Consider the following 72089-nt stretch of genomic DNA (forward strand, 5'->3'; position numbering starts at 1 on the left):
CCATCTGTCAAAGTATCCATTTTTACGGGGTGCAACCGTAAAAAAATTCACAGCGGAGGCTGTAGTGCGGTTCTTGGAGGAGAACATATTTCATTGTTTCGGTGTTCCAGAAGTTGTTTTATCCGATAATGGAGTCCAATTCAAGTCGGAAAAATTCAATGAATTGCTTCAAAAGTACGAGATACAGTATCGTTATACGGTTTACGCGCCACAAGCGAATGCTTCAGAGCGTGCCAATCGATCAGTGCTTGCTGCTATTAAGGCGTATATTAAGCCTGATCAAACAGATTGGGATGAGTCGCTTAGCTTTACTGCTTGTGCGCTTCGATACGCGACACATTCGGCAGTGCGAACAAGTCCTTATAGAGTGACCTTCGGGCAGCATAGGTTACCAATGGGAAAACTTATGCGCTTTTACGGAACTTGGGTCAACTTGAAGACAGAACTACTCAATTTATTAGAGACGATTCAATCGAACTTATTCGTGCAGCTGCAAGGAGTGGTATATGCCAAGAGCAGATACGCAACGAAAATGTTTATAATACACGTAGTCGAGAAGTTAACTACATTGTTTGATAGGAACTGTATAGACGAAACTTCCAGCAAAACAATTTTGTGAAAGGTTTCAGTGGTAAATTAGCTCGAACTTTTGTAAAATCCCGAGTCAGACGCAAGTTAGGTTCCGCGTATTATGGAAGATTTACAGGGCAAGTTTATAGACAAATTCAATGCGAAGGACATTAAGCAATATTCGCTTATCTTCGGATATTTCATTCAAGCTACCTCCAAGCGGGTATCCCACTTTGTCGCTACAACGACTAAGTGTGATTTTCTCAGGGGGGATGTGTAATAGGCCGCTTGTCGCAGCAAAAATTTAGCACTGCCTAAAAGTATACAATATTTTTTTCTTTTTCCTCATATATATTTATACCTATATTTATTATATTGTAGTATGTGCATATATCTAGGGTACACTGTACCAATAGCTAAGCAGCAACACTGAGTTGTATTGCATAAATAAACAAACTCAAGTGGACGCGAAATACGATCACCCACTTCTGCTGCACTTTAAGACAGCATTCAAGCTATGTCAGCATTCCCATGCTGACCACTTACAATATATAATTAGATGTTCGCGGTGTACGAACAGTAAAAAAAAAATAAAACACAAGGATTTATTTTTGTTTACTTAATAGACTACTTTATTTTTATTTATAAGCTCGCAGGCTACGCGTCTTAAGTGAGGAAAGTGTCTTTAAAAACTGAACTCACAATATGCTGAGCTCTAACATGAAAGTTCTTATTACGACTTAGGGCTAACATACGTGTGATGTTTTGTGTTTGTGTTAGTGCAGTAATGCTGAGTCCTCAAGTTGCAAATGGAAAATTTTAATGGACTTTGGATTTTTTGGAAGTGGCACGATCGCCAATGTAATAGGATCTTTTTGTTTGTGACAGTTGGTGCCGTCGCGACAAATGTTTATGTTTATGATATGATTTGTGGGAAAGAATTTGGAAGATAGGGGAATAATTATGAGTGTTTGTCATGTACGAGAAATTATTCTGGTGGTGGATATATTACTATATATATGTATATGCCCATAAGACTCTCTCTCCGGAACATAGTATATAAGATATATATATGCAGCTGCTCTTCTACGCAGTGTCATTCCACTATTATGTACTTAGGCTAAGCCAACCAAATTATTTGAATAAAAGAACATTCACAGTTTGACAACAGATCAGCACTAACGTGCTGCAACTATTTTCCTTGACTACGAACTTAAAACATTTTTATCACATGGCGACCGTGACAAAAGAGCTAAGGCTCTTCGGATAGTTTTTTTTTAACAAAAACAACCCAAAAAAAAATATATAATCAAAAACCAATAATGATATAAACGGTTATCAATTCAACAATTGTCTTGCTGCAGTGAAATGATGAAAACACACAATACGCAAATCATAAGTTAAAACATGAAACAAACAAAAATCGGGCTGTCCATAAAAACAAAATAACGTAATCGAGTCAAGTAAAAAAAAAAGTTAACAAAACTATGGTGTGCACGTCCGCACACTATAGCAACGAAGGAGTAGCAGATGAGCTACAATAGCGAATGACCACCAGGCCGACGTTTCAACACCCTGCTCCTGTCGAGCAAAGGGACCTGCCAAGCCTTAAAGAGGCAATAGAGGCAGATCCAGCCGCGGGACCAAAGCCCTTGATCATAGAAGAGTACAAGGCAAGGATAGCAGCGAGGGAGCAGCCACCTAAGAAGAAGCGAGGTGGTCGCCAGGTAAAATTGCTCAGCTTAAGAAGACTGAACATCGAGATGCTGAAGACGGCAACCAACGGGGAAGACCGACAGCGCTACAAGGAGCGCCTTGCAGCCATCAACATTAAACTTTGCGGTGCGAAGTAAAACGGCGAGCTGCTTTTAAAAGCCATAGCCCCAACCGCCCAATATTATTAATGTTGCCAATGCGGTTTCCGCTGCAACAACAAAAACAACAATTGAGAGTTTTAATATAAACAAAACAAAAGAAGATGATAATTGTCAATTATTCAAGATATATCTATGTTTTTATCTAATCTAGATCTATCTATATCGTTAACTAAAATTTTGTTCACAATGGGGGGCACCAAGTCAAAAGCGGACGGTAACACCGCAAATGTTGTAAATATAGTAGAAGTCGTGGATACAACTCTACACTTAGACGAACTGTACGTGCTACTTTTGATTTTAGTAATAATATCAGCCTTTAACCTAGTACTGAAGATATATCTTCTTCATAAGAGATCGTTGAGAAAGACTTACATGGGTCGAGCCAACGATTTAGACAAAATATAAAAAAAAAACTATCGTACTTGATGGTCATAGTACAGACCATACCACAGGGGTACAGGTGCGATTACGTCACTAAAATGTACATACATGGAATGGCTAAATCTAGCAAAAGCCATAAACAATATTAAAGATGCTTTTGATAAATCATATAAATGCATCAACAAGAGCGCTCTGATAAAAACTCAGATGCTTATTTATCACATAAAGGTATTGATAACGCAATACAACGCGCTACAAAACCTTATATTAAAGAACAGAGAAAAACTCACTGAAGAACATAAAGCTAAATGCTTAAAAGTTCTTAGTTCATTTGGTAAAAGACTACGTAATACTAGTGTTAGACACAGTATTATAATAGAAATACCAACCGAAATATCCAAAATAGCGGAATTCGACGAAAGCCAGCTAAAAGAACTGGACGAGTCACAGCCGCAAGAGAATTCGGACATCGAAAGCGATAGCGAATCAATAGAAGAGGAAAAGACAAATATAAACATGGCCAATACAGTGGAAGCTCAGAGAGCATACCTTAAACAGGTATCTGCCACAATACCTGAATTCGATGGTAAGAAGCTCCATCTAAATAGGTTTGTGACAGCATTAAAGTTGACGGATCTAACTAAAGGAGATCAGGAAGCTTTAGCCGTAGAGGTCATAAAGACCAAAATTATTGGACCATTGACGTATATAGTCGAACATGCGACATCAATACAAGCAATAATTAACATATTGCAGGCAAATGTAAAAGGAGAGTCACCTGACGTTATAAAAGCCAAGTTAATGAATGCCCAACAAAAAGGCAAAACCGCGTCCCAGTACGCTACCGAAATAGACAACATGCGTAAGCAGCTCGAAGCAGCTTACATAGACGGCGGATTAGACGCCGATAATGCCGACAAATTTGCGACAAAAGAGTCGATATCGGCATTGATCAGAAACTGTGCCAATGAGTCACTCAAAATGATCTTAACAGCGGGTACATTTAGTACATTCAATGATGCAATGGAAAAATATATACATTGCAGTACAGAAATGACCGGTAATTCTAACACAGTCTTATTCTACAATGGGAATAATAAACGAGGTAATTAATTATCGCGGTAGAGGCAGAAATAATTACAACCAGAATGATAACAATAACAACAGAGGTCGCGGAAGCTATCGCGGCCGTGGTAATAACGAAGGCGGAGGTAACCAAAGCCAAAATAACAATCAACATCAAAATGAGAATAACAACCGTAATGTGCGTAACGTACAATCGGAAAACAGCCAAACCCCTTAAGCAATCAGCAGTAAAGGTGTTTAAATTGAACCTAAATCTGAGTATTTTCATTAAAGCAAAAAACTACAAAACAAACACAGTTCTTACATTATTAATATACACAGGTGCAGACATTTCATTGCTAAAAGACAAAGCAAATGAATATAACAACTTAAATTTCAGTAATATATCAAATATTACAGGTATTGGACAAGGAACCATACAGTCTATAGGAGCAATCGATCTTGACCTACGCATTCAGGATGTTCTAATACCACATGAATTTGATGTAGTACCTGAGAATTTTCCGGTACCATGCGATGGCATAATCGGTTTAGATTTTATTAAAAAATACAATTGCATATTAGAATTTCAACGCATTCAAGACTGGTTCATAATAAGACCCAATAACTTCAATAGACATATAATCATTCCAATTTTACACAACTTAGATTCCAACACATTATTATTGCCAGCTAGATGCGAAGTAATTAAACAAATCTAATTACTCACTAGCGAAAAAACGGTTGTAATACCAAATCAGGAGCTACAACCAGGCATAATAATAGCAAGCACAATTGTCGATATCAAAAACGCATTGATTCGTATTATAAATACAAATACTAAAGACGCCATAATAGAAGGCGCAAAGATCAAATGCGAATCATTGGAAGACTATGACATTTGTACAACACCATTAGAAAATGATAATAGAACCAAAGAAATCTTTAAACAGTTGAGATTTTTTAAATATTTATTTATGCACCGAATTTAGCGATATATTTGGTTTAGAAACAGAACCAATATCAGCTAACAATTTTTACAAACAAAAACTCAGATTAGGAGATGAAACACCGGTCTATATAAAAAACTATCGTATGGCAGATAGTCAAAAACCAGAAATCGCTAGCCAAGTTAAAAAATTAATAAATGATGGAATTGTTGAACCATCAATGTCCGAATATAATAGTCCATTACTTTTGGTTCCAAAGAAACCACTTCCAAATTCAACGGAAAAAAGACGGCGATTAGCAGTAGACTATCGTCAAATAAATAAGAAACTATTGTCAGACAAATTTCCACTTCCAAGAATAGAAGATATTCTTGATCAATTAGGAAGAGCAAAATATTTTTCATGTCTCGACCTAATGTCTGGATTCCACCAGATAGAACTAGAAAAAAAGTATAGAGATATAACATCATTTTCAACAGCCAACGGCTCATATCGCTTCACGCGACTACCATACGGACTGAAAGTAGCACCAAACTCTTTCCAACGTATGATGACACTTGCATTCTCTGGTCTTGAACCATCGCAAGCATTTCTATATATGGATGATTTAGTAGTAATAGGTTGTTCAGAAAAACATATGCTCAAAAATTTAACAAATGTATTCGAGCTATGTAGGCAACATAATCTGAAACTACATCCTGGGAAATGTTCTTTCTTTATGAAAGAAGTCACATATTTGGGTCACAAATGTACCGATAAAGGTATACTCCCAGATGACACCAAATATGAAGTTATAGATAAATATCTGTAATAGGCCGCTTGTCGTATCTGAAATTGACTAAGCCTAAAAGTATGCAACATTTTTTTTCTTCTTTTTCTGCACACCTACATATTTCTATCTATTATGTATTATATTATTTATTTATATGTTTATTGTCCTAGTTAATTTGTATTATTTAATTTGTTTAGTTGTATAACATGGTACTAAATGACTTGTCATGTTTTGTACTGAGAAACGGAGCTTTATTTACAAATGAGACTGAAAGCTCCAAAAATAGCGCCATCTATTGGTGGCCCACGATACGTGCAAGCATGAATTGCTAGATCAGCTGATCGTGTTAAGTCCAGACCACAATAGACAAGCGATTACCTTTTTGAGTAGGATTAATTGTCAAATTTCCGAAAAAAAGGTTTTTGTTGTTGGTTTTGGTTGGAAGAAATGGTTAGCAGGTTATGTGCAGAACCTGATAAAGAAAAAAAAAATAGTGGAAAAGTGCATGTGCTTTAATAGAAAAAAAAAAGTACATCAGTGAAGTGGTTGGTGTAGTAAGATGCTTAAAACGTACTTGTGAGTATACAAAGATACTTCATTGTATGATTGTTATACTGAGTCGTTAATCTGGTCATCTTCTTTTTTTTTTTTACAAAAGTGCACCTTGCCGTCCACTTGTAGCTGTTTGTCCACTAGAGGAATTTGCCAACTGGCGTAAATAAACCAAGTGCCGTTTTCCAGATTAGGGTAAATATTTGTTATACGTGTATTTAGTTTTTTTTTGTTGTTCTAAGTTTAGTTTTGTCTATTTATTTTTAGATTCGGCACTCCGTCATAAATTATAATAACTCAGTCATCAATTATAAAACCCAGTTATGATTGATATAAAACTCCGCCATAAATTATAATAACACAATTAATATAAACGCCGTGATAATTCATATGAACGCCATATCCAGTTATATAAAACGGCGTAATAATTTATAATAAACCAATATCCAAATTTGAATGTGGTCGAATTTTAAATTCGTTATACTGAAAATTCACCACACACACAGGAGGGATTAACGGCCATCCACCCAAAGCTCGCTGTCACAGCTTTGCTGGCCACATCAGCTGTTGGTACGTCACGAGCAGATGATCTGCTGTTGGTTGCAGACTCTCATTGAGCAGAACCAAGCAGACTGAGTTTCGGATGAAGGAAAACATCTGCGGCCGACGGCTTTGCAATCTCCATCTACAGATTGCTATGTTCTGTGGTGTCCTCCAGGCGAATATCAGTGTCACCCAGTAGGAAGGCGAACAGCTGAATAGCAGCTAATGTTTTTTTTTTGGTTGTATTATTGTTAGCTTATTTTTTCTTGTTATCTTATTGTTCGTTGTAATATTGTTAGTTTAGATTGTTTAGTGTGCATTTTTAAGTGAATGTTTGTAAGTGCTGTAAGTGTATTATGATGTGGCGAGAAAATTGAAAACAATCACTTTTCTTCGGCCCGCCTAGTACAAATACCACTGTTTAATTGTACAAGACCACAATGGCAAACACTTAAGAGTGCAAATCAGGCAACAGAAATAGGCAAGATTTCATTGTATAATTGTATTTACTTATAAAATTTAATGATTTTGTATTGCCGCCAAGCAGATACAACCATACCTACATACGTGTGTATGTATGTATGTTTGTTTGATCGTCTTACATAGCAAGTAGCTTGCATGCATGCGCAAAAGCTCGGAAATTATTATCTCTCCACAGCTACACCACAGACAGGCACCAACACAAGGAAAGATCTTTCTGCGTGGGAGTCGCGACTGTATGTAAGTCTGATTCATTCTAACTTATTGATTTCTTATGAGCTAGAGCTAAAGCTTTCGTTTGCTTGTGGTCCCTCTGACCATAGCGCTGCTACAGCTGTTTGCAGTCCCAGCGGTCAATGACCTTGCGAGACTGGCAATAGCAAGTCATTTATTTGAGTGACAGCCATCAGCTGATCCACATTTAATTTCAATATAATGTTTGCCTATATTCTAAATGCTAGCAATACATTCTACATGAACCAAAATTAGTTAATTTTAACTATCATTTTAGTTTCACTTCATTTTATTTCCATTTAATACTTCCAAAATAATTATTTATATTATAATTATGCAAGAACATATTTTATATTTATAGGTTAATTATTTTTAGTATTTATTTATTTATTTTTTTTCCGTTTTGGCCTTATTTAAATAATTTCTGCCTCATACACACTTACTATGTTTGTCCGTTAATTAATTTATTTATTTATTTTTCTTGTCATTTCGTTTGTAATGTTAAAATTCAAATCACTTTTCTTATATGTTAATAAATTAAGTATGTCCGCTTAATTGTTTACTTTTATTTGGAACCATGCCTAACCAAGCAGGAGTAGGTTAGCCGAACCACTGTCTTTAGGGATCCTGCCAACTTTAAGTTTTTGGCATTTGAATGCAGGATCACGGTAGGGTGGGCGTCTGCACACAATAACAGCTGTGTTGCGTTAGAGAGTGGCTCCGTCTTCTTTGTTAACCTACCTTCCTCTCCTTCCCTGTCTCTTCCCTTTCACTATTGTTTAATGTAACCTTCCCATTACTCTCCTTCTTCTCTGTCTTCCCCTATGTACGCGAATTTTAAATGTATTATTGTTATAAGTGGTGCGTCCTATTAGTTGGCCTTTTTGTTTAACCCCATGCTACCTGAGCAAAGCCCGGAGAAGCCAGCGCGTACGCCACGCTAATAAACCCAACACCAGCACCAGACGAATACTACACTAGTGATTCGTTACATATCCTATACCAACAGATGCTGACAGTGCTAGACGTTTCGTAGCCTTCTGTAACTATTACAGACGTTTCATTAAAAAATTTTTCTAATCATTCACGCCACTTAACGAGGCTTTGTAAAAAGAATGTCAAATTCGAATGGACAGCAGAATGCAATAGTGCATTCGAATTTTTAAAAAAGGAATTAATGAAACCAACAATATTGCAGTACCCAGATTTCAGCAAAGAATTTTGCAAAACAACCGATGCTAGTAAACACGCATGCGGAGCGGTACTTACACAAGACCACAATGGTCAACAACTTCCAGTGGCATACGCTTCAAGAATGTTCACTCAAGGTGAAAGTAATAAGTCCACTACAGAACAAGAATTAGCGGCCATTCATTGGGCCATAAATCATTTTCGACCATACATATATGGCAAGCATTTCATGGTAAAAAGCGATCATAGACCATTGTCATACCTATTCTCTATGAAAAATCCGAGTTCCGAACTCACTCGGATGAGGCTGGACTTAGAAGAGTATGACTTTACAGTAGAATATCTTAAGGGGGAAAGATAACCATATTGCGGACGCCTTGTCACGCATAACAATAAAAGAATTGAAAACCATTAATAGAGAAATACTAAAAGTAACGACTAGATCAAAAGCTGTACAGGAAAATTCCTGCAAAGAAGAAACAAAGGTCAAAACACAAAATAAAAATGAGCAAATAATAAAAAAGCCCAAAGTCTTTGAAGTTGTCAACAATAATGACACAAAGAAACATGTTCTAATCAAAATAGTGTAACGAACACGTCTTGGGCGTCGTCTTATAATAAGACGACCCGTTCAGTGGGCAGCCAACTGGAAGCATACTCTGCCTACATTGTCGACTAAAGCTCAGGGAAAGTGGGGTGGGTCTTTTGCCACCTAGTAAGCTACCGTGCCACACAGATAAAAAAAAAGGTAGACAGAGTTAAGACGGGAACAGACAGGATAGGCTATCAACCGATAGACCGGTTAAGAAGTATATGCATTCAATATATATATATGAAGAACGAAGATGGTTATGTTCTTCTTCTTTACCCTCCCAACCTGTAAAAGCTTCTGGCTCTATGCCTTTACCCAATTTAAGCAACAACAAGTAATATCAGGTGCCCATTACTTTACAATTTTATTTCGACTTCATGATTATTCCAAGAGATCAATACTAAAAGAATTCAAAAATACTATAATGCATGTACATAACTTCATTTTATGCATTATTTGCCTACTATATTAATTTGCCTAGTATTTCCTAATAGGAAGGGTATGAATATAATACTACTAAGAATAATAATAAAATAATAGCTGTCATATACAAGTTACAAACGATTTTTGTGCGGCTATGCCGTACTTACACATACTCATTATACGCTGATTTTTATACTGCATCGATATCGACAGGCCTGTGATGATTGATGAGTTGATGAGCTGGGTGAACTTCAAAAAGGATTAGAATATATAACAGCTTTGATATAATATTATATACATACCATACCCATATGAGGACTTACTATTGGATTATATCTAACTTAAAATATAATACTAAATATAAAATTTACATTTAAATTCAAATACGAATTATATTTCAATACTATTTTTAATTGAATTTACGTTACTTTGTTGAACATTTTATATGGCAAAGAAAAATCGTATACGAGAAAAGAAATAACAGCAACAAAGGCGACAGAGAGTGCAACAGCACTGTCGGCGGCGTCAGAAGCAGCAACGAAAATTAGCAGTGGCCTCCAGTGACAATCGCACTGTCAACACAACATCCAATCAGGATGCGACGACGAGTGGTGCGGACTCGGCAACACTTAGCAGCGAGTCGTAGCAACGAGTCTGCGAAACGCGCAGCCGCAGCAGCGCATGGCGCAACTTCCACACTGGTAACGAGAAGTGGCCACGATCAGCTCAATGCTAATCCGTTCTATCTCAAAAGAGTTTATCCGAAGCTTGGGTTCCTTCTGGAACCGTTTTAGCAACGCATGGCGTCGCTTCTACAGCCTCTTGCTGTCTTTAAGTCACTAAACTGGTGACTCAAATGCAAATATCTAGGCATATGGTGGCAACTCCCTTTGCAAAGTTGTTGCCACGCCTTTTTGGCGCGGGGCCTCTGCAGTTGCAGATCAGTGGATGTGTGCTGTACTGTGGTCGTTGCCACGTGATTGCACACACAATAACCTACACCAGGAAAAACGTACCAATTAAAATTATGAAGTTTGGTTATCTCGCTACGTACCTTGTAAAACCAACAAGAGGGCCAAAGAAAATAAAAACAATGCACTTTGAAAAGTGCGCACTCCCGAACAACACCAATAAAATATATATATTATATTATGACGGATGCCGTCAGATTTATTTTTAATATTTTGGCTGCGGCACACTATCTTTGTAGCTTTCGAATTGAAAAGTGATGGTCTAGCCTAGATTAAGCGAGAATATCGATATTGCTTGATTATCTAAGTTAGATATCGATATTATTTAATACGATACTTATGTGAATGGCAAAAGTGATCCTGCCAACTCACTGCAAATATTCAATAGATAATTAATAATATACTAACATCTGTTGGCGAGTGCATCAATCATCGAATGCAGATGTTATCGCGAGCAGCTGTTAGCTTGCACAACAGTCGCGTCGCAAATATCGATACCGCCATACAATTTAAATTCAAATTTCAACTTAACGGACATTGCTCACCCCTACACCACAAGTTCAATGGGAGTCTTTACGACGAAGATTGAATTTGAAAAAGGGTGAACAAGGAACTACCAAAGGTCTTTAGCATGGAATGTGCCTATTTCTTTCCCTGTTAGATCTTCCAATAAGTATAAAGAATTGCCAATTTTCTTTTTAATGCGAGCGTTGATTCCAACAGGAGCTAACTTGGCATTAAAATTTGTTGCTGCATTGCTTAATGCAAAATTCCGTTTGACCACTTGTTGTCCAACTTCAAAAGAACGTGGTCTACTACGCAAATTATACATCTGCTGATTTTTCTCATAAGCCATTGTGAGATGTTTTTCAATGTCTGCACGAATCTTCTGAAATTGATCAATTCTATTTAAACCTTCCGTTCCATCGCTAAGCAACTCAAGATTTCTAAGCAATTTAAAATCTTGACCGTGTGTAGTCATATGTTGTCCGAATACTACTAGATATGGAGATATGCCAATCGACTGGTGTATGGAATTTCTTAAAGCCGCATTGATACTTGGCAAATAAATGTCCCACACCCGCTGATCACTCCGTATATAAGCTCTTAAGGCTGCGTTAATAGAGCGATTAACTCTTTCGGCTGCATTTGATTGCGGAGCATACGCACCTGTTCTTATATGCTGAACTCCGAATTTGGAAATAAAGTTAGTGAACTCATGGCTTTTAAATTGAGTGCCATTGTCGCTAACTATAACTTCCGGTACTCCAAAACATGCAAAGATATCATCTCTTAAATAATTGATGATAACTTGCGATGTAAATTTCTTTACTGGTTTAAGAAAGGTAAACTTAGAAAAATGGTCTAGGATGATGAAAATTCCTACGTTGCCTTGTTTAGTGCGCGGAAAAGGACCAATAAAATCGATGTATAACCTCTGAAAAGGTCTGTCACTCGATACTTTATTTCCCATCGGAGGTTTTAAGTTGCACGTTGGATATTTAGTGGTTTTACATATATCGCAATTTTTAATATAGTTACGAACATCGACAACCATCTTGGGCCAAAAGAATCTCCTTCTCAGTTGTTCTAAGCATTTAGCTATGCCACAGTGACTAGAAGTTGGCTGATCATGAGCAGCTCTGATCACTGATTGTCGTAATTCGCCTGGAACGAATAATTTCCAACAATCCTGATTAAATGCGCAACGATGATAAATGAATTGATCGATTACTTGAAAATCAGGTAAAGCAGCTTCTTGATAGCTATCTCTTAACTTACAATATTCAGGTGATTGAAAGGCATCGGAATCGAGATTTATTTCCGGGAACAGTTCTAACTCTACTGCTGCGATTTCTGTCACTTCTTCGAAGGATCTAGAAAGTGCATCAGCTACTACATTTTCACTTCCTTTTCTGTGTTCAATATCAAAAGAAAAGCCCTGTAATTTAATTGCCCATCGAGCCAGCCTCCCACTCAAGTCTGATTGGTTCATTAACCAACGTAGGCTTGCGTGATCAGTAACGACTTTAAAAGACTGTCCTTCGATATACATTCTAAATTTTTTTATTGCCAGAACAACCGCTAGGCATTCAAGCTCAGTCACTGTATAGTTTCGTTGGGCTTTATTTAGCTTTTTGGACATATAAGCGATGGGTCTCTCGCTTCCTGATTCATCCACTTGAGCTAATACAGCGCCTACTCCATAGGACGAAGCGTCGCATTGTACAACGAATGGCTTTGAATAATTCGGATGAATTAGAAATGGAGCAGAACACAGCTTGCGTTTGATTTCATCAAAGGCCACTTGAGCTACGTCATTCCATTCATACGATTTTCCTTTTAATAATTCAGTTAGGGGAAATATGACTGTAGAATACTGGGAAATGAATCGCTGATACCATCCAGTCATACCTAAAAATCTTCTTAGTTGTTTCCGTGTTTTTGGAGCTGGGAACTCATCCACTGCTTGTATTTTGTTAGGGTTTATTTGGAGAGTACCTTCTCCTACAATATATCAAGATAATCTACTTGGCGTAAACCAAACTGACTTTTTCCGACATTTATCGTCAGTCCGCTTTTGCAATTGTGTAGCAACTGTAGACAAATGCTCCAAGTGCTCATCAAAACTTGTTGACATGACTAGCAGATCATCAAGATATACAAATATATGCGATTTTAACTGATACGGTATAACTTGATCCATCAATCTGCACATAGTCTGAGGAGCATTGGTAAGACCAAAAGGCATACGTTTAAATTGATATAGAGGTCGGTTGGGTATTGTAAAAGCAGTTTTCGGACGAGAATCCGAATCCAAACGTATTTGCCAAAATGCGTCTTTTAAGTCGATTTTCGATATGCATTGCACCGAAGGGAGTCGACTTAAGAGACCATCCAATATAGGCATGGGATAGGCATCTTTTACTGTCGCCGCGTTGAGTTTGCGAGCATCTAAACAGAATCGAACCTTCCCTGGTTTAACGACTAACGTGACAGGAGAAGACCACGGCGAAGTGGGAGCTTCTTCGATTACGCCTATCTTAATCATTCGATCTACTTCTTCGCACAGCAACTTCTCTTTAGCTGGCGACAAAGAGTAGAATCTTTGCTTAATGGGTTTGATATTGCCTGTATCAATATTATGCTCTATGAGTGAGGTTTCACCTAAGCCATCACGTTCTGATGAAGGAAAATATCCGATTACGGAATTCAATTTAGCTCTCTGCGACACAGAAAGATCAAGGCCAGATGAATCAAGTGACGACTCAGCTTTGATCTCATTAATAGTGAACGAAGGCGAAATGGAAATGTCAAAGGCCTTCCAGAAATCCATACCACAAATCACATCTTGTTTAATGGACGGTACGAGCAAAAATTCGAAATCCTTAATCTTAGAATTAAAAGTGATGGGAATGCTAACTGTACCAGCAACAGCTTGCTTTAAACCATCCGCAGTATGAACAAAACCTTTAATTTTCTTAAATTTGTGTTTCATAGAGATAATGTGTTCTGCAAGAGCGTATCCTATCACACTTTTATTAGCGCCACTATCGAGGAGAGCTAAATAAGATTTGTCGAAAATACAAATCTGTGTAAACGGACGAATATCATTGTTCTTGTGCACTATAGAGGAAATAGTAAAGCATTTTAATCTTCGTCTATTTTCCCAAAATGCTTTCAGTCGTTGAGAAGAACGGCTTCTTTTGACAAACAATGCGTTGGCATTAAAAATTTCTGCTCGACGCAAACGATATTCTCGCAAGCGTTCATGATATGGCTTGAACGATCGATAAAATTTTAAATCTGGTGATTGATAAGAAATGTCAGGGGGTTGTAAAGTCGTGTCAGGTAGAGAGTCATTATGTTGGAATCCCAGGCTAGTGTCGGATGTTCCTCGTTTGAATTTGGAGAACATCCTTCGTTAAGTTTTCCTGTACTGGTCGACATTTGGGACAAGTAGGGCGATACATGTCTTTTAAGCCACAACCAAAACAGAAAATGCGACGAGTTTTTAGACAATCGTGATAACGATGACCAGATTCATCACAATTCCAACATTTTAACTTTTTCAAGTAAGGCACAGATTTCTTCATTCGATTCAGGTTCTGATACAGATTGATTATCAGAATCCCCATCATGAGAAATGGCATTGACAACTCTCCTAGAAATATTCTCACGCTGTCTCGAACGCGTGTTTCTAAAGAAATCTTCGTGTCTATGGCATTCTCTTCGCAATATAGCTAGACTAGGTGTATCTATATGCAGTAACTCGTGCTTCAGATCAGATCTCAGATTATGTCTGACTTCTGTTATGATGTCAAACTCCGATAACGGGTTTTTGAGAGAATCTGCGATAGCCACCATCGCATCCAGAAAGTCATCAAAAGTCTCATTGGTTAATTGCTTTCTGTGTCTCATAGCCTGCTTAATATCTCGATCCGATCTTTGATCTTGATAACGTTCTCGTAACTTATTACATAGCTCAAACCAATTCATATGACCTGCCGTCTTATGAACTCGCCAATAAAAGGAAGAGCAGAACCGGAAAGAGTAAATTGGCAAATTGATACAATACGTCGAAGTTGCCATTGAAATATTGGGTCGTAAGACAATTAATACGATATATAAAATCTTCTATAGGAAGATCATTGGCTGAACCAGAAAACTTAATTTTCCAATTAGAAATAACATTGGAAATTCGGTCAGGCCTATCAGTGGAGTAGTCACTCATGTTCGTACGTCCATCTGAGGCTCTGTTTCTCGAATTAGAGTCATTAGCTCTTGGCACATTGTCAGGAATCTCGTTATCCCATTCGAGCTGTGACTCGTCTCGAGATCCTCTCCGAAAGGAAGAAAGATTCAAGTTACGTAAAGCCGTGTTAATTTGCTCAGACACTGCTGCAGCAATACTTGTTCTATGAGCTTCTAAAGAACTTGATATCATTTGTTGAATGTGATCCTCATTACTTACATTGCTAATAGGAACGAATCTACCCGAGTCTCGCCTAGTTGCAGCACCAACTGATTGGCGTGTATTTTGGGTGTTTCTATTGGTCGACCTAGTTACTGGACGATTTCTTGGAATAGCTCCGGCGGGATTATTACTCGCACCTCGAGGTCTACCCAATGTGGTTCGTGAATTGGCACCTGCCATACGTGACAAATTCTCGGCACTATGTGTAAGAGTACATGGCTGCCTACAATTTGGACAAGTGGTATTACTATTTAACCACTCTGACAGACAAGAACTATGAAATTTATGTTTACACCGTGTTTCGGTATAAGCTGTTTCAGAATTGACGTCGTTGCAAATAGTGCAGAGAATTGATTCTTGGGCCACGTTGCTTAACGAAACTAAATCCTCTGTACTACGCATAACTGCCATAATGAAATTTGTTTTCTCTATACAATTTTAAAATCGGAAAATAATATTCAACAATATTATTATATAACAACAGCAATAAAATAATATTCAACAATATTATTTAAATTCAGAAAATAATATTCAACAAAATTATTTATTCTCTCTCAAAATCTTTTAATTGGGACTTATCCTTTTATTACTTGTCGCATAAAAACAAATATATATATCCTGCAATACTTCTTAGTAAATGAACTGAATCTATAAACTTCTTTGATTAGTTGATGAAGGAAAAGAGGAACTTGTCGAAATAATCCAACAAGAGCGATCTCAATTTTCTCACTCATTCAAACAGAAAAACAAAACTTACTGCTAACTGAAATCTATCACTTGGTTTAGATCAACCTGAGGTTAATTCTAACATTCCAGAGTGATAAGATGACAAGTCGAATAAGCTTTAGAGACTACTAACTATGGTTAGTATTATATTGGCCAACTTGATTGATTATTGGTTAGGCTCCACGAAAATTAGCAGACTACCTACCCTTCCGAATAATCAAACAGCTGACACGCTGCACTACTAAAGATTTGGATGGCGGTTGAGGAAGGAAATGGGAATATGAAAAAGGTAACCGGAAGCGCGGGGATGCGATTCCTAGATTCTGGATCGCTAATTGGTTGGACATTTTATTCTAACACAATTTCGGCTCAACGTTCGGGCACCATTTTATTAAATGGCGACTCCATTTAGAGCGCATTTTTTTTGTATTACTATCTCCGGCTCCACGTTTGAGCCGTTTTATTGTGTTACGATCTCCGGCTCCACGTTTGGGCGCCATTTTATTTTATGTAACGATCTCCGGCTCCACGGTTGGGCGCCATTTTATTTATGTAACGAACACGTCTTGGGCGTCGTCTTATAATAAGACGACCCGTTCAGTGGGCAGCCAACTGGAAGCATACTCTGCCTACATTGTCGACTAAAGCTCAGGGAAAGTGGGGTGGGTCTTTTGCCACCTAGTAAGCTACCGTGCCACACAGATAAAAAAAAGGTAGACAGAGTTAAGACGGGAACAGACAGGATAGGCTATCAACCGATAGACCGGTTAAGAAGTATATGCATTCAATATATATATATGAAGAACGAAGATGGTTATGTTCTTCTTCTTTACCCTCCCAACCTGTAAAAGCTTCTGGCTCTATGCCTTTACCCAATTTAAGCAACAACAAGTAATATCAGGTGCCCATTACTTTACAATTTTATTTCGACTTCATGATTATTCCAAGAGATCAATACTAAAAGAATTCAAAAATACTATAATGCATGTACATAACTTCATTTTATGCATTATTTGCCTCCTATATTAATTTGCCTAGTATTTCCTAATAGGAAGGGTATGAATATAATACTACTAAGAATAATAATAAAAATAATAGCTGTCATATACAAGTTACAAACGATTTTTGTGCGGCTATGCCGTACTTACACATACTCATTATACGCTGATTTTTATACTGCATCGATATCGACAGGCCTGTGATGATTGATGAGTTGATGAGCTGGGTGAACTTCAAAAAGGATTAGAATATATAACAGCTTTGATATAATATTATATACATACCATACCCATATGAGGACTTACTATTGGATTATATCTAACTTAAAATATAATACTAAATATAAAATTTACATTTAAATTCAAATACGAATTATATTTCAATACTATTTTTAATTGAATTTACGTTACTTTGTTGAACATTTTATATGGCAAAGAAAAATCGTATACGAGAAAAGAAATAACAGCAACAAAGGCGACAGAGAGTGCAACAGCACTGTCGGCGGCGTCAGAAGCAGCAACGAAAATTAGCAGTGGCCTCCAGTGACAATCGCACTGTCAACACAACATCCAATCAGGGATGCGACGACGAGTGGTGCGGACTCGGCAACACTTAGCAGCGAGTCGTAGCAACGAGTCTGCGAAACGCGCAGCCGCAGCAGCGCATGGCGCAACTTCCACACTGGTAACGAGAAGTGGCCACGATCAGCTCAATGCTAATCCGTTCTATCTCAAAAGAGTTTATCCGAAGCTTGGGTTCCTTCTGGAACCGTTTTAGCAACGCATGGCGTCGCTTCTACAGCCTCTTGCTGTCTTTAAGTCACTAAACTGGTGACTCAAATGCAAATATCTAGGCATATGGTGGCAACTCCCTTTGCAAAGTTGTTGCCACGCCTTTTTGGCGCGGGGCCTCTGCAGTTGCAGATCAGTGGATGTGTGCTGTACTGTGGTCGTTGCCACGTGATTGCACACACAATAACCTACACCAGGAAAAACGTACCAATTAAAATTATGAAGTTTGGTTATCTCGCTACGTACCTTGTAAAACCAACAAGAGGGCCAAAGAAAATAAAAACAATGCACTTTGAAAAGTGCGCACTCCCGAACAACACCAATAAAATATATATATTATATTATGACGGATGCCGTCAGATTTATTTTTAATATTTTGGCTGCGGCACACTATCTTTGTAGCTTTCGAATTGAAAAGTGATGGTCTAGCCTAGATTAAGCGAGAATATCGATATTGCTTGATTATCTAAGTTAGATATCGATATTATTTAATACGATACTTATGTGAATGGCAAAAGTGATCCTGCCAACTCACTGCAAATATTCAATAGATAATTAATAATATACTAACATCTGTTGGCGAGTGCATCAATCATCGAATGCAGATGTTATCGCGAGCAGCTGTTAGCTTGCACAACAGTCGCGTCGCAAATATCGATACCGCCATACAATTTAAATTCAAATTTCAACTTAACGGACATTGCTCACCCCTACAATAGATAAACACAAGTGTTTATTAAAACGAGGAAAAACAATTGTTTCACGCTTTGATGTTAATGACTTGTATTCTAATGAAACATTTGATCTAAATCAATTCTTTCAAAGGCTTATTTCAAAAGCCGGAATGCATAAAATAACAAAAATGCGAATATCACCAAGTGAACAAATATTCGAATTTGTATCACTAAATGAATTTAAAACAAAGGGCAATCGAGTACTCCAAAAAGTAGAACTAGCTATTCTACAAAAGGTGATCATCATAGAAAAAAACGACGAAGCTCAAATTAAAGAAATTTTGACAAAATTCCATGATGATCCTATAGAAGGAGGCCATACGGGTATCGCGCGAACCCTGTCAAAAATCAAAAGATTTTATTATTGGCCACAAATGACTAAGACAATTTCAAAGTATGTAAAGACTTGTTTGAAATGCCAACAAGCCAAAACAACAACACATACCAAAACACCATTAACATTGACACCAACGCCAGCAACAGCATTTGATACCGTTTTAATTGATACCATTGGTCCATTACCGAAATCGGAAGACGGAAATGAGTATGCAGTTACAATCATATGCGATCTAACTAAGTTTTTAGTCACTATTCCATTACCGAATAAAAGTGCTAATACAGTTGCAAAGGCTATATTCGAATCATTTGTATTAAAGTACGGTCCAATGAAGACGTTCATTACGGATCAAGGTACAGAATACAAAAATTCACTTATAAACGAATTATGCAAATATATGCATATAGAAAATCTAACATCTAGCGCTCACCATCATCAAACTCTAGGAACAATAGAAAAGCCACCGAACTTTCAACGAATATATACGTTCATATATATCAGTTGACAAAAGTGATTGGGACATTTGGTTACCATATTTCACTTATTGTTTCAATACAACACCCTCAATAGCTCATGACTATTGCCCATATGAAGATTACCCAAACAATTTAAAGATTTCAGTAAAATAAACAAGATAGACCCAATATACAACATAGAAGACTATTTCAAAGAACTAAAATGCAGACTAGAAATGTCATACAATAGAGCTAGAAGAATGTTAGAAAAAGCAAAAGCAGATAGAAAATTAAGATACGATAAGAATATAAATAATTTTGATTTAAAAATAGGAGATAAAGTATTGCTTAAAAACGAAACAGGTCATAAGCTAGATAATAGATACGAAGGTCCTTACGACGTATTAGATATAGGATTAAATGACAACATAACTATTAAAATACAAAATAAGAAACAACAGGTAGTACATAAAGATAGGCTAAAAAAGCAAATATAGAACAAAAAAAAAGGTCTGATCAGCCAAAAGAAAAAAAATATATATAATTTAAAAAAAAAATTTTTTTTTTCGCTTTTGTTCATTTAAAACTGCGCCAATTTCTACGGTGGAGGGGGAACGTCTTCCCCTTCAGTCACCCCTGCCTATCGCCAGCACCTCCAAGGTTGCGCAGCGGGGCACGGGGGGCTGAAGGAGAAGGCCAAAAATAAGGCGGCGACCCGTATTCACGCAAGGCTTAGTGGCGTAGCAAACCTGTCCGTCAAGGACCAGGAGAGGCTTGCCTGGGCCAACACGTGGATGTGGAAAAACCAACTTAGCCCCCTTCCAAAATTCACTAAAGTGCAGACCGGTTCTACCGGCCCTGCCAACAACAAGGTGGAGTCCATGGCAAGCAGGCGCCAACGGTCCGCAGAGAGTCCCAAGCAAGGGGCCCCAGTTAGCAAGAGGCTGCGAGCACCTGGCTCCACCAACTCGGACTCGAACAAGACGAGACAGAGAGCAACGGTTGCTGAAACTGCCAGGCGGCATCTCGCCGTTGCTCTCATAGACAGAAGGGACCCTAACGGGAAAATGTCTGCAGAGCGGTGGCGGTTGACCCATAGTAAGCTGGTCGACGCACTGTTTGTCAGGATGGAGAATGTCCCAGACAGTCCAATGCCTACATTCGAAGGCACTGGCTGGATGAATGGTGTCAAGATCCTGACATGCAAGGACGACCCAACGTTGCAGTGGCTGCAAGTGACAGTACACAAACTGGACTGTGGGAGGGGGCCAAGCTGGACGTGGTGGACAGGAATAATATTCCGTCCATGCCGAAGGCGAAAGTCCTTTTCCCCATAGCTGTGCAGGGCGAGCGGGCGGCTTCAGCTGCTTAAAAAAGAGAACCCGGCCATACCGACGAGTGATTGGTCCGTGCTGAAGGTTGATGAACCTTTACCCAGTGGTGGGCAGCACGTGATCATTCAGATCAATAAGGAGGCCGAAGATCTGCTATGTATATAAACACAACGGGAAGATGGCGTGGGGCTTAGGGAGCGTGTACCTTCGCCTCAAGAAACGTCATCCGAACGACAAGGACACACACACGCTGAGGTCAGGGGAGGTTGAGGCAGATCTCGGTCTTGAGAGCGTGACCGACGACACCCAGCACCTCAGCTTGACTTCAAGACGGAGGAGGTGGGGGAGGAACTGTCCATGCAGACGGGCCCCCCCGCGAGTTTGATAACCTCTAATGAGTGTGCTGCAACTCAACCTCCATAAGTCCAAAACGGCTTCGGCGGAGCTACTCCTTGCCCTGGAGGAAGTGTCCGCCTACGCGGCTTTGGTCCAAGAACCGTGGATAGCGTCGGGCAACACGGTTGCTGGGCTGAAGTCGCTTATCTACGATCTGTACTTCCCGACATTGGTAAGTAGATCGAGAACTGTCATCCTTGTAAAAAAAAGGCTAAAAGCTCATCTACTACCTAATTACAGCAATGACGATCTTACCGTGGTGGTGCTGGAGAGCCGCGAGGGATGTTTGCTGCTGGCATTCTGCTACATGGCCCATGACATGCCGGCCCCACCTGACGAGCTGCGGAGGCTGGTGGACATGGTCTGCTCCTCCAAAAAGCATCTTATAATCGGAACGGACGCCAACGCCCACCATGGCGTATGGAGAAGTCCCTACATTAACGACAGGGGTGAGTCAGTTCTTGATTTTATCCATAACTATAAGCTTAGACTAGCCAACAGAGGTGAGGTATCTACCTGTGTAGGGCCCACCTCTTGTAATGTGCTGGACTTAACGATTGCGACTGAGTGTACCAATGTAGAAGAGTGGAGGGTCCTGGATAAACCCTCCTTCTCGGATCATAAGTACATTCAGTTTACCATTCCTTTTAATAGGGTACCTGCGGCTCAGCCGTTTAGAAATCCTCGAAATACCAACTGGGCGAAATTCTCTAGCCTTGTTTCCAAGTCTCTTGGTCCGCCGGGTAACATCAACTCGGTACAGGACCTAGAAACAAATGTCAATGTCCTCTCTGCAGGACTACTTTCCGCGTTTCGCCAATCCTGTAGGCTCTCAAGACCGACGAGAAGATCGAAGCCACCCTGGTGGAACCCAGATCTCACTTCGCTTCGTGGGGAGCTTACTAGCATGTTTCAACTTGCTAAGAAGGCGGACAACGAATATGTCTGGGACGAGTACAGGTCTCTCCTAAGGTCTTAGAAGAGGATGATCCGATCATCCAAAAGGTCTTCATGGAGAACCTTTTGCTCTGACCTGGACAACATCAAAGACACCTCCAGACTGAGGAAGCTGCTGTCCAAGCAGGCTTCCAGTCCTAGTCTGCTCAAGTCGGGCGATGGAGTGTGGACGGAGAGTAGCGCTAAAACTCTTGAAGCACTGCTCTCAACTCATTTCCCGGGATGTATTGGAATGGAGAACAGTGTCTGGCAGCTCCTTCCTAGTCTCCCAGTTATGAGACCCCCTGCCGGTCTAATTACAGTTAATAAAATAATTTGGGCTATCGACTCCTTTGCGAAGGTCAGGTCGCCAGGTCTCGATGGACTTTCGCCAGCAATGCTGCAAGCTAGCAAGCTCACGATTGTTCCGTGGCTATCGGGCATCTATTCGGCGTGCCTCGCATGGGGTCATATCCCCACTCTTTGGAGGACCTCGAAAGTCATTTTCCTGCCCAAGGCGGGTAAATGCAGTCATGTGGTCCCAAATGACTTCCGGCCTATCAGCCTAACCTCTTTCCTGCTAAAGACATTGACAGCTGTAGTAGCCTCCATCGAAAAAGCAGACCACTATAAAGAATATGCCTTGGGTGCATTTCTTGACATTTCAGGCGCCTTCAATAACGTCACCACTGACGCTATTATGAACGGCCTTACCACCAGCGATCTACAGGTGGGTCAACCGCCTTCTTTGTGACAGGCGGGTGGTGGCTACGTGGGGCGATGCAGCCATTACAAAGGAAGTGCGAGGTGGCACTCCCCAGGGTGGGGTTCTCTCGCCTCTCCTTTGGAATTTGGTCGTAAATGGCCTATTCAAAAATTTGCTAAACGGGCCCCCAAGTTAATTGCCTATGCCGACGACATAAGCATTTTGATAACTGGGAAGTGCCCAACCACCCTTAGTTCCGTAATGGAACTTACTTTGCGGGAAGTTAAAGCATGGGCCGAATCAGCCGGGCTCAGCATTAACGTGGACAAAACGGACCTTATCCTCTTCACGAAGAGGTATAAGGTACCTGCGTGGTCCCCCCCTAAAATAGGCTGCACCATACTAAAGCCGAGCCTAGCAGTAAAATACCTAGGTGTGGTCCTGGACAGCAAGCTGTCATGGAAGCTCAATGTGTTAGAAAGGGTGAAGAAGGCCACCGGAGCCTTGTACATAGCGAAAAAGATGCTTAGTTGCACTTGGGGCCTCTCTCCTAATCTAATGCGGTGGATATACATCTCAGTTGTTCGCCCTATCCTCACCTATGGTGTTCTAGTGGTGGCAGGCTACTGAAAAAGGACGTACCTATCCATCATGAAAAGGACACAGCGTCAAGCGCTACTGTGTATCACAGGCGCTATCAGGTCGACGCCAACTAAAACCCTCGAGGTAATAGCTGGCGTCGAACCGTTGAACCTATACGCGCAATCCATAGCCGCAAAATCGTCCCTAAGGATTTCCGCAACAGGCAATCTGGGTCTGTCAGGCTATGGTCACAGCGCCATTGGTAGGGAGACTAGTAGAGACTTGGACTATACTATCCCCCTACCAGTACAGACCATATTAAAACAATATTCTTGGAACCGGACTGCTGGCGGGAAGGGTTATGCATTCCCGAAGCCCTCAACCTCTTCGCCGACGGGTCGAAGATGGATGATGGTGTCGGAGCGGCCGTATACTGTCCAGACCCGGTCTCCAAACATTCCTATAAACTACCAGACCACTGCACCATCTTCCAGGCGGAAGTTTTTGACATTGGCAAGGCTGCCGAATTGGCTCGGGGTTTACAGCGTAATCATAACTCAATTAACATCTTTGTTGACAGCCAGGCTGCAATAAGATCAATATACTCCGATGTGGTCAAGTCCAAAGTTGTCCTGGACAGCAGAAGAGCAATAGAGTCGCTGAACGCATCTGCGGTCGTGCGTATCTATTGGATCCCAAGCCACCAGGGCATCGATGGCAACGAGATCTCAGACTCTCTCGCCAAAGAGGGAGTGGGGCTCGATGCCGGTAACATGTGCAATGTTCCGATATCCCTGCGAACTCTAGGCACAGAAATTGAGGTGCGCTCTAGACTTCAGTGGGACGCTAGCTGGCGCAATGCTAACTCGTGCAAAACTGCAAGGCTGATGTGTGCCTCTACTAACAAAAACTTAACCAATTTCGTCATGCAGCTTTCAAGGAAAGACTGCAGACTAATGCTAGGCATTTTAACTGGTCACTGTCTGTCGGCTGTCCATGATGTAAAGCTGGGTATCACGAACAGTGATCAGTGCAGGAAATGCAACGAGCCCGGGGTTAAGGAAACACTCGAGCATCTTCTCTGTAGATGCCCAGCGTTATCCCGACTCCGGTTGAAATACCTTAATTCGCCGTGCCACAACGATCTTCGGGGCATTTCACGGCTACCTCCTAGGATGCTGCTGGCTTTTGCCAAAAATGCATCCATACTGCGCGATTTCTGAGACGTAGATAGTAGGTCTATGCTTTGCCCCGTACAGGGGCAGCCGGTCCTACCTAAACCTAAACCTAATTAATTAAATTTTTTACCAGTTTTAATTTTAATTTATTAGAAAATTAAAATTAAAACTAAATTCCAAAAATGTATTTAACTTTCAAAAAAGATTGAACTTTAAATAATAATAATTGTATTATTTATATTTTCTCGAATTTTCTGAAATGTTATTGTTATCTTAAAATGTAAAAAACAAAATTTTAAAGTTCAAACTTTTTTAAATAGGGTTTTAAAAACTGCTTGCAAAAAGGAATTTGTAAATCATCAAAATCAATGCGCTATTAGATTTTACTTCTGTCAGTAAACTTAAAAGGGAATGAAAAAATTTAAATCGCATTAAAAAAATCAAAATATACATATATTCTCGATCGGGAGTTGAACCCGGACCCACATGTTGAGATTGCACACCACCAGCAGAGCCAACGCGGTCCTTGTGCAAGTGCCATTTAACTGCAAACATATAGAACGCGAGCAATTGTTGTTATCTTCATCTTCAAGACTTTCGTCGCGGCAAAACAAAATTGGCGTGCGCTAGCTGCACCGCACGTTGCAATACTTCACATGCATACACATACTGATATACGCCAGCATGTATGTAGATACATACACGCATACATAGAAACGAAAGCATAGCGCAACGAAATACGCCCGTGCTCATCGCTCCGCATTTGATCTGCGACTAAACTCAACGCTGCGCGCTGCGTTAGAACTTCCAATTTTCGAATGAGCCGAAGAAGCTCGGTGTTCGAATCGCAGCGCACGGCCCGACTGGGGCTGCAAAAATACTGTTTTTAATGATACCTTTTGGTTGTATGACTTGACGCATCTATGTATTGTATGGTTAGTGATAACACTTATTTGAAGGAAGTAAAAAAGCTGAAAAATTCCCCAATTTCCCATAATGGTTCAGTTATAGGTTTAAATGTTTCCTCCAAGCCAATACTGTTCTGACTTTTGAGTTGTTTAAGATTAGAACATTTTTTAGAGCAATTCGGCTTTTAGTTAATTTAAGTTAAAACTTTTTGATTCATTTTGTTGAAAATCCAATTAATCCAATTTAATCCGCACAGATAATGTATTGTTGAGCACGGCGACTTTTCGTTCTTCAATCCTTTTGATGTATCACTTAATCAGTTTTATATATTGTTATTTAGTTTATTTATATTTTATTCAGCAACTAGCGGACACGTCTTTATCCTTCGATGGTTAACGACGAAACAGGAAGAAGTTTAGAAAAAGTGAGGCCATATAAGGCCAAACATCAATCGATATTCGATATCTTTATACATATATAATATATACTGTTTTAACATTTTAGTGATGAGATGCTCCGATAATATATGTAAATATACTGTAATTGCATCCAATGTGATGCTTAATTTCCACACATTTTGATTCAAATTTATCTCATTCAACTTTTAGTGGATCAGTGACTATTCAGTCTTGTGGTCATTAGTGTACTGTGATCTATTTTACAAAACATAATCATATATATCAATAAACAGATACATCTGCCTTACCATGTTTTGATGAAGAGAGCTGGTTGTACAGATCAGCTATCTGACTTTTAAACAGATCAGCTAGCTGTTCTTTTAAACATACTTGGTTGTATACATCAGGTATCCGGTTCTGATAACGGACCTGTTTCTGTTAGCAGACCTGTTAAATTTCCCATACCCCATTTAAAAATGATGAAATTAAATTTCAAATACATTCACGCTGAAAAATTCCCCAATTTCCCATTCCTAATGAAAATTTCGAATTTAAATTTCAATAACATTTATTTTAATTTGAAGTAAGTAAGTATTTGAAGTAATAAAGTTGGAAAAGAAAGCTGAAAATTCCCCATTCCCCATTTAAAAAAATTGTAAATTTAATATTCAATTGAATTTATTGTTGTTCTTTTATTTTCTTTTTATACAATTACATTTTCATTTGGAAAGAAATTGTTCCATTATCCAGTTTTGTTAGAGAATAATTATTCGAATTTAAATCTTTAATGTGCTCATCACTAATTACGTCATACCGAGTCGGGAGGTAAATATAATGCTGTTACAATGTTAATTTTATGGAATTTGTATTAAATTTACTTGGAACCCTAGACGCTTCGAGGATTTTATAGTCCACATTCCTTAGTAGAGCGGTGGTTAAAGAGTGCTTCTTTTTATCCCTTATTTGATTCAAAAATTCCTCCGTTGGGCAAATGTCGATGTCGTCAGAGAGAAGTTTGAGGTCCTCAGCATAAGGAGTATTCAGAAGATTAACTTTGGAGAAGTTAATTTCCACTCCCTTAGTCGGCACCATTGATGGGTTCATCCTGGATATGCTGTGATTTTATGTGTGTGTGCTACACTACATCGCGTCCAGCCGATTTTCAGCTTGCCCAGCTGAGTGATTTTTGTGGCCCGTATTGGAGGCACCAGGACCGTCGCCGCCTGAGTGTTGGCGTAGGCTGGTTGTATGCTCTTTACTTGGCACAGATTAGCCTGCACGCCAACTTGCTCTACCATCGCTTTTACCACCTCCTCTTTGCTTGACTGTTCGTTCAGGTCTCTGACAACTAGATGCGTGAGCTGAGACAAAGTGCGCACCTTTTGCACAGTCTCCTAACACTTGCTCGATCTCAGGGGAGGTTGAGGCAGATCTCGGTCTTGAGAGCGTGACCGACGACACCCAGCACCTCAGCTTGGCTGATGAGACGGAGGAGGTGGGGGAGGAACTGTCAATGCAGACGGGCCCTCCCCGCGAGTTTGCTAACCTCTAATGAGTGTGCTGCAACTCAACCTCTATAAGTCCAAAACGGCTTCGGCGGAGCTAGTCCTTGTCCCGGAGGAAGTGTCCGCCAACGCGGCTTTGGTCCAAGAATCGTGGATAGCGTCGGGCAACATTGGTAAGTAGATCGAGAACTGCCATCCTTGTAAAAAAAGGGCTAAAAGCTCATCTACTACCTAATTACAGCAATGACGATCTTACCGTGGTGGTGCTGGAGAGCCGTGAGGGACGTTTGCTGCTGGCATTCTGCTACATGGCCCATGACATGCCGGCCCCACCTGACGAGCTGCGGAGGCTGGTGGACATGGTCTGCTCCTCCAAAAAGCATCTTATAATCGGAACGGACGCCAACGCCCACCATGGCGTATGGAGAAGTCCCGACATTAACGACAGGGGTGAGTCAGTTCTTGATTTTATCCATAACTATAAGCTTAGACTAGCCAACAGAGGTGAGGTATCTACCTGTGTAGGGCCCAGAAGCAACTCAATGCGTCTGTTGTCCCCAAATCAGCATGCGTACACAAAGGGCAAGTCCATTAAGACAGCTGTCCATGCTCTAGTAGCCTCCATCGAAAAAGCAGACCACTATAAAGAATATGCCTTGGGTGCATTTCTTGACATTTCAGGCGCCTTCAATAACGTCACCACTGACGCTATTATGAACTGCCTTACCACCAGCGATCTACAGGTGGGTCAACCGCCTTCTTTGTGACAGGCGGGTGGTGGCTACGTGGGGCGATGCAGCCATTACAAAGGAAGTGCGAGGTGGCACTCCCCCAGGGTGGGGTTCTCTCGCCTCTCCTTTGGAATTTGGTCGTAAATGGCCTATTCAAAAATTTGCTAAACGGGCCCCCAAGTTAATTGCCTATGCCGACGACATAAGCATTTTGATAACTGGGAAGTGCCCAACCACCCTTAGTTCCGTAATGGAACTTACTTTGCGGGAAGTTAAAGCATGGGCCGAATCAGCCGGGCTCAGCATTAACGCGGACAAAACGGGCCTTATCCTCTTCACGAAGAGGTATAAGGTACCTGCGTGGTCCCCCCCCCCTAAAATAGGCTGCACCATACTAAAGCCGAGCCTAGCAGTAAAATACCTAGGTGTGGTCCTGGACAGCAAGCTGTCATGTAAGCTCAATGTGTTAGAAAGGGTGAAGAAGGCCACCGGAGCCTTGTACATGGCGAAAAAGATGCTTAGTTGCACTTGGGGCCTCTCTCCTAATCTAATGCGGTGGATATACATCTCAGTTGTTCGCCCTATCCTCACCTATGGTGTTCTAGTGTGGTGGCAGGCTACTGAAAAAAGGACGTACCTATCCATCATGAAAAGGACACAGCGTCAAGCGCTACTGTGTATCACAGGCGCTATCAGGTCGACGCCAACTAAAACCCTCGAGGTAATAGCTGGCGTCGAACCGTTAAACCTATACGCGCAATCCATAGCCGCAAAATCGTCCCTAAAGATTGCCGCAACAGACAATCTGGGTCTGTTAGGCTATGGTCACAGCGCCATTGGTAGGGAGACTAGTAGAGACTTGGACTATACTATCTCCCTTACCAGTACTGACCATATTAACACAATATTCTTGGAACCGGACTGCTGGCGGGAAGGGTTATGCATTCCCGAAGCCCTCAACCTCTTCACCGACGGGTCGAAGATGGATGATGGTGTCGGAGCGGCCGTATACTGTTGAGACCCGGTCTCCAAACATTCCTATAAACTCCCAGATCAATGCAGCATCTTCCAGGCGGAAGTCTTTGCCATTGGCAAGGCTGCCGAATTGGCTCGGGGTTTACAGCGTAATCACAACTCAATTAACATCTTTGTTGACAGCCAGGCTGCAATAAGATAATATACTCTGATGTGGTCAAGTCCAAAGTTGTCCTGGACAGCAGAAGAGCAATAGAGTCGCTGAACGCATCTGCGGTCGTGCGTATCAATTGGATCCGAAGCCACCAGGGCATCGATGGCAACGAGATCGCAGACTCTCTCGCCAAAGAGGGAGTCAGGCTCGATGCCGGTAACATGTGCAATGTTCCGATATCCCTGGAACTCTAGGCAGAGAAACTGAGGTGCGCTCTAAACTTCAGTGGGACGCTAGCTGGCGCAATGCCAACTCGTGCAAAACTGCAAGGCTGATGTGTGCCTCTACTAACAAAAACTTAACCAATTTCGTCATGCAGCTTTAAAGGAAAGACTGCAGACTAATGCTAGGCATTTTAACTGGTCACTGTCTTTCGGCTGTCCATGCTGTAAAGCTGGGTATCACGAACAGTGATCAGTGTAGGAAATGCAACTAGCCCGGGGTTAAGGAAACACTCGAGCATCTTCTCTGTAGATGCCCAGCGTTATCCCGACTCCGGTTGAAATACCTTAATTCGCCGTGCCACAACGATCTTCGGGACGTTTCACGGCTACCTCCCAGGATGCTGCTGGCTTTTGCCAAAAATGCATCCATACTGCGCGATTTCTGAGACGTAGTTAAGCTACCGGTACAGCTACGGACCTCCACTGGTCTATGCTTTGCCCCGTACAGGGGCAGCCGGTCCTACCTAAACCTAAATCTTTGTATGGGCAAAAACGCCTACTTACTAGGGGTCTGAGTTGCTTTGGCTGACAATCTGGTATATTGTGCCGTCCATGGCATATTTTGAATGCGGTGCTATATCGATATACCACATTTACCATTTGGTATATTTTTAGTATATTTGCAGTATATTCGGTATATTTTGAGAAAAATACCGCAAAATACATTTCTTTTATTCAAAATGGGTAGCGGGTATCTCACAGTAGAGTACACTCGACTGTAGCTTTCTTACTTGTTTTATGGTGAATTGGTAAAAAAGGCCTACTTACTAGGGGTCTTAGTTGCTTTGGCCGACAATCTGGTATAGTGTGCCGTCACTGGTATATTTGGAATGGGGTACTATATCGATATAACAAATATACCAATTGATATATAATATTTTTAGTATTTTTGTAGTATTTTCGGTATATTTTGAAAATAAAACCGCAATATTTTGCTATTATTCAAAATGGATAGCGGGTATCTCACAGTCGAGCACACTCGACTGTAGCTTTCTAACTTGTTAAAGATTCGTTTTGGTTGTCTGAAATGACGCATCTTCGAGTGCTCTAAGGCTGTCAAACACCATTGAATAGTGGTCTGCAGCTCCTGAATAGCGGAACCCTACTCTTGCCCAATGGCGGGCAAATTAAACAAAATTCGAAGCTGACTGTTTACGAACAACCGCTTGTTCTCGAAACGCTCAGTCAGGCTAGACCAAGCCGACTAAAACCCTTCATTTGTCAAAGGAGACTTTGAAACAATTGCATGGGCTTCACCGCTGGTCTTGGAGTTGATATGGAATAATTTCTCAACTTCCGACAGTCTCGGGTTCTGGGTGTATATAGCCGTGAATAAATCCCGGAAGGTGGGCCAGCGAGTGTAATCGCCTCCGAAAACTTATACGGAGGCACGGAGGTAATCGACACGCTGTGTCAGTGTTGCCAGCTTAGCCTATTTCAGGCTAGATCTAGCCTATTTTTAAAAGATCAATGTTTTGCTGGTTCTTTTTTGCCGATTGTTACGTGAAATTTATTCATATGATCGTGCTTTCTGATCGATAGTTTTTTTGGATGGTGCGATATGTTATCGCATTATGTTCTTTGATCTCTAATAATTAATTGTGAAATAAAAGTGAATCGAAGCGTACGTGCCAAAATGCCAAAAGCCATTTACAAACAATTATTTCGCGATGCTTGGTTGGAAAACAGTGAGTTTAAGGACTGGCTACGGAAAATGCCAGCTGATCCAGCCCAGGCATTTTGTTGCTATTGTAAATGCTCAGAAGCAGCTAAGGTATACGACATACGGCAACATGCGGTGTCCAAAAAACATATTTCGACAATGGGCGCAATTGGTAAAACACAAAAACTAAGTTTTCCTTCCAAATGCTGGAAGACAGAGGAGCAGGAAGCTGCACTATGTTTGTATGTGGCTGAGCACATGGCAATATCACCTGTGGACCACTTGTGGAAATTGTGTGTAAAACAATTTAAAGCGTGCAGTGCAGCCGCACAAATACAGCTTGGACGGACGAAGTGCACGCAGATTATAAACAATGTGTTGGCAGTGCACTTCATGGAAGACTTATTGATGGATATTGGATCATCGAAATATAGTTTGCTTCTGGATGAGTCAACCGACATCAGTGTGACGAAATTGATTGGTAAATATAACATTATTTTGCTTTATAATTTGTTAAAATATATTTGTATGTGTTCATAAATTAATTGCCTTCGTTCTATATATGTGCATTTTACAACTTTTAAGGAATCGTTATAAATTACTTTAGTGTAAGAAAGCAAAGTATGGTGTCTACTTTCCTGAGTTTAGCAGACCATTTGAAGCTAGAGTTACAGAAAAAAATTTAAACATTCCAAATATGATTGGGCTTGGAACCGACAACGCCAATGTGATGACAGGATCCAAAACGAGCGTATACACTGAATTAAAAAAAAGTGTGCCTACTTTAATATTAATTAAGTGTGTACAATTGGCTGTAAATCAGGCGTGCAAAGGTAGTATGCCGGAGGCTTTGGAATTTCTTGTGGCGGATACCTCTTCCTGGTTTGCGAAAAGATCGCAACGCTAAATGAACTACAAAAAAATATATGAATGTATAAATAATGATCAGGTATATATGTACATGTGAAGTAAACAGTAAATCGTGTTCGTCCAACAAACTGTCTAACATAACAAAAATCTAACGTCTAATTTCTGTACTCGTCCTAAAAGCTGGTTAGTAGATTAATTGTTAATATTTGCTTATTAAAACATGTATTGCCTGACGTATTAACTTTATTCGTTTGACTCACTGACTCTTTAATTTATTTCAGACTCCATTAAAAATACCCAGAGTTTGCGATACCAGATGGCTATCAATAGAACCCGCAGTAACTAGGATTTCACATCAGTGGTCGGAGCTCAAATTGCACTTTGCCTTAGCTGCCAGTTCCGAAAAATGCCACAAGTCCAAAATTTTGCATGATTTATATAACGATGAAACTAATTTGTTGTATTTATTGTTTTTGCGACCGATTTTAAATGATAAGCAAAAGCTCAAAAAATTGTTTCAAAGTGAACGGCCGGAATCTTCTAAGTTATTAAGTGAGCTTAAGACAAGCATTAATTCACTAAAAGAAAAAATCATACCTCCGGATATAAATATTGACATCTTTAAAGATGATTTTACGCATATTACAGTACAAGATTTGTATTTGGGATATGCTTTTGAACAAAAGATAAAATCTTTTGAATGCAAAGAGCAAGAACCGGAAATAAGGCAGGTTTGCGTTAATTTTGTGAAACGATTAATAATGCAACTCCGTGAAAGGTACGAATAAGCTGCAGTTGATTAGATTATCACTATATTTATAATACACTTTTCCATTTTAGACTTCCCGACAACTTCAATATTTTAAAGAAGGTCAATATATTTGCAGTGGATAATATACTGCGACCCCACAAAAATATATTTGATTTCATAAATATTTTTTGAATATTTTAAAATAACTGATATCGATGAATTAAAATCACAATTGGACAAAATTCACCTGATAAAATGGGAAAAAACAGAAGAATCGATGCAATTTTGGGCAGAGGTGCTAGGGTATAGAGACGCAGGAAACAACAACCCCTTTAAGGTGCTTGCATTATTTGCCATCCAGTTGTTTTCCCTGCCATAGTCCAATGCAGAGGTGGAACGAGTGTTCAGCCAAATGAACATAGTGAAGTCAAAATTGCGCAATAAAATGGCATTAATAAGCTTGAATGCAATATTGAGCATAAGGTTTGTTTTTAAATTGTGTCAAACTTATTTATATTTTAATAATAATATATTTCAATGTTACGGATATGGGTTACGAAGACACAATGAATGCTGTCATACCTTTTCGTTGCCACAAAAGTATCTTGCCCAAATTTAAAAAAAAAAAGACAAATATATGAATGACGCGGAGAACGACGATATTGAAAGTTTGTTAACGTGTTTAATATAATAAAAACATGAAAATTACTTTAATTTGGTAGATATTATTGGATTTAGATATATAGCTTATTTTTCAGCATATTTTTCTGAATTTTAGCCTATTCTAGCCTATTTTTACCCAAAATCTAGCTATTTGCGAGCTCAATACCTGGCAACACTGCCCTGCACGGCTTGTGGTTGTACGGGTGTACGGGGGGTGAGCGCTTGGGATGCGTTGGCTATTTGCTCACCTAACTGAGCTGTACACTGCTCGTAGACAGCATAACAGTAGGCTGGCCTGAATAGTAGGGAGCTCTTCTGTCGTCATCTCCACAGACGTGACGCAAGAGTAAGCTTCATACTCTTTCTCGACCTTTTCCCACGCATCTGGTAACTTCGGACTTGGCACGTGTATAGGGACGGGCTATCAGCCGAAGGCTTGTTAACTCATGCCGCAAAGTGACTGATACGATCAGCCGGGGCGATGAATTTTGTCAACGCTGTGTCTACTATATTTTGTGCCATCCTTCCCTGAGAGCGAGTGACAATTGGGAGTCGAGGGATTGGGACGAAAGGAACCTTGGTCTTAGGATCAAACGGAGGATGAGTAAGATCAGAGGCTTGGATTTGATTTCAAGCCTGATACCAGAAGCGGGCGAAACGCTAGCTGACCGTAACACCAAATCGCCCACTGTGCGTAAGGGGACTTCCCTTTTCGATTGCGAATGAATCGTCGATGTGCTGGATGGGCAAAGCCGATTCCTTCTTGGATCTAGGTAAAGGGGGGCTGATAGAAGTTCTAGCGGCGCTAGTAGAGGGCACGGACAATCGAGCTTTACTCTTATCGGGGTTGCCCGATGACATGCTACGCAAAGAGGATGAAAAACTAACTCGACGCTCTTACAGTCCGACAAGGATACGGACTGTATACTAAATTCTCTCAAAACCGAAAAATCAAGAAAATATACCAAAAAATACCAAATGTAAATTGGTTTATTTTGCCTGAAATCGACCCAAACAATATTTAAATAATAAAGTATGGGTACACCTGCGTCACCACAACATTTGGTATGCATGTGTGTTTTTCGTGAGCGCAAGTGCAAGTGCAATTATAGTGAAAAGTGGAAACTATATATTGTATACTACATATGTATATACATATGTATATGCACAAATATTATAACTCCGATCCAAGCTGTGTAGTGTGCAAGCATTATTTCTTTGCGTTTGTCCGATTTACATACATATGTACATACATAATTGTATGTCACAAATTAACTCACAATAAGCGCCGGGCTTGAAACATACACACACACGTTTTGTATTCTCCCTTGTTCGCAAGCGCACCGGCTTGCAGCAGCCCTTGCTCTCTCTCTCTCTCTCTCCATACATACATACATACGTGCACTTCGCTTGCTCAAACGTTTGGCAGCGTAGTGCAGACATACATACATACGTACATACTGCTTTGCATGCTGTAACAGCGTGCACAAGTACTTCTGCGAATGAAGTGATAGATTGGCAGGGCAGCGGTAGTCGCACTCGACATACCCTACCCTTTTCTTCCAAGTCATATATTCTTTGTGTGTTTACCATTAGAGCGAAACTCAGCTCATTTGTCTGTGTATGGGCTTTAGACGTGTGTGCAGAGTTTCCATAAGCCGGTCACGTTTTTAAGACGCTCCACTATGGTCCAGCCGACCACTTTTCTTGATGTTTCCATCAACTCGCGAACGAAGCAAGATATTTTGAATCTGTTTTTTTATTGGATAAATGTAACTAATTGGAAGTAGATTTGAAAAAAAAAATATGGGTGTGGCACCGCCTTTTTTTTTATTCACCTCTGAATTTCTAGAGTAAGTAAAAAACAATTGTTTTAACATTTTACTATAAAATAAGGATGTAATATGTCATATAACAAAAAAATATATATATATTCAAACAAAAATCTAGTAAATAAAATAAGGCTTCCACAAAGAAAAATCAGTTTTAGTGAAGGGGATCTGAAATATGCAAATTTAAAATTAGTTCTGGATGTAACGAAATTTATTTATTTATGTTTGAAATTAACGAATTAGCCTAAGAAACAAAATGATAATCTGGTAACTCTATGTTAAGCATTAATTGATATGGCATCCTTGTAATGAATTTCATCATATGTATACATAGAATGTTGTGAAATAAAGAGTTTGCTTTGAGTCGTGAAGTCGTAAAGAACACAGCAAATGAATTGGCTGTATAATAAACATTTATTATAATTTCCGCGTAATTAACCCTTGTCTTTTTATTTGCACTATTGCGATCTGATCGTTGGACCAAATTCCAACAGGTTATGGGCCCAGTATCCCTAGTGCAAGTAAATTAGACAGAAAGTTGTAATGACTGTCCCACCGTTGTAGGGCCAAATTCCAAATTCTTGCAATATCAGCCCCTTGTTGGGTGCCAGAATTACTTGCAGCATGCCGCGCCGCTACACTGCTTTTTTCCCTATTTGCGTGTGCGGCTTCTCGATCATCATCACCAGCCGAGCGGGACCCTTTGAACCCTTAGCTCTTCCGGGATGTGGGGGGGTTGTTGCTGTCACTGATGATCGCTATGCTTGCGGTGAATTATTATAGAGTCCCTCATCAAATATGCATGAAACGATCCTCATGCGAATACAGCAAAAAGGCATATAAGCCTAAAACAAAACCAAGCAAACTATGGCCAATTAAACAAACTAATTTGAAACTGAAAAGAAAACTCACAAGAATAGTAGTGTACCTAAATGGAGAGGACGAAGGTGTTGATGTCACTCTCCTTGTTCGCTACCCACCCAGCCATAGTCTTCTAATGTATTTTTAAGTGAAGACCCCAAACGCAGCTTTTTATTTACCCCTTCTTATGCTCCCATGTCATCAGAAAAGAAAACTTAGTATTTCATCATCGTTATAAAATTTAATTATTCAAGCAGAAATAACGGAAATTCAACATATGCATAATAATGAATAGTTATTTTAACAAAATGTATCCAGATTTGCCAAATAAACTAGAGTATAACTTAGTATTAGAATATGTGTACAAGTATAATGATCAATATGAGTGGCCGTACAGATGTATAAGAAAGTCGTTCAAATATTCAGAATTTTTAATGTGTTTAGGCTACTGCATGCGAAATAGTATCTAAAATTTTTATACATTTTATACTATTTTATTTTAGTTGTAATTAATTGTTCATTTCATTTTCATATTTCATGTTTCATATTTTAGGTTTTTGCTCACAGCAACGAGGTTTGAGAACAATTGAATTTGGTAGAGCAAATACGTATGAGAGCAAGTAGGTTTTAGAACAACTTCATTTGGTAGCGCAAGTAAGTATGTATGACAGCAAGTAGGTTTTAGAACAACTTCATTTGGTAGCGCAAGTAAGTATGTATGAGAGCAAGTAGGTTTTAGAACAACTTCATTCGTACAGTTTTGTATTATTTTATTTCACTGAGCAGTTTAATATTATTGTGTGGTTTTATTTTGTAATGTTCACTGACTGTTATATATTGTGTATTTGTTTTATTGTCATTTAAATACTATTGCAAAATACACTTGACAAAACATTTATTCTTATTTCTTTTCTCCGCGCCTGAAAAAGAAATCGCAATAGCGATACATGGCAATAAAATACGAATATTAATGAAAAGGCAATCAGTTAACTCATTTCTGCTTTTTCTTTATTTTTGTCTTGATTAATCTGGACTAGGCAGATGAATTAACTGATGCACTTGTCATCGCAAATCAAGGCAAATACATAACAAGGGATAGAATAATAAATGCAAAGAAAAGTGCGCAAGCCGCCGGCAATCACAGCGCGGCTACACTGGCCAACACAAAAGTGTTAACGATGTGGTAGCTAACGCCTTGCGACTTCCTTTTCTCACTCACCCAATTTTCCTCGATGAAGGCCTTCTCGACGATGGTGTTGTTGGGTTTGTTTAAATTTTTTTTTTATTTTAAATTATTTTACCAATTTATGATTTGCACTTGATTGTTTTATGACACTTTGTTTTTGTACGTTATTAGGCACAGAAAAAACAACAAAAATGTTCTGTCGAGTGTAGTCTTTTTATTTTTTTTTCTCTTAACTTTTTTTTTTTACACACACAATATATATTTCACTGCTTCAGTTTTTTTTCTGGTCTTTTGCTCACGTTGTTCGCCAACTTTTTATGCTTTTAATGACTCTTTTTCTTCTATGCTCATATGATTTTGGGCTTTCAGTATCTTAATGATTTTAACTGAGATTCAGCCGCAATGTTGTTCGGTTTTTTTAAAGCGATTTGCACTCTATGCACACACTTGCACTTCTATTTCTGTTACATTTATTATTTTATTAATTATTTAATTGATTATTTATTTGTTGTCTGCTCCCTGCTGCTGCTGTCGGTCGTCGCCTTAGCCAGTTGGCTGGTAGCAAAGATTATTTTTTCCTGTGTATATATAAGTGGACACCTGATTTAAACAATTTTTTATGAAATTTTTGCAACTAATTATTTTTTTCCTATTTTTATAATATTTACCTTGCCTGGACGGCACTTTGAAGTATTAGCACAATGCCAGCGTTTTGCGGCAAAAGCGGCGGGGATGGACAAAATTATCCAAGATTAATAATTTTTTTTTTCTTCTTGGCCACGAGGCCTTATTTCTTTTGATGTTCTGGGTGGATATACAGAATTTCTAGGGCGTCTGCTTCCTTTGCGATCTTGATTGAAAAAGATCTAACCTTGCTAGTGCAGATCTTAACCAGCCCAAGTGAGAGCGAAATTCACCACATGGTGAATTTACATCTGTCACTTACAACGCTGTAACTCTCCACTGTCACCCACATATCTACGTACGCCTATGCGCGCCTAACTATTTAAATTCAAATCCTAACGTATTATTTATTTTTGGGGTTATTTTAAGTTTTTAAATTTTATTGTTGTTTTTTATGTATGTATGTACTGTATGGGTCCATTACAAAACCAGATAATCTAACGAGTCTACGAGGCACGATTAGATGGAATTAGCTGCGTAAATCTTTGGTGTGATATGTGCCGATTTCTTTGTCTTGCAATGTTTCCAAGATATAGTATGCAGTACCTACTTTCTTCTTTATTCGACACTTGGTAAACTGCGAACCTAACTTTTTGTTGAAATTGTTCGAGAAATTGCTCAAATAAAAGTTTCTTTTAAACACCTCTTGGCCTTCTTTAAAAGCAACTGGCTTTGCTCGCAAATTGTATTGCGTAGCGTTACGTTCATAAGCAGCACGACTATTTTGTTTAATATCCTCTCGCAACAATTGTATCTGATCCCTTGGATTCAGCAGGGGTGACTCTTCTAATACAGATAATTTTTTCAGTAACTTGTAATCACCAGCATGGTTGATCATATTAAATCCGAATAAAGCTTTATACGGCGAACATCCAATCGCTTGATGTAAAGAAGATCGTAGAGCTGAAGAAATATGGGTCAAGTTTGTATCCCACTCTGTCTGATCAGTTCGAAGATACGAGCGAACAGCTGCTAGCAAAGAGCGATTAACCCTCTCGGCAGCATTGCTTTGAGGCGAATATAAAGCAGTGCAAGTATGAATTATTCCAAACTTTGTTAAAAATGATTTAAATTCATTCGATTTGAATTGAGATCCATTGTCACTTACAATGATCTCAGGAACACCAAACTCTGCAAAGATTCGTTTTCCAAGAAATTCGTTAACAGCTGCTGTTGTGAATTTTTTTAACGGACATAGCCAATGATATCGGCTGAAATGATCAAGGACGATGAGCAGCCCAATATGACCCTTCTTGCTTCGTGGATAAGGACCAAGTATGTCAATATATAACTTTTGAAAAGGCCTACACGATATACTTTGCTGACCCATTGGAGGTCGTAACGTCATATTTGGCGCTTTCGTTTCTTTGCAAACATCACATTCACGCACATATTCCCGCACCTGTTTAGATAGACCTGGCCAATACAAGTGCCTTCGCAATCGTTCAATAGTTTTCTGCATTCCACCGTGAGAAGATATGACGCAATCATGCGCTTGCCGAATAGCTGCAACTCGTAATGACTCCGGCACCCATAACTTCCAAACATCCATATCTTGAACTGCGTTTCCCGATGGGTGCTCGGTGCGAATGTAGACATATTTATCTACAGCCTTCAAATCAGGGAATTTCTCAGTATTCGCGTCCACTAAGTCTTTTAGTTCTACGTATTCAGCCTCAAAAATGCTGGAGAATCTAAATCAATTTCTGGACCTATCCATTCGACGCTATCAATCTCTGCTTCACTAATTCTTGACAATGCATCTGGAACAACGTGATCCTTGCCTTTTCGATGCGAAATGGTCAACTTAAACGCTTGTAAACGAAGAATCCATCTAGCCAATCTGCCAGATACATTCTGCTGTCGCATTAGCCATAAGAGACTCGCATGATCCGTCACTACTTCGAATGGTTGTAGTTCGAGATAGCATCTAAATTTTTCAACGGCTAAAATTACTGCAAGACACTCTCTTTCTGTAACGCTGTAATTTCTTTGAGTTTTCGACAATTTTTTTGACATAAATGCCAGTGGCCGTTCCTCTCCTGTATCTGAAAGTTGCACTAATACAGCACCAATACCATGATCGCTGGCATCGCAATGTAAGAAAAATTTTCGAGAAAAATCTGCATTTTGCAGCACTGGAGCGGTAGTTAACAATGTCTTTAACCTATCCATTGCTTCCTGGGCTTCTAACGACCATTTAAAGCATTTTTTTTGTTTTCAACACTTCGGTAATGGGACACGAAATTTCAGCAAAATCTTTAATGAATCTTCGGTACCAACCACAAACTCCGAGGAAACCTCGAACTTGCTTCAAGTTCTTGGGAGTAGGCCAGTTTAGTACACAAGATATTTTCTCTGGATCGGTTGCTACTCCCCCCATTACTTATCACATATCCTAAGTAATTAACCTTTGTGACACAAAAGTGACTTTTAGAAACGTTCAACGTAAGGTTTGCCCTTCGAAATTGATCTGCTATGCGAACTAACACAGCAAGGTGAGATGAAAAATCTTCGGAAACGATAACGAGATCATCCAGATATCCGAAAACGCAATGGCGTAAATCGGGCGGGATTAAATCATCCATTAATCTCGACATTGTAGAAGGAGCATTGCAAAGACCAAAGGGCATGACGGTAAATTGGTATAAAGATCGACCTGGAACAGTGAAAGCAGTCAAAGGTTTCGCTTCTTCGGTAAGCTCTATCTGCCAATATGCATCCTTGAGATCTAGCTTAGAAATCAAATTAGCCTTTGGAAGTCGAGCGAAGATACCTTCAATGCTTTGCAACGGATAAGCATCCTTTCGGGTGGCCTCATTTAGCTTTCGAGCATCCAAGCATAATCGAACCTTGTTTGGCTTTACAACCATGCGCATTGGAGAGCTCCAAGCACTTTGCGATGGTTCAATTACCCCAAGCCGAAGCATACGATCAATTTCTGAGAATATCAACTTTTCAACTGCAGGACTCACTGGATAGTGACGCTGCTTCACTGGCTTACTATCACCAATTTCAATGTTATGTTTAATTAACGCCGTTCGACCCAATCCCTGTCTTTCAAAATTTGGAAATAACTCCTTTACTGCCTCCAATTGCTGTCGTTCTTGCATGGATAATGGATATCTATCATCAGCTTGATCCTGTTCTATCTCTTCCGACAAAATTGAACTAATTACTCCTGGTGCGAGTTCAAATTCTCGCCAGAAATCTATTCCTAGTATTAATTTCTGAGCTATCGATGGAATAATGTAAAGATCTATCTGTCTTCCACCTCTTTATATTTCATTTGTACTTTCAAAATTCCATACACCAGGTGCACTTTAGCATCAGCTGTTCGAACTTGCGACTTTATTGGCTTAAAATTGGGATGATTTGAAAAATCCAACGCAGCCAAAGAATCACCAAGACAACTGATGTTTGCTCCAGTATCAAGCAAGCCAAGTTCGGAAAACTCTAAGAATGAAACACTTGCATAACTACGACGGTCAACATTATTTTGGAAAATGGTTGACACCATCATAGCTTTCTTGCTTTTAAGAAACTTAAAATATTTTCGTTGACGAATAGTGTTTCGACGACTTTTCTTCCCCTGTCCAGCAAAAATTCTCTCTCTAGCTATATAATAATCTCTTAATCTCTCATGATAAGGCTTAAAACTATTGCGTATTTCAGGACGAGTTAATGGATCGGCTTTTCGCTCTAAAATTCTAACCGTTTTACTTTCTAAATTCAACTTATCTCCTATTTCTGGGACATCCTTCCTGCATTGGATGCCCCCCTTTGCCGGTTTTCCTGCTTTTGTTTGCAGTTCTGGCAATTTGGCTTATACACTTGCGGAGCCCCGCATCCATAACAAAAAACTCTTCTTTCGGCCAAACAATTCTCCCATATGTGGCCAGCAGTATCGCAATTCCAGCATACTAATGGTGTTTTATGTTGTATGGCTGCTATCTCAACCTGTTTGTCACTCTCAGGATCTTCTTCGGGTTGCTCGTCATCCAGGGCGTATACTCGATATGCACCAGCTTTGACTTGTGGCTGACGTGCTCTACCTATATCCTGCAGAAAATGTTCACGCTTATGTACCAAACGACGAAGCTCGGAAATCGAAGAGATATCTTCAAACAGAAGTCTTTCTTTCATGTCAATCTGTAAGTTTCCCTGAATCATCTCTACCAGTTCGTCTTCTGCAAAACTAACGGATAATCTGTCCATCAGTTTGCAAACACTTTCATAAAACGCGTCGAAGGATTCACCTGGCTTTTGTTTACGTGATCGAATCTGTTCCCGTAATTCAGTTACTGATCTGCTCTCGCGATATTGATTTCTGAACGCTACGCAAAATTCTCGCCAGTTGACACTCTTATGGTATCTCCAAAACCAACTGTTTGCCTTTCCTATCAACAGCTGATGGATATTTCGACTTATAATTTCCAAGTCCCCCTCAAAATGCTCGCGCGTTAGGATTTGTACTCTGTATAAGAATTCCTCAACAGATAATCCTTCGGCGGTACCATCAAATCGGACACCCCATTTCTGTAGAATGTCTGAGATTCTATGTGGCCCTAAATTCTGGATAAGATTAGTGGATCGGCTACTTCGTGGAGTAATCGGCGTTTCACGATGAGCTACGTGGCCATTTGGAGCACCTACACTTCCCGAACCTGACATAGAGGACAAAACGCGAGTAACCGTTTCTCGGACAATGGACTCTACATCTATCTGAAAATTGGGTGGCGCTTGAGAATGATTTGATCTTCGTTGTCTTGTTGGACGACCTCTTCTAGCGGGTGCATTCGGATTCCGATTTGCCTGTAATCTCACATTCGCTGGAGTACTACCAGGCGGAGGACAAATCTCGTGAGATGGAACGTCAATAGTGATCAGCGCTTCGGCTCCTTTTGGTGCCTGTGAATTCAAAGATTCCAACTGATGTGCTAACGATCGAGTAACCGGGCGATATCCAGTTGCAACCACTCGTTGCGTTGGATTTGCATCGTCACTTTTGGAGTTTGGAGAATGATTGCCAACAACTACTTTCCATTCTTTTGGTTGAACTGCTACTAAGCAGCTGGGACACTCTTTATGGACTTGCACTCGCGTTTCCAAACAACTTTTATGGAATACGTGGTGACAATTTGTAACAGCACACGGCTGTGTATTCAACATGATTTCCCGCAAATAATACAGATATTTGCAGCCGTACTATCATGTTGCTGATTTCGGTTGGACTCAAAACTATGTTCAAGTGGCATTTTTTTATTTTATATAGTTATTTCTGATGACTTTCTTTTGGGAGACATAAGTAAGGGTAAATATATTGGCTTCCACTACTTATTCTTGTAACATATCTATCTTGAGAATGGGCTATTTCAACTACCAAAGGTTTCCTTTTCAAATAAACAACAACATCAAACTCGGCCAAAAGGACTTTTACGGACAATGAGACACACTTGCATCTAAAAACATTGTATTCCAGTAAAATACCTTTACAGCGAATCTTACGTCAATGTTCACAGAGAAAAACCTTGCTCATGAAAAAGGCTATATAATACGTATTGCTACACAAACTGAATAAATAAATTCAACTATTCTCTTGGTCGATGTATTCAAATGCTCAAATACTCGAGTTCCAAAGAGTAAGCAAAATTTAACTTCACCTTGAATGCAATTATAAAGCACAAATTCAATCGAAGACAAAGAGCTAATTAATTAATTTCAATTGTACGTGACCAATAAAATTCGATAAGTTAATGAAGAATTGAAACAAGAACTGAAACAATTTTTTTCCAATTCTCCACAACCCATGAAATCTTATTATAGTTTTTTGGTCAAGCTATCATCCGTATCACAAAAAAAAAATTTTTTTTTTCTTTTTTATGAAACGGAAAGAGAAAAAAGAATTTGCTACGGTCGAGTTCAATCAGCGTATGCTAATAAAGAATCGAATTCAATAGATTTCTAAATCCTTTCAAGCTTCGTACAACTGCTATTAATCTGGGACCAGTGCTAATACTAGCAAATTAATGCCATAATAACACCTGCCCCACGTGTTGGGCGCCAAAATTCTTATAATGACTGTCCCACCGTTGTAGGGCCAAATTCCAAATTCTTGCAATATCAGCCCCTTGTTGGGTGCCAGAATTACTTGCAGCATCACCAGCCGAGATCGGGACCCTTTGAACCCTTAGCTCTTCCGGGATGTGGGGGGGTTGTTGCTGTCACTGATGATCGCTATGCTTGCGGTGAATTATTATAGAGTCCCTCATCAAATATGCATGAAACGATCCTCATGCGAATACAGCAAAAAGGCATATAAGCCTAAAACAAAACCAAGCAAACTATGGCCAATTAAACAAACTAATTTGAAACTGAAAAGAAAACTCACAAGAATAGTAGTGTACCTAAATGGAGAGGACGAAGGTGTTGATGTCACTCTCCTTGTTCGCTACCCACCCAGCCATAGTCTTCTAATGTATTTTTAAGTGAAGACCCCAAACGCAGCTTTTATTTACCCATTCTTATGCTCCCATGTCATCAGAAAAGAAAACTTAGTATTTCATCATCGTTATAAAATTTAATTATTCAAGCAGAAATAACGGAAATTCAACATATGCATAATAATGAATAGTTATTTTAACAAAATGTATCCAGATTTGCCAAATAAACTAGAGTATAACTTAGTATTAGAATATGTGTACAAGTATAATGATCAATATGAGTGGCCGTACAGATGTATAAGAAAGTCGTTCAAATATTCAGAATTTTTAATGTGTTTAGGCTACTGCATGCGAAATAGTATCTAAAATTTTTATACATTTTATACTATTTTATTTTAGTTGTAATTAATTGTTCATTTCATTTTCATATTTCATGTTTCATGTTTTAGGTTTTTGCTCACAGCAACGAGGTTTGAGAACAATTGAATTTGGTAGAGCAAATACGTATGAGAGCAAGTAGGTTTTAGAACAACTTCATTCGTACAGTTTTGTATTATTTTATTTCACTGAGCAGTTTAATATTATTGTGTGGTTTTATTTTGTAATGTTCACTGACTGTTATATATTGTGTATTTGTTTTATTGTCATTTAAATACTATTGCAAAATACACTTGACAAAACATTTATTCTTATTTCTTTTCTCCGCGCCTGAAAAGAAATCGCAATAGCGATACATGGCAATAAAATACGAATATTAATGAAAAGGCAATCAGTTAACTCATTTCTGCTTTTTCTTTATTTTTGTCTTGATTAATCTGGACTAGGCAGATGAATTAACTGATGCACTTGTCATCGCAAATCAAGGCAAATACATAACAAGGGATAGAATAATAAATGCAAAGAAAAGTGCGCAAGCCGCCGGCAATCACAGCGCGGCTACACTGGCCAACACAAAAGTGTTAACGATGTGGTAGCTAACGCCTTGCGACTTCCTTTTCTCACTCACCCAATTTTCCTCGATGAAGGCCTTCTCGACGATGGTGTTGTTGGGTTTGTTTAAATTTTTTTTTTATTTTAAATTATTTTACCAATTTATGATTTGCACTTGATTGTTTTATGACACTTTGTTTTTGTACGTTATTAGGCACAGAAAAAAAAACAACAAAAAATGTTCTGTCGAGTGTAGTCTTTTTATTTTTTTTTTCTCTTAACTTTTTTTTTTTTTTACACACACAATATATATTTCACTGCTTCAGTTTTTTTTTCTGGTCTTTTGCTCACGTTGTTCGCCAACTTTTTTATGCTTTTAATGACTCTTTTTCTTCTATGCTCATATGATTTTGGGCTTTCAGTATCTTAATGATTTTAACTGAGATTCAGCCGCAATGTTGTTCGGTTTTTTTTTTAAAGCGATTTGCACTCGCTATGCACACACTTGCACTTCTATTTCTGTTACATTTATTATTTTATTAATTATTTAATTGATTATTTATTTGTTGTCTGCTCCCTGCTGCTGCTGTCGGTCGTCGCCTTAGCCAGTTGGCTGGTAGCAAAGATTATTTTTTCCTCTGTATATATAAGTGGACACCTGATTTAAACAATTTTTTATGAAATGTTTGCAACTAATTATTTTTTTCCTATTTTTATAATATTTACCTTGCCTGGACGGCACTTTGAAGTATTAGCACAATGCCAGCGTTTTGCGGCAAAAGCGGCGGGGATGGACAAAATTATCCAAGATTAATAATTTTTTTTTTCTTCTTGGCCACGAGGCCTTATTTCTTTTGATGTTCTGGGTGGATATACAGAATTTCTAGGGCGTCTGCTTCCTTTGCGATCTTGATTGAAAAGATCTAACCTTGCTAGTGCAGATCTTAACCAGCCCAAGTGAGAGCGAAATTCACCACATGGTGAATTTACATCTGTCACTTACAACGCTGTAACTCTCCACTGTCACCCACATATCTACGTACGCCTATGCGCGCCTAACTATTTAAATTCAAATCCTAACGTATTATTTATTTTTGGGGTTATTTTAAGTTTTTAAATTTTATTGTTGTTTTTTATGTATGTATGTACTGTATGGGTCCATTACAAAACCAGATAATCTAACGAGTCTACGAGGCACGATTAGATGGAATTAGCTGCGTAAATCTTTGGTGTGATATGTGCCGATTTCTTTGCCTTGCAATGTTTCCAAGATATAGTATGCAGTACCTACTTTCTTCTTTATTCGACACTTGGTAAACTGCGAACCTAACTTTTGTTGAAATTGTTCGAGAAATTGCTCAAATAAAAGTTTCTTTTAAACACCTCTTGGCCTTCTTTAAAAGCAACTGGCTTTGCTCGCAAATTGTATTGCGTAGCGTTACGTTCATAAGCAGCACGACTATTTTGTTTAATATCCTCTCGCAACAATTGTATCTGATCCCTTGGATTCAGCAGGGGTGACTCTTCTAATACAGATAATTTTTTCAGTAACTTGTAATCACCAGCATGGTTGATCATATTAAATCCGAATAAAGCTTTATACGGCGAACATCCAATCGCTTGATGTAAAGAAGATCGTAGAGCTGAAGAAATATGGGTCAAGTTTGTATCCCACTCTGTCTGATCAGTTCGAAGATACGAGCGAACAGCTGCTAGCAAAGAGCGATTAACCCTCTCGGCAGCATTGCTTTGAGGCGAATATAAAGCAGTGCAAGTATGAATTATTCCAAACTTTGTTAAAAATGATTTAAATTCATTCGATTTGAATTGAGATCCATTGTCACTTACAATGATCTCAGGAACACCAAACTCTGCAAAGATTCGTTTTCCAAGAAATTCGTTAACAGCTGCTGTTGTGAATTTTTAACGGACATAGCCAATGATATCGGCTGAAATGATCAAGGACGATGAGCAGCCCAATATGACCCTTCTTGCTTCGTGGATAAGGACCAAGTATGTCAATATATAACTTTTGAAAAGGCCTACACGATATACTTTGCTGACCCATTGGAGGTCGTAACGTCATATTTGGCGCTTTCGTTTCTTTGCAAACATCACATTCACGCACATATTCCCGCACCTGTTTAGATAGACCTGGCCAATACAAGTGCCTTCAAAATCGTTCAATAGTTTTCTGCATTCCACCGTGAGAAGATATGTCGCAATCATGCGCTTGCCGAATAGCTGCAACTCGTAATGACTCCTGCACCCATAACTTCCAAACATCCATATCTTGAACTGCGTTTCCCGATGGGTGCTCGGTGCGAATGTAGACATATTTATCTACAGCCTTCAAATCAGGGAATTTCTCAGTATTCGCGTCCACTAAGTCTTTTAGTTCTACGTATTCAGCCTCAAGAAATGCTGGAGAATCTAAATCAATTTCTGGACCTATCCATTCGACGCTATCAATCTCTGCTTCACTAATTCTTGACAATGCATCTGGAACAACGTGATCCTTGCCTTTTCGATGCGAAATGGTCAACTTAAACGCTTGTAAACGAAGAATCCATCTAGCCAATCTGCCAGATACATTCTGCTGTCGCATTAGCCATAAGAGACTCGCATGATCCGTCACTACTTCGAATGGTTGTAGTTCGAGATAGCATCTAAATTTTTCAACGGCTAAAATTACTGCAAGACACTCTCTTTCTGTAACGCTGTAATTTCTTTGAGCTTTCGACAATTTTTTTGACATAAATGCCAGTGGCCGTTCCTCTCCTGTATCTGAAAGTTGCACTAATACAGCACCAATACCATGATCGCTGGCATCGCAATGTAAGAAAAATTTTCGAGAAAAATCTGCATTTTGCAGCACTGGAGCGGTAGTTAACAATGTCTTTAACCTATCCATTGCTTCCTGGGCTTCTAACGACCATTTAAAGCATTTTTTTGTTTTCAACACTTCGGTAATGGGACACGAAATTTCAGCAAAATCTTTAATGAATCTTCGGTACCAACCACAAACTCCGAGGAAACCTCGAACTTGCTTCAAGTTCTTGGGAGTAGGCCAGTTTAGTACACAAGATATTTTCTCTGGATCGGTTGCTACTCCCCCATTACTTATCACATATCCTAAGTAATTAACCTTTGTGACACAAAAGTGACTTTTAGAAACGTTCAACGTAAGGTTTGCCCTTCGAAATTGATCTGCTATGCGAACTAACACAGCAAGGTGAGATGAAAAATCTTCGGAAACGATAACGAGATCATCCAGATATCCGAAAACGCAATGGCGTAAATCGGGCGGGATTAAATCATCCATTAATCTCGACATTGTAGAAGGAGCATTGCAAAGACCAAAGGGCATGACGGTAAATTGGTATAAAGATCGACCTGGAACAGTGAAAGCAGTGAAAGGTTTCGCTTCTTCGGTAAGCTCTATCTGCCAATATGCATCCTTGAGATCTAGCTTAGAAATCAAATTAGCCTTTGGAAGTCGAGCGAAGATACCTTCAATGCTTTGCAACGGATAAGCATCCTTTCGGGTGGCCTCATTTAGCTTTCGAGCATCCAAGCATAATCGAACCTTGTTTGGCTTTACAACCATGCGCATTGAGAGCTCCAAGCACTTTGCGATGGTTCAATTACCCCAAGCCGAAGCATACGATCAATTTCTGAGAACATCAACTTTTCAACTGCAGGACTCACTGGATAGTGACGCTGCTTCACTGGCTTACTATCACCAATTTCAATGTTATGTTTAATTAACGCCGTTCGACCCAATCCCTGTCTTTCAAAATTTGGAAATAACTCCTTTACTGCCTCCAATTGCTGTCGTTCTTGCATGGATAATGGATATCTATCATCAGCTTGATCCTGTTCTATCTCTTCCGACAAAATTGAACTAATTACTCCTGGTGCGAGTTCAAATTCTCGCCAGAAATCTATTCCTAGTATTAATTTCTGAGCTATCGATGGAATAATGTAAAGATCTATCTGTCTTCCACCTGGTGCACTTTAGCATCAGCTGTTCGAACTTGCGACTTTATTGGCTTAAAATTGGGATGATTTGAAAAATCCAACGCAGCCAAAGAATCACCAAGACAACAGATGTTTGCTCCAGTATCAAGCAAGCCAAGTTCGGAAAACTCTAAGAATGAAACACTTGCATAACTACGACGGTCAACATTATTTTGGAAAATGGTTGACACCATCATAGCTTTCTTGCTTTTAAGAAACTTAAAATATTTTCGTTGACGAATAGTGTTTCGACGACTTTTCTTCCCCTGTCCAGCAAAAATTCTCTCTCTAGCTATATAATAATCTCTTAATCTCTCATGATAAGGCTTAAAACTATTGCGTATTTCAGGACGAGTTAATGGATCGGCTTTTCGCTCTAAAATTCTAACCGTTTTACTTTCTAAATTCAACTTATCTCCTATTTCTGGGACATCCTTCCTGCATTGGATGCCCCTTTGCCGGTTTTCCTGCTTTTGTTTGCAGTTCTGGCAATTTGGCTTATACACTTGCGGAGCCCCGCATCCATAACAAAAAACTCTTCTTTCGGCCAAACAATTCTCCCATATGTGGCCAGCAGTATCGCAATTCCAGCATACTAATGGTGTTTTATGTTGTATGGCTGCTATCTCAACCTGTTTGTCACTCTCAGGATCTTCTTCGGGTTGCTCGTCATCCAGGGCGTATACTCGATATGCACCAGCTTTGACTTGTGGCTGACGTGCTCTACCTATATCCTGCAGAAAATGTTCACGCTTATGTACCAAACGACGAAGCTCGGAAATCGAAGAGATATCTTCAAACAGAAGTCTTTCTTTCATGTCAATCTGTAAGTTTCCCTGAATCATCTCTACCAGTTCGTCTTCTGCAAAACTAACGGATAATCTGTCCATCAGTTTGCAAACACTTTCATAAAACGCGTCGAAGGATTCACCTGGCTTTTGTTTACGTGATCGAATCTGTTCCCGTAATTCAGTTACTGATCTGCTCTCGCGATATTGATTTCTGAGCGCTACGCTACGCAAAATTCTCGCCAGTTGAAAGTTTGGACACTCTTATGGTATCTCCAAAACCAACTGTTTGCCTTTCCTATCAACAGCTGATGGATATTTCGACTTATAATTTCCAAGTCCCCCTCAAAATGCTCGCGCGTTAGGATTTGTACTCTGTATAAGAATTCCTCAACAGATAATCCTTCGGCGGTACCATCAAATCGGACACCCCATTTCTGTAGAATGTCTGAGATTCTATGTGGCCCTAAATTCTGGATAAGATTAGTGGATCGGCTACTTCGTGGAGTAATCGGCGTTTCACGATGAGCTACGTGGCCATTTGGAGCACCTACACTTCCCGAACCTGACATAGAGGACAAAACGCGAGTAACCGTTTCTCGGACAATGGACTCTACATCTATCTGAAAATTGGGTGGCGCTTGAGAATGATTTGATCTTCGTTGTCTTGTTGGACGACCTCTTCTAGCGGGTGCATTCGGATTCCGATTTGCCTGTAATCTCACATTCGCTGGAGTACTACCAGGCGGAGGACAAATCTCGTGAGATGGAACGTCAATAGTGATCAGCGCTTCGGCTCCTTTTGGTGCCTGTGAATTCAAAGATTCCAACTGATGTGCTAACGATCGAGTAACCGGGCGATATCCAGTTGCAACCACTCGTTGCGTTGGATTTGCATCGTCACTTTTGGAGTTTGGAGAATGATTGCCAACAACTACTTTCCATTCTTTTGGTTGAACTGCTACTAAGCAGCTGGGACACTCTTTATGGACTTGCACTCGCGTTTCCAAACAACTTTTATGGAATACGTGGTGACAATTTGTAACAGCACACGGCTGTGTATTCAACATGATTTCCCGCAAATAATACAGATATTTGCAGCCGTACTATCATGTTGCTGATTTCGGTTGGACTCAAAACTATGTTCAAGTGGCATTTTTTTATTTTATATAGTTATTTCTGATGACTTTCTTTTGGGAGACATAAGTAAGGGTAAATATATTGGCTTCCACTACTTATTCTTGTAACATATCTATCTTGAGAATGGGCTATTTCAACTACCAAAGGTTTCCTTTTCAAATAAACAACAACATCAAACTCGGCCAAAAGGACTTTTACGGACAATGAGACACACTTGCATCTAAAAACATTGTATTCCAGTAAAATACCTTTACAGCGAATCTTACGTCAATGTTCACAGAGAAAAACCTTGCTCATGAAAAAGGCTATATAATACGTATTGCTACACAAACTGAATAAATAAATTCAACTATTCTCTTGGTCGATGTATTCAAATGCTCAAATACTCGAGTTCCAAAGAGTAAGCAAAATTTAACTTCACCTTGAATGCAATTATAAAGCACAAATTCAATCGAAGACAAAGAGCTAATTAATTAATTTCAATTGTACGTGACCAATAAAATTCGATAAGTTAATGAAGAATTGAAACAAGAACTGAAACAATTTTTTTCCAATTCTCCACAACCCATGAAATCTTATTATAGTTTTTTGGTCAAGCTATCATCCGTATCACAAAAAAATTTTTTTTCTTTTTATGAAACGGAAAGAGAAAAAAGAATTTGCTACGGTCGAGTTCAATCAGCGTATGCTAATAAAGAATCGAATTCCAATAGATTTCTAAATCCTTTCAAGCTTCGTACAACTGCTATTAATCTGGGACCAGTGCTAATACTAGCAAATTAATGCCATAATAACACCTGCCCCACGTGTTGGGCGCCAAAATTCTTGTAATGACTGTCCCACCGTTGTAGGGCCAAATTCCAAATTCTTGCAATATCAGCCCCTTGTTGGGTGCCAGAATTACTTGCAGCATCACCAGCCGAGCGGGACCCTTTGAACCCTTAGCTCTTCCGGGATGTGGGGGGGTTGTTGCTGTCACTGATGATCGCTATGCTTGCGGTGAATTATTATAGAGTCCCTCATCAAATATGCATGAAACGATCCTTATGCGAATACAGCAAAAGGCATATAAGCCTAAAACAAAACCAAGCAAACTATGGCCAATTAAACAAACTAATTTGAAACTGAAAAGAAAACTCACAAGAATAGTAGTGTACCTAAATGGAGAGGACGAAGGTGTTGATGTCACTCTCCTTGTTCGCTACCCACCCAGCCATAGTCTTCTAATGTATTTTTAAGTGAAGACCCCAAACGCAGCTTTTTATTTACCCATTCTTATGCTCCCATGTCATCAGAAAAGAAAACTTAGTATTTCATCATCGTTATAAAATTTAATTATTCAAGCAGAAATAACGGAAATTCAACATATGCATAATAATGAATAGTTATTTTAACAAAATGTATCCAGATTTGCCAAATAAACTAGAGTATAACTTAGTATTAGAATATGTGTACAAGTATAATGATCAATATGAGTATAAGAAAGTCGTTCAAATATTCAGAATTTTTAATGTGTTTAGGCTACTGCATGCGAAATAGTATCTAAAATTTTTATACATTTTATACTATTTTATTTTAGTTGTAATTAATTGTTCATTTCATTTTCATATTTCATGTTTCATGTTTTAGGTTTTTGCTCACAGCAACGAGGTTTGAGAACAATTGAATTTGGTAGAGCAAATACGTATGAGAGCAAGTAGGTTTTAGAACAACTTCATTCGTACAGTTTTGTATTATTTTATTTCACTGAGCAGTTTAATATTATTGTGTGGTTTTATTTTGTAATGTTCACTGACTGTTATATATTGTGTATTTGTTTTATTGTCATTTAAATACTATTGCAAAATACACTTGACAAAACATTTATTCTTATTTCTTTTCTCCGCGCCTGAAAAAGAAATCGCAATAGCGATACATGGCAATAAAATACGAATATTAATGAAAAGGCAATCAGTTAACTCATTTCTGCTTTTTCTTTATTTTTGTCTTGATTAATCTGGACTAGGCAGATGAATTAACTGATGCACTTGTCATCGCAAATCAAGGCAAATACATAACAAGGGATAGAATAATAAATGCAAAGAAAAGTGCGCAAGCCGCCGGCAATCACAGCGCGGCTACACTGGCCAACACAAAAGTGTTAACGATGTGGTAGCTAACGCCTTGCGACTTCCTTTTCTCACTCACCCAATTTTCCTCGATGAAGGCCTTCTCGACGATGGTGTTGTTGGGTTTGTTTAAATTTTTTTTTTATTTTAAATTATTTTACCAATTTATGATTTGCACTTGATTGTTTTATGACACTTTGTTTTTGTACGTTATTAGGCACAGAAAAAAAAACAACAAAAAATGTTCTGTCGAGTGTAGTCTTTTTATTTTTTTTTTCTCTTAACTTTTTTTTACACACACAATATATATTTCACTGCTTCAGTTTTTTTTCTGGTCTTTTGCTCACGTTGTTCGCCAACTTTTTTATGCTTTTAATGACTCTTTTTCTTCTATGCTCATATGATTTTGGGCTTTCAGTATCTTAATGATTTTAACTGAGATTCAGCCGCAATGTTGTTCGGTTTTTTTTTTAAAGCGATTTGCACTCGCTATGCACACACTTGCACTTCTATTTCTGTTACATTTATTATTTTATTAATTATTTAATTGATTATTTATTTGTTGTCTGCTCCCTGCTGCTGCTGTCGGTCGTCGCCTTAGCCAGTTGGCTGGTAGCAAAGATTATTTTTTCCTCTGTATATATAAGTGGACACCTGATTTAAACAATTTTTTATGAAATGTTTGCAACTAATTATTTTTTTCCTATTTTTATAATATTTACCTTGCCTGGACGGCACTTTGAAGTATTAGCACAATGCCAGCGTTTTGCGGCAAAAGCGGCGGGGATGGACAAAATTATCCAAGATTAATAATTTTTTTTTTCTTCTTGGCCACGAGGCCTTATTTCTTTTGATGTTCTGGGTGGATATACAGAATTTCTAGGGCGTCTGCTTCCTTTGCGATCTTGATTGAAAAAGATCTAACCTTGCTAGTGCAGATCTTAACCAGCCCAAGTGAGAGCGAAATTCACCACATGGTGAATTTACATCTGTCACTTACAACGCTGTAACTCTCCACTGTCACCCACATATCTACGTACGCCTATGCGCGCCTAACTATTTAAATTCAAATCCTAACGTATTATTTATTTTTGGGGTTATTTTAAGTTTTTAAATTTTATTGTTGTTTTTTATGTATGTATGTACTGTATGGGTCCATTACAAAGTGCAGTGAACAATAAGCCGTGAAAAATGGCAAGTGCGTTCATTAAAATAGAGCTCCTAAACGCGGAGAACTATGACACGTGGAAATTGCAGATGAGTGCCATACTCGTGAAGAGCGATCTATGGGCATATGTGAACGGCTCAAAATTGTGCCCAGATGCGGAGGCTGAGCAAGCAGCTTGGAAAAAGCAAGATGAGAAAGCCCGTGCAGACATCCTATTGTCAATCAGCCCATCTGAATTGGCCTTAATTGAAAACTGTGAATCGGCAAGAGAATATTGGTTGAAACTGCAAGAAACGTTTCAATCGAAGGGACCAGTGCGAAAAGCCAGTTTGCTCAAACGTGTAGCTTTGTCCCGTATGAGTGAAGGTAGTGACGCGCGACAACATATAAATGATTTCTTTGATGCAGTAAAGAAATTGAAAGAAATTGGTGTAGCCATTGGCGACGATCTGCTCGCGATTCTTCTGTTATATAGTTTGCCGGATTCCTATGAAACATTTCGATGCGCAATAGAGACACGTGATGAATTGCCAAACCCTGATATTCTGCGTGTGAAAATATTAGAAGAAGCAGAAGCGCGCAAAGGCAAAAGTCGCCGAAAAGGCGGCGGTAAAGCAGAAAAAGAACAAAGAGAAACGAGAAAATGTTATACATGCAATAAAATCGGTCATCTCGCGCGCGACTGTCGAAGTAAATCGAAACCAAAAGAGAAGAACGGGCAAACCGAAAGTAAAGCACATATCAAAAAGGAAGAACTAAATAGTGTATGTGAAAATGTGTACAACATAGAAGGAAAAGTAATATGTGGTGCCTAGACAGCGGTTGTACGGCACACATGAGTTCTAATAAGAATATGTTTGAGAACGTTGAAGAAACCGTGAAAACATTGCATTTGGCGAATAACAATACAGCAACGGTGAAAGCTGTCGGTGACGTAAATATTGAAGTTAAAGAGAAGCAGAAGAACCATAAGATCATATTGAAAAAAGTTTTGTATGTATCTGAACTACGGCAAAATCTGCTGTCGGTTTCCCAAATCGCGGACAAAGGTTATGAAGTGCGTTTTCGTAAAAATGAAGCAGTTATTATGAAAAATAATAAAGAAGTGTGGCTACGTGCAAAAAGATAGGGAAACCTGTATTATTTGAATGCCAAAGAACATGAAGCAAACAATGTAAATGACAAAGAAAGTGATATAAATATCTGGCATAGCCGTATGGGCCATTTAAATGAATGTGATCTAAGGGGCATGTCAAAGACTGGTAAAGTGCACGGAATGATTATTGGCGAGAACGCAAAGATGTCGAAGTGTGAGATTTGCATAAGCGAAAAGCAGACAGCAAACCACTACAAGAACGCGAAGGAGAAGAGGTCGAAGCAGCCATTGGAAATCGTCCACAGTGATGTGTGTGGACCAATGCGAACTCAATCGTTAAGCGGATATAAGTATTTTGTAACGTTTATAGATGATTATTCTCGTTATTGCTCGATTTATTTTCTGAAACAAAAATCAGAAGTATTCGAAGCATTTAAATCCTATAAATCTTCTGCTGAGAATATTACAGGCCACAAAATCAAAAATCTGCAATCCGATAATGGCACGGAATTTCGAAACAAATATTTCGATGATTTTTGAAGAAGCATGGTATTGGCCGGCGGTTGACTGCTCCTTATACGCCGCAACAAAATGGTATAGCTGAAATACAAAACAGGACATTAGTAGAGATGGCCAGGTGTATGATGAAACAATCAATCACCACCTTCGTTCTGGGCGGAAGCGATCAACACGGCATCGTATATCCGGAATAGATGTCCTACGAAAGCGTTATCTGGAGACGTTCCATATACTTACTGGACTGGAAAAGTCCCGACAGTGGCATATATGCGAACATTTGGTACAAAGGCCTACGCTTTGATAAAAGGAAAAAACAAGGGAAAGTTCGAGTCGCGATCAGAAGAATGTATACTACTGGGATATGCTACAGAATCGAAAGCCTATCGATTGTATTCCCCCCAGCGACGCACGATTATAATCAGCAATGACGTCAAATTTATGAATGTTTCTGGATTCAAGAGTGCATTTGACGAGTTCTATGATGAACCAGAAGACTGCATCGATATGCAGCTGGACAGTATCGCAGACGAACCGGAAGACAGTTCATCTAGTGACGAGGGAACAGCCGAAGAGGCAATTCAGCCGGTGAGACATGGTAGAGCACGTCCCAAGATGATAAGGACTGGTAAGCGCGGAAGACCCCGCAAAGTCTATCAGCCAAGAATCGAGGTTCCCGAAAATAGTCAAGAAAACCAGGATGTAAATGAAGCATCATCCGAGAATGCATTTGAAGAGTGCGAAATGGCATTCGCAACATTAAATGATCCTTTGACTATTACAGAAGCACAAAATAGTGACAATGCTGATAACTGGATAAGAGCTATGGAAGACGAATTCATGGCACAAATTCTCAACAAGACCTGGCAAATTGTTGAACGACCAAAGGAACGCAAAGTAATTGGAAACAAGATGGTTTTCCAAACAAAAGATGACGGCAGCGTATCAGGTAAGAAAAGGCCCGCTTAGTCGCAAAAGGTTATGCGCAGAAGCCCGGAGATGATTTTCATGAAACGTATTCGCCTGTGGCGCGATTCACGTCCGTGAGATTGCTAGCTGCTTTATCAGCAGAACTTGATATGGAAATCCACCAAATGGACGTGGTCACAGCATACCTTAACGGAGAGCTGGAAGAGGAAGTTTACATGAACATCCCGGAGAACTTCAATGAGTTTATGGAAAAGCTAAAATCTGGTAGCCCAATTGGATCTAAACAACAACGTCCTGACGATGAGTACGTGAAAGCAGCCAAGGAATGGCGAAAAGCCTTAAGAGTAATTCGAGATCCAGTGTGCTTATTGAAGCGAGCACTATATGGACTACGGCAATCCGGATTACGTTGGTATTGTAAACTTACAAAGAAGTTACAAGAAATCGGATTAGAACCCACGGAGCAGGATCCATGTTTATTTGTTAAACGACAAGACGAAAAACTTTTAATAGTCACGATCTACGTGGACGATTTGCTACTCGCCTCAAATCATCCAGTATGGCTACAGCAAACGAAGGCACATCTCAGCAAGGCATTTAAGATGAAGGATTTCGGTGCAGTGAAAACGTGCTTGGGTATCGAATTCAAACAGGACAAGAAGAAACGTGAAGTTTTCATTTCTCAAGAAAAGTACATCAAGGCTGTACTTAAGAGATTTGGAATGAGTGATTGCAAACCGGCGATATCACCCATTGAATCAAAGTCAACATTGCGAAGACCAGAGCATCCAAGCGAAGACGAAATGAAAAAGTATCCTTATCAAAACTTAATTGGATCTTTAATGTTTCTTGCAGTTACATCACGACCAGATATAGCATATGCGGTAAATTTCATGAGTCAGTTCAACTCATGTTACACGATCGACCACAGGAAAGCAGCGAAACGCATCCTTCGGTACCTAAGCGGTACAAAGACGGTTGGACTTCTCTTCAAGCAGACGGGAGATGATCTATATGGTGTGGTCGACGCTGATTGGGGAGGAAACTTGACAGATCGACGTTCCTACTCCGGTCAAGCATTTGTATTGGCAGGCGCCGCCATAAGTTGGGAGGCGCGCAAGCAACGTACCGTCGCATTATCAAGCACGGAATCGGAGTACTTAGCCATGTCCGAGGCAGTGAAAGAGGCTTTATACTTGAAAGCTCTTTTGAACAAGATTGGCCTAAAGTTTATGTGCGTGAGCATCTTCAATGACAATCAAAGCACTCAGCACTTGGTCAAAGGTTTTGGATTCCATCCTCGTACAAATCACATAGACGTGCGGCACCACTTTATCCAGGAGATGCATAAGAGTGGCGACATTTCTGTTGAGTATATGCAGACAGAGCATATGCCTGCAGATGTTCTAACGAAAGGCCTAGGCGGCCAAAAGCACAATGAATGTAGTGCATCATTAGGATTGATAAGTATTTAAGATTACCATTTTGAGGGGGGTGTGTTTGAAATTAACGAATTAGCGTAAGAAACAAAATGATAATCTGGTAACTCTATGTTAAGCATTAATTGATATGGCATCCTTGTAATGAATTTCATCATATGTATACATAGAATGTTGTGAAATAAAGAGTTTGCTTTGAGTCGTGAAGTCGTAAAGAACACAGCAAATGAATTGGCTGTATAATAAACATTTATTATAATTTCCGCGTAATTAACCCTTGTCTTTTAATTGCACTATTGCGATCTGATCGTTGGACCAAATTCCAACAGGTTATGGGCCCAGTATCCCTAGTGCAAGTAAATTAGACAGAAAGTGCAGTGAACAATAAGCCGTGAAAAATGGCAAGTGCGTTCATTAAAATAGAGCCCCTAAACGCGGAGAACTATGACACGTGGAAATTGCAGATGAGTGCCATACTCGTGAAGAGCGATCTATGGGCATATGTGAACGGCTCAAAATTGTGCCCAGATGCGGAGGCTGAGCAAGCAGCTTGGAAAAAGCAAGATGAGAAAGCCCGTGCAGACATCCTATTGTCATTCAGCCCATCTGAATTGGCCTTAATTGAAAACTGTGAATCGGCAAGAGAATATTGGTTGAAACTGCAAGAAACGTTTCAATCGAAGGACCAGTGCGAAAAGCCAGTTTGCTCAAACGTGTAGCTTTGTCCCGTATGAGTGAAGGTAGTGACGCGCGACAACATATAAATGATTTCTTTGATGCAGTAAAGAAATTGAAAGAAATTGGTGTAGCCATTGGCGACGATCTGCTCGCGATTCTTCTGTTATATAGTTTGCCGGATTCCTATGAAACATTTTGATGCGCAATAGAGACACGTGATGAATTGCCAAACCCTGATATTCTGCGTGTGAAAATATTAGAAGAAGCAGAAGCGCGCAAAGGCAAAAGTCGCCGAAAAGGCGGCGGTAAAGCAGAAAAAGAACAAAGAGAAACGAGAAAATGTTATACATGCAATAAAATCGGTCATCTCGCGCGCGACTGTCGAAGTAAATCGAAACCAAAAGAGAAGAACGGGCAAACCGAAAGTAAAGCACATATCAAAAAGGAAGAACTAAATAGTGTATGTGAAAATGTGTACAACATAGAAGGAAAAAGTAATATGTGGTGCCTAGACAGCGGTTGTACGGCACACATGAGTTCTAATAAGAATATGTTCGAGAACGTTGAAGAAACCGTGAAAACATTGCATTTGGCGAATAACAATACAGCAACGGTGAAAGCTGTCGGTGACGTAAATATCGAAGTTAAAGAGAAGCAGAAGAACCATAAGATCATATTGAAACAAGTAAGAAAGCTACAGTCGAGTGTACTCGACTGTGAGATACCCGCTACCCATTTTGAATAAAAGAAACATATTTTGCGGTATTTTCTCAAAATATACCGAATATACTGCAAAAATACTAAAAATATACCAAATGGTATATTTGGTATATCGACATAGTACCGCATTCAAAATATACCATAGACGGCACAATATACCAGATTGTCACCCAAAGCAACTCAGAAAGTCTTTCTTTAATAACTTCGACAATTTTTATCTGATCGCAACCAAATTTTCAGGAATCATAACTACTATAGTAGTTATTGTATATACCAAAATTCGCAATTCTAGCTTTAAAATTACGCTTGTTATTCGATTTTTTTGATTTGCGGGGGCGGAAGTGGGCGTGGCAAAAATTTGAAACAAACTTGATCTGCGTGCAAACATAACAAATGCTGTCGAAAAAAAATTATAGCTCTATCTCTTATAGTCTCTGAGATCTAGGTGTTCATACGGACAGACGGACAGACGGACAGACACACAGACGGACAGACGGAGAAACTTGATATGGAACTTGATATGGAAATCCACCAAATGGACGTGGTCACAGCATACCTTAACGGAGAGCTGGAAGAGGAAGTTTACATGAACATCCCGGAGAACTTCAATGAGTTTATGGAAAAGCTAAAATCTGGTAGCCCAATTGATCTAAACAACAACGTCCTGACGGACAGACGGACAGACGGACAGACACACAGACGGACAGACGGACAGACGGACATGACTATATCGTCTCGGCTGTTGACGCTGATGAAGAATATATATACTTTATAGGGTCGGAGATGCCTCCTTCAACCTGTTACATACATTTCCTGCCGGCACAAAGTTATAATACCCTTCTACCCTATGGGTAGCGGGTATAAAAAGTTTTGTATGTATCTGAACTACGGCAAAATCTGCTGTCGGTTTCCCAAATCGCGGACAAAGGTTATGAAGTGCGTTTTCGTAAAAATGAAGCAGTTATTATGAAAAATAATAAAGAAGTGTGGCTAAGTGCAAAAAGATACGGAAACCTGTATTATTTGAATGCCAAAGAACATGAAGCAAACAATGTAAATGACAAAGAAAGTGATATAAATATCTGGCATAGCCGTATGGGCCATTTAAATGAATGTGATCTAAGGGGCATGTCAAAGACTGGTAAAGTGCACGGAATGATTATTGGCGAGAACGCAAAGATGTCGAAGTGTGAGATTTGCATAAGCGAAAAGCAGACAGCAAACCACTACAAGAACGCGAAGGAGAAGAGGTCGAAGCAGCCATTGGAAATCGTCCACAGTGATGTGTGTGGACCAATGCGAACTCAATCGTTAAGCGGATATAAGTATTTTGTAACGTTTATAGATGATTATTCTCGTTATTGCTCGATTTATTTTCTGAAACAAAAATCAGAAGTATTCGAAGCATTTAAATCCTATAAATCTTCTGCTGAGAATATTACAGGCCACAAAATCAAAAATCTGCAATCCGATAATGGCACGGAATTTCGAAACAAATATTTCGATGATTTTTGAAGAAGCATGGTATTGGCCGGCGGTTGACTGCTCCTTATACGCCGCAACAAAATGGTATAGCTGAAATACAAAACAGGACATTAGTAGAGATGGCCAGGTGTATGATGAAACAATCAGGAGCACCACCTTCGTTCTGGGCGGAAGCGATCAACACGGCATCGTATATCCGGAATAGATGTCCTACGAAAGCGTTATCTGGAGACGTTCCATATACTTACTGGACTGGAAAAGTCCCGACAGTGGCATATATGCGAACATTTGGTACAAAGGCCTACGCTTTGATAAAAGGAAAAAACAAGGGAAAGTTCGAGTCGCGATCAGAAGAATGTATACTACTGGGATATGCTACAGAATCGAAAGCCTATCGATTGTATTCCCCCCAGCGACGCACGATTATAATCAGCAATGACGTCAAATTTATGAATGTTTCTGGATTCAAGAGTGCATTTGACGAGTTCTATGATGAACCAGAAGACTGCATCGATATGCAGCTGGACAGTATCGCAGACGAACCGGAAGACAGTTCATCTAGTGACGAGGGAACAGCCGAAGAGGCAATTCAGCCGGTGAGACATGGTAGAGCACGTCCCAAGATGATAAGGACTGGTAAGCGCGGAAGACCCCGCAAAGTCTATCAGCCAAGAATCGAGGTTCCCGAAAATAGTCAAGAAAACCAGGATGTAAATGAAGCATCATCCGAGGATGCATTTGAAGAGTGCGAAATGGCATTCGCTGCAACATTAAATGATCCTTTGACTATTACAGAAGCACAAAATAGTGACAATGCTGATAACTGGATAAGAGCTATGGAAGACGAATTCATGGCACAAATTCTCAACAAGACCTGGCAAATTGTTGAACGACCAAAGGAACAAGATGGTTTTCCAAACAAAAGATGACGGCAGCGTATCAGGCAAGAAAAGGCCCGCTTAGTCGCAAAAGGTTATGCGCAGAAGCCCGGAGATGATTTTCATGAAACGTATTCGCCTGTGGCGCGATTCACGTCCGTGAGATTGCTAGCTGCTTTATCAGCAGAACTTGATATGGAAATCCACCAAATGGACGTGGTCACAGCATACCTTAACGGAGAGCTGGAAGAGGAAGTTTACATGAACATCCCGGAGAACTTCAATGAGTTTATGGAAAAGCTAAAATCTGGTAGCCCAATTGGATCTAAACAACAACGTCCTGACGATGAGTACGTGAAAGCAGCCAAGGAATGGCGAAAAGCCTTAAGAGTAATTCGAGATCCAGTGTGCTTATTGAAGCGAGCACTATATGGACTACGGCAATCCGGATTACGTTGGTATTGTAAACTTACAAAGAAGTTACAAGAAATCGGATTAGAACCCACGGAGCAGGATCCATGTTTATTTGTTAAACGACAAGACGAAAAACTTTTAATAGTCACGATCTACGTGGACGATTTGCTACTCGCCTCAAATCATCCAGTATGGCTACAGCAAACGAAGGCACATCTCAGCAAGGCATTTAAGATGAAGGATTTCGGTGCAGTGAAAACGTGCTTGGGTATCGAATTCAAACAGGACAAGAAGAAACGTGAAGTTTTCATTTCTCAAGAAAAGTACATCAAGGCTGTACTTAAGAGATTTGGAATGAGTGATTGCAAGCCGGCGATATCACCCATTGAATCAAAGTCAACATTGCGAAGACCAGAGCATCCAAGCGAAGACGAAATGAAAAAGTATCCTTATCAAAACTTAATTGGATCTTTAATGTTTCTTGCAGTTACATCACGACCAGATATAGCATATGCGGTAAATTTCATGAGTCAGTTCAACTCATGTTACACGATCGACCACAGGAAAGCAGCGAAACGCATCCTTCGGTACCTAAGCGGTACAAAGACGGTTGGACTTCTCTTCAAGCAGACGGGAGATGATCTATATGGTGTGGTCGACGCTGATTGGGGAGGAAACTTGACAGATCGACGTTCCTACTCCGGTCAAGCATTTGTATTGGCAGGCGCCGCCATAAGTTGGGAGGCGCGCAAGCAACGTACCGTCGCATTATCAAGCACGGAATCGGAGTACTTAGCCATGTCCGAGGCAGTGAAAGAGGCTTTATACTTGAAAGCTCTTTTGAACAAGATTGGCCTAAAGTTTATGTGCGTGAGCATCTTCAATGACAATCAAAGCACTCAGCACTTGGTCAAAGGTTTTGGATTCCATCCTCGTACAAATCACATAGACGTGCGGCACCACTTTATCCAGGAGATGCATAAGAGTGGCGACATTTCTGTTGAGTATATGCAGACAGAGCATATGCCTGCAGATGTTCTAACGAAAGGCCTAGGCGGCCAAAAGCACAATGAATGTAGTGCATCATTAGGATTGATAAGTATTTAAGATTACCATTTTGAGGGGGGTGTGTTTGAAATTAACGAATTAGCGTAAGAAACAAAATGATAATCTGGTAACTCTATGTTAAGCATTAATTGATATGGCATCCTTGTAATGAATTTCATCATATGTATACATAGAATGTTGTGAAATAAAGAGTTTGCTTTGAGTCGTGAAGTCGTAAAGAACACAGCAAATGAATTGGCTGTATAATAAACATTTATTATAATTTCCGCGTAATTAACCCTTGTCTTTTTATTTGCACTATTGCGATCTGATCGTTGGACCAAATTCCAACAGGTTATGGGCCCAGTATCCCTAGTGCAAGTAAATTAGACAGAAAGTGCAGTGAACAATAAGCCGTGAAAAATGGCAAGTGCGTTCATTAAAATAGAGCCCCTAAACGCGGAGAACTATGACACGTGGAAATTGCAGATGAGTGCCATACTCGTGAAGAGCGATCTATGGGCATATGTGAACGGCTCAAAATTGTGCCCAGATGCGGAGGCTGAGCAAGCAGCTTGGAAAAAGCAAGATGAGAAAGCCCGTGCAGACATCCTATTGTCATTCAGCCCATCTGAATTGGCCTTAATTGAAAACTGTGAATCGGCAAGAGAATATTGGTTGAAACTGCAAGAAACGTTTCAATCGAAGGACCAGTGCGAAAAGCCAGTTTGCTCAAACGTGTAGCTTTGTCCCGTATGAGTGAAGGTAGTGACGCGCGACAACATATAAATGATTTCTTTGATGCAGTAAAGAAATTGAAAGAAATTGGTGTAGCCATTGGCGACGATCTGCTCGCGATTCTTCTGTTATATAGTTTGCCGGATTCCTATGAAACATTTTGATGCGCAATAGAGACACGTGATGAATTGCCAAACCCTGATATTCTGCGTGTGAAAATATTAGAAGAAGCAGAAGCGCGCAAAGGCAAAAGTCGCCGAAAAGGCGGCGGTAAAGCAGAAAAAGAACAAAGAGAAACGAGAAAATGTTATACATGCAATAAAATCGGTCATCTCGCGCGCGACTGTCGAAGTAAATCGAAACCAAAAGAGAAGAACGGGCAAACCGAAAGTAAAGCACATATCAAAAAGGAAGAACTAAATAGTGTATGTGAAAATGTGTACAACATAGAAGGAAAAAGTAATATGTGGTGCCTAGACAGCGGTTGTACGGCACACATGAGTTCTAATAAGAATATGTTCGAGAACGTTGAAGAAACCGTGAAAACATTGCATTTGGCGAATAACAATACAGCAACGGTGAAAGCTGTCGGTGACGTAAATATCGAAGTTAAAGAGAAGCAGAAGAACCATAAGATCATATTGAAAAAAGTTTTGTATGTATCTGAACTACGGCAAAATCGGTTTCCCAAATCGCGGACAAAGGTTATGAAGTGCGTTTTCGTAAAAATGAAGCAGTTATTATGAAAAATAATAAAGAAGTGTGGCTAAGTGCAAAAAGATACGGAAACCTGTATTATTTGAATGCCAAAGAACATGAAGCAAACAATGTAAATGACAAAGAAAGTGATATAAATATCTGGCATAGCCGTATGGGCCATTTAAATGAATGTGATCTAAGGGGCATGTCAAAGACTGGTAAAGTGCACGGAATGATTATTGGCGAGAACGCAAAGATGTCGAAGTGTGAGATTTGCATAAGCGAAAAGCAGACAGCAAACCACTACAAGAACGCGAAGGAGAAGAGGTCGAAGCAGCCATTGGAAATCGTCCACAGTGATGTGTGTGGACCAATGCGAACTCAATCGTTAAGCGGATATAAGTATTTTGTAACGTTTATAGATGATTATTCTCGTTATTGCTCGATTTATTTTCTGAAACAAAAATCAGAAGTATTCGAAGCATTTAAATCCTATAAATCTTCTGCTGAGAATATTACAGGCCACAAAATCAAAAATCTGCAATCCGATAATGGCACGGAATTTCGAAACAAATATTTCGATGATTTTTGAAGAAGCATGGTATTGGCCGGCGGTTGACTGCTCCTTATACGCCGCAAGAAAATGGTATAGCTGAAATACAAAACAGGACATTAGTAGAGATGGCCAGGTGTATGATGAAACAATCAGGAGCACCACCTTCGTTCTGGGCGGAAGCGATCAACACGGCATCGTATATCCGGAATAGATGTCCTACGAAAGCGTTATCTGGAGACGTTCCATATACTTACTGGACTGGAAAAGTCCCGACAGTGGCATATATGCGAACATTTGGTACAAAGGCCTACGCTTTGATAAAAGGAAAAAACAAGGGAAAGTTCGAGTCGCGATCAGAAGAATGTATACTACTGGGATATGCTACAGAATCGAAAGCCTATCGATTGTATTCCCCCCCCAGCGACGCACGATTATAATCAGCAATGACGTCAAATTTATGAATGTTTCTGGATTCAAGAGTGCATTTGACGAGTTCTATGATGAACCAGAAGACTGCATCGATATGCAGCTGGACAGTATCGCAGACGAACCGGAAGACAGTTCATCTAGTGACGAGGGGAACAGCCGAAGAGGCAATTCAGCCGGTGAGACATGGTAGAGCACGTCCCAAGATGATAAGGACTGGTAAGCGCGGAAGACCCCGCAAAGTCTATCAGCCAAGAATCGAGGTTCCCGAAAATAGTCAAGAAAACCAGGATGTAAATGAAGCATCATCCGAGGATGCATTTGAAGAGTGCGAAATGGCATTCGCTGCAACATTAAATGATCCTTTGACTATTACAGAAGCACAAAATAGTGACAATGCTGATAACTGGATAAGAGCTATAGAAGACGAATTCATGGCACAAATTCTCAACAAGACCTGGCAAATTGTTGAACGACCAAAGGAACGCAAAGTAATTGGAAACAAGATGGTTTTCCAAACAAAAGATGACGGCAGCGTATCAGGCAAGAAAAAGGCCCGCTTAGTCGCAAAAGGTTATGCGCAGAAGCCCGGAGATGATTTTCATGAAACGTATTCGCCTGTGGCGCGATTCACGTCCGTGAGATTGCTAGCTGCTTTATCAGCAGAACTTGATATGGAAATCCACCAAATGGACGTGGTCACAGCATACCTTAACGGAGAGCTGGAAGAGGAAGTTTACATGAACATCCCGGAGAACTTCAATGAGTTTATGGAAAAGCTAAAATCTGGTAGCCCAATTGGATCTAAACAACAACGTCCTGACGATGAGTACGTGAAAGCAGCCAAGGAATGGCGAAAAGCCTTAAGAGTAATTCGAGATCCAGTGTGCTTATTGAAGCGAGCACTATATGGACTACGGCAATCCGGATTACGTTGGTATTGTAAACTTACAAAGAAGTTACAAGAAATCGGACTAGAACCCACGGAGCAGGATCCATGTTTATTTGTTAAACGACAAGACGAAAAACTTTTAATAGTCACGATCTACGTGGACGATTTGCTACTCGCCTCAAATCATCCAGTATGGCTACAGCAAACGAAGGCACATCTCAGCAAGGCATTTAAGATGAAGGATTTCGGTGCAGTGAAAACGTGCTTGGGTATCGAATTCAAACAGGACAAGAAGAAACGTGAAGTTTTCATTTCTCAAGAAAAGTACATCAAGGCTGTACTTAAGAGATTTGGAATGAGTGATTGCAAACCGGCGATATCACCCATTGAATCAAAGTCAACATTGCGAAGACCAGAGCATCCAAGCGAAGACGAAATGAAAAAGTATCCTTATCAAAACTTAATTGGATCTTTAATGTTTCTTGCAGTTACATCACGACCAGATATAGCATATGCGGTAAATTTCATGAGTCAGTTCAACTCATGTTACACGATCGACCACAGGAAAGCAGCGAAACGCATCCTTCGGTACCTAAGCGGTACAAAGACGGTTGGACTTCTCTTCAAGCAGACGGGAGATGATCTATATGGTGTGGTCTGCTGATTGGGAGGAAACTTGACAGATCGACGTTCCTACTCCGGTCAAGCATTTGTATTGGCAGGCGCCGCCATAAGTTGGGAGGCGCACAAGCAACGTACCGTCGCATTATCAAGCACGGAATCGGAGTACTTAGCCATGTCCGAGGCAGTGAAAGAGGCTTTATACTTGAAAGCTCTTTTGAACAAGATTGGCCTAAAGTTTATGTGCGTGAGCATCTTCAATGACAATCAAAGCACTCAGCACTTGGTCAAAGGTTTTGGATTCCATCCTCGTACAAAACACATAGACGTGCGGCACCACTTTATCCAGGAGATGCATAAGAGTGGCGACATTTCTGTTGAGTATATGCAGACAGAGCATATGCCTGCAGATGTTCTAACGAAAGGCCTAGGCGGCCAAAAGCACAATGAATGTAGTGCATCATTAGGATTGATAAGTATTTAAGATTACCATTTTGAGGGGGTGTGTTTGAAATTAACGAATTAGCGTAAGAAACAAAATGATAATCTGGTAACTCTATGTTAAGCATTAATTGATATGGCATCCTTGTAATGAATTTCATCATATGTATACATAGAATGTTGTGAAATAAAGAGTTTGCTTTGAGTCGTGAAGTCGTAAAGAACACAGCAAATGAATTGGCTGTATAATAAACATTTATTATAATTTCCGCGTAATTAACCCTTGTCTTTTTATTTGCACTATTGCGATCTGATCGTTGGACCAAATTCCAACAGGTTATGGGCCCAGTATCCCTAGTGCAAGTAAATTAGACAGAAAGTGCAGTGAACAATAAGCCGTGAAAAATGGCAAGTGCGTTCATTAAAATAGAGCCCCTAAACGCGGAGAACTATGACACGTGGAAATTGCAGATGAGTGCCATACTCGTGAAGAGCGATCTATGGGCATATGTGAACGGCTCAAAATTGTGCCCAGATGCGGAGGCTGAGCAAGCAGCTTGGAAAAGCAAGATGAGAAAGCCCGTGCAGACATCCTATTGTCATTCAGCCCATCTGAATTGGCCTTAATTGAAAACTGTGAATCGGCAAGAGAATATTGGTTGAAACTGCAAGAAACGTTTCAATCGAAGGGACCAGTGCGAAAAGCCAGTTTGCTCAAACGTGTAGCTTTGTCCCGTATGAGTGAAGGTAGTGACGCGCGACAACATATAAATGATTTCTTTGATGCAGTAAAGAAATTGAAAGAAATTGGTGTAGCCATTGGCGACGATCTGCTCGCGATTCTTCTGTTATATAGTTTGCCGGATTCCTATGAAACATTTCGATGCGCAATAGAGACACGTGATGAATTGCCAAACCCTGATATTCTGCGTGTGAAAATATTAGAAGAAGCAGAAGCGCGCAAAGGCAAAAGTCGCCGAAAAGGCGGCGGTAAAGCAGAAAAAGAACAAAGAGAAACGAGAAAATGTTATACATGCAATAAAATCGGTCATCTCGCGCGCGACTGTCGAAGTAAATCGAAACCAAAAGAGAAGAACGGGCAAACCGAAAGTAAAGCACATATCAAAAAGGAAGAACTAAATAGTGTATGTGAAAATGTGTACAACATAGAAGGAAAAAGTAATATGTGGTGCCTAGACAGCGGTTGTACGGCACACATGAGTTCTAATAAGAATATGTTCGAGAACGTTGAAGAAACCGTGAAAACATTGCATTTGGCGAATAACAATACAGCAACGGTGAAAGCTGTCGGTGACGTAAATATCGAAGTTAAAGAGAAGCAGAAGAACCATAAGATCATATTGAAAAAAGTTTTGTATGTATCTGAACTACGGCAAAATCTGCTGTCGGTTTCCCAAATCGCGGACAAAGGTTATGAAGTGCGTTTTCGTAAAAATGAAGCAGTTATTATGAAAAATAATAAAGAAGTGTGGCTAAGTGCAAAAGATACGGAAACCTGTATTATTTGAATGCCAAAGAACATGAAGCAAACAATGTAAATGACAAAGAAAGTGATATAAATATCTGGCATAGCCGTATGGGCCATTTAAATGAATGTGATCTAAGGGGCATGTCAAAGACTGGTAAAGTGCACGGAATGATTATTGGCGAGAACGCAAAGATGTCGAAGTGTGAGATTTGCATAAGCGAAAAGCAGACAGCAAACCACTACAAGAACGCGAAGGAGAAGAGGTCGAAGCAGCCATTGGAAATCGTCCACAGTGATGTGTGTGGACCAATGCGAACTCAATCGTTAAGCGGATATAAGTATTTTGTAACGTTTATAGATGATTATTCTCGTTATTGCTCGATTTATTTTCTGAAACAAAAATCAGAAGTATTCGAAGCATTTAAATCCTATAAATCTTCTGCTGAGAATATTACAGGCCACAAAATCAAAAATCTGCAATCCGATAATGGCACGGAATTTCGAAACAAATATTTCGATGATTTTTTGAAGAAGCATGGTATTGGCCGGCGGTTGACTGCTCCTTATACGCCGCAACAAAATGGTATAGCTGAAATACAAAACAGGACATTAGTAGAGATGGCCAGGTGTATGATGAAACAATCAGGAGCACCACCTTCGTTCTGGGCGGAAGCGATCAACACGGCATCGTATATCCGGAATAGATGTCCTACGAAAGCGTTATCTGGAGACGTTCCATATACTTACTGGACTGGAAAAGTCCCGACAGTGGCATATATGCGAACATTTGGTACAAAGGCCTACGCTTTGATAAAAGGAAAAAACAAGGGAAAGTTCGAGTCGCGATCAGAAGAATGTATACTACTGGGATATGCTACAGAATCGAAAGCCTATCGATTGTATTCCCCCCAGCGACGCACGATTATAATCAGCAATGACGTCAAATTTATGAATGTTTCTGGATTCAAGAGTGCATTTGACGAGTTCTATGATGAACCAGAAGACTGCATCGATATGCAGCTGGACAGTATCGCAGACGAACCGGAAGACAGTTCATCTAGTGACGAGGGAACAGCCGAAGAGGCAATTCAGCCGGTGAGACATGGTAGAGCACGTCCCAAGATGATAAGGACTGGTAAGCGCGGAAGACCCCGCAAAGTCTATCAGCCAAGAATCGAGGTTCCCGAAAATAGTCAAGAAAACCAGGATGTAAATGAAGCATCATCCGAGGATGCATTTGAAGAGTGCGAAATGGCATTCGCTGCAACACACAGTGGGCGATTTGGTCCCGCTAGCGGCATTTAATTCAAATTTTCAAATTTAAAAATCCGTTAATATTTTTTCACATATCGATAGCAGATGCTTTGATTAGATTTTTAAAAGCTTTTTGAAAGCTCTACGATCAGCTGATCATCAGCTGTGATCGGTCAAACACACCATATGATTTCGCAAAAGAACTTTACACAATTTTTTCTCTTTGCGCGCATGGAATTTGAGGAAATTTACAATTTTTGGTGAATTTGTTAGAAGTTTGGTTTTTTATTATATTCAAGGTATGTATTTTCAAAAAAATCAATGTTTGTGACCGGTCTATAAATGTGTAGCTCATAAAACGTAGTGGTAATTCAGTGTATTAACAACTAGCCCGGATTAGCGTACACCTGTCTTTCGTGGAGTAGAACTTAATTTATTCAACTAAGTTCAGTCTAACTCCTTTATTAGCCGAAAGTATGAATCAGTGGCGTCCAAAATGTGTAATATCAACTGCTATTATCTGCTAGCCTTGAAACTATGGTACTTTTTAGACACAGTGTTAGTACCAAAAAGGGATCTTTTTTTAGTATTGCACTCAGAAGTCATCCCATTTTTTTCCATCATCCCATCATTTTTTAGATAAAGTTTATATATGAAATATGTTAATTGAAGTTCAAATAAAATAAAAGTACAACAAAATTTTAAATTTAAAAAAAAATTTTTAAATTAAAAAAAAATTTTAAAAAAATTAAAAAAAAAATTTTTTTAACTTAAAAATTCTTTGATTTTTCTGATCAGTGAAAAAACCGTCTAAAGATATCTATTTTAGTTTAGAAGTTATTAATTAAATGCCGCTAGCGGGACCAAATCGCCCACTGTGCAACATTAAATGATCCTTTGACTATTACAGAAGCACAAAATAGTGACAATGCTGATAACTGGATAAGAGCT

At 39.7% G+C, this 72089-nt stretch overlaps 3 long non-coding RNA genes across 3 annotated transcripts; 1 reads left to right on the top strand and 2 right to left on the bottom strand.

The window, feature by feature from the left end:
- The first annotated feature begins 5964 nt into the window (after positions 1–5964).
- LOC133849874 (uncharacterized) lies at positions 5965–6506 on the top strand. The gene is made up of 3 exons (XR_009895492.1): positions 5965–6191; positions 6274–6362; positions 6435–6506. It is a non-coding gene; the product is annotated as an uncharacterized LOC133849874 (long non-coding RNA).
- Positions 6507–17664: 11158 nt separating this feature from the next.
- Positions 17665–18804, bottom strand: LOC133849875 (uncharacterized). The gene is made up of 2 exons (XR_009895493.1): positions 18342–18804; positions 17665–18283 (listed from the first exon to the last, which is right to left on the bottom strand). It is a non-coding gene; the product is annotated as an uncharacterized LOC133849875 (long non-coding RNA).
- A 27046-nt stretch (positions 18805–45850) lies between these two features.
- LOC133849896 (uncharacterized) lies at positions 45851–46493 on the bottom strand. Its single transcript, XR_009895498.1, has 2 exons — positions 46319–46493; positions 45851–46250 (listed from the first exon to the last, which is right to left on the bottom strand). It is a non-coding gene; the product is annotated as an uncharacterized LOC133849896 (long non-coding RNA).
- Positions 46494–72089: the final 25596 nt, after the last annotated feature.

Source organism: Drosophila sulfurigaster, unplaced genomic scaffold, assembly GCF_023558435.1.
Source record: "Drosophila sulfurigaster albostrigata strain 15112-1811.04 unplaced genomic scaffold, ASM2355843v2 ctg21_pilon, whole genome shotgun sequence".
NCBI lineage: Eukaryota > Metazoa > Arthropoda > Insecta > Diptera > Drosophilidae > Drosophila > Drosophila sulfurigaster.